This window comes from Saimiri boliviensis, chromosome 5 (assembly GCF_048565385.1).
Source record: "Saimiri boliviensis isolate mSaiBol1 chromosome 5, mSaiBol1.pri, whole genome shotgun sequence".
Classification (NCBI taxonomy): Eukaryota; Metazoa; Chordata; class Mammalia; order Primates; family Cebidae; genus Saimiri; species Saimiri boliviensis.
In genome coordinates, this window is record NC_133453.1 from 153910744 (window position 1) to 153982832 (window position 72089).

Genomic DNA, 72089 nt, shown 5'->3' on the forward strand with positions numbered 1-72089 from the left:
ATTTGTATTATTTTCCCAGATACAGCTAAGGGTTGTATTTGTATTTTTGAAAATCACACAGCTTGGAAGTGTATTTGTATTATTTTCCGAGATACAGCTAAGGGTTTTATTTCTATTTTTGAAAATAACACATCTTGGTGGTGTATTTGTATTATTTTCCGAGATACAGCTAAGGGTTATATTTGTATTTTTGAAAATAACACCGATGGGTGTGTATTTGTATTATTTTCCGAGATACAGCTAAGGGTTGTGTTTGCATTTTTGAAAATAACACACCTTGTTGATGTATTTGTATTATTTTCCGACATAGAGCTAAGGGTTGTATTTGTATTTTTGAAAATAAGACACCTTGGGCGTGTGTTTGTATTATTTTCCGAGATACAGCTAAGGGATGTATTTTGTATTTTTGAAAATAACACAGCATGGGGGCGTATTTGTATTATTTTCCAAGATACAGCTAAGGGGTGCATTTTTATTTTTGACAGTAACACAGCTTGGTGGCGTATTTGTATTATTTTCAAAGATACAGCTAAGCTTTGTATTTGTATTTTTGACAATAACACAGCTTCGGGGTGTATTTGTATTAATTTCAAAGTTACAGCTAAGGCTTATATTTGTATTTTTGACAATAAGAAAGCTTGGGGGTGTATTTTTATTATTTTCCAAGATACAGCTAAAAGTTGTATTTGTATTTTTGACAATAACAGAGCTTGGGGGTGTATTTCTATTATTTTCCAAGATACAGCTAAGGATTGTATTTGTATTTTTGACAATAACACAGCTTGGGGGTGTATTTGTATTATGTTCCAAGATAGAGCTAAGGGATGTATTTGTATTTTTGAAAATAACACAGCTTGTGGGTGTATTTGTATTATTTTCCGAATTACGGCTAAGGGCTGAATTTTTGTATTTTTGAAAATAACACAGCTTGGGAGTCTATTTGTATTACTTTTCTAGACACAGCTAAGCGTTGTATTTGTATTTTTCACAATAACAAATCTTGGGGGAGTGTTTGTATTATTTTCCAAAAAACAGTTAAGATTTGTATTTGTATTTTTCAAAATAACACAGTTTGGGGGTGTATTTGAATTATTTTCCAAGATACAGCTAAGTGATATATTTGTATTCCTGACAAAAACACAGCTTTGGGGTGTATTTGTATTATTTTCAAAGATACGGCAAAGGGTTGTATCTGTATTTTTGACAATAACACAGCTTGGAGGTGTATGTGTATTGTTTTCAGAGATAGAGCTAAGGGTAGTATTTGTATTTTTGACAATAACACAGCTTGTGAGTGTTTTTGTATTATTTTCCAACATACAGTTAATCGTTGTATTTGTATTTTTGACAATAACACAGCTAGGGGGTGTATTTTTATTATTTTCCAAGATACAGCTAAGGATTCTCTTTGTATTTTTGACAATAACACAGCTTGGGGGTGTATTTGTATTATTTTCCAAGATACAGCTATGGGTTTTATTTGTATTTGTGACAATAACACAGCTTGTGGGTGTATTTGAATTATTTTTCAAGATACAGCTAATGGTTGTATTTGTATTTTTGACAATAACCCAGCTTGGGGGTGTATTTGTATTATTTTCCAAGATACAGCTAAGGGATGTATTTGTATTCCTGACAATAACACAGCTTTGGGTTGTATTAGTATTATTTTCAAAGATACAACTAAGGGTTCTATCTGTATTTTTGACAATAACAAAACTTGGGGGTTTATGTGTATTATTTTCGGAGATAGAGATAAGGGTTGTATATGTATTTTTGACAATAACACAGTTTGGGCGTGTATTTGTATTATTTTCCGATATACAGCTAAGGGTTATATTTTTATTTTTGAAAATAACACAGCTTGTGGGTGTATTTGTATTATTTTCCGAGATACAGCTAAGGGTTGTATTTGTGTTTTTGAAAATAACACAGCTTGGGGGTGTATTTGTATTATTTTCCGAGATACAGCTAAGGTTTTTATTTTTATTTTTGAAAATAACACAGCTTGGGTGTGTGTTTGTATTATTTTCCGAGATACAGCTAAGGGTTGTATTGGTATATTTGAAAATAAGACACCGTGCGGTTGTATTTGTATTATTTTCCACGATACAGCTAAGGGTTGTATTTGTATTTTTGAAAATAACACAGCTTGGGGGTGTATTTGTATTATTCTCTGAGATACAGCTAAGGGTTGTATTTGTATTTTTGAAAATAACACAGCTTGGGGGGGTATTTGTATTATTTTCCGAGATAGTGCTAAGGGTCGTATATTAATTTTTGAAAATTACACAGCTTGGGTGTGTATTTGTATTATTTTCTGAGATACAGCTAAGGGTTATATTTGTATTTTTGAAAATAACACCGCTTGGGTGTGTATTTGTGTTATTTTCCAAGATACAGCTAAGGGTTGTACTTGTATTTTTGAAAATAACAGTGATTGGGTGTGTTTTTGAATTATTTTCCGAGATGCAGCTAAGGGTTGTATCTGTATTTTTGACAGTAACACAGCTTGGGTGTGTATTTGTATTACTTTACGAGATACAGCTAATTGTTGTATTTGTATTTTTGACAATAACACAGTTTGGGGGTTTATTTGTATTATTTTACGAGATACAGCTAAGGGTTGTATCTGTATTTTTGACAATAACACAGCTTGGGTGTGTATTTGTATTATTTTCCTAGTTATAGATAAAGGTTGTATATGTATTTTTGACTGTAAAACAGCTTGGGTGTGTATTTGTATTATTTTGCGAGATATAGCTAAGGGTTGTATCTGTATTTTTGAAAATAACACAGCTTGGGGGTGTATTTGTATAATTTTCCGAGATACAGCTTAGGGTTTTATCTGTATTTCTGACAATAACACAGCTTGCGTGTGTATTTGTATTATTTTCCGAGTTACAGCTAAAGGTTGTGTATGTATTTTTGACTATAAAAGAGCTTGGGTGCGTATTTGTATTTTTTTGCGAGATACAGCTAAGGGTTGAATTTGTATTTCTGAAAATAACACAGCTTGTGGGTGTTTTTGTATTATTTTCCGAGATACAGCTAAGGGTTGTATTTGTATTTTTGAAAATAACACAGCTTGGGGGTTTATTTGTATTATTTTCCGAGATACAGCTAAGGGTTCTATTTTTATTTTTGAAAATAACACAGCTAGAGTGTGTATTTGTATTATTTTGAAACATACAGGTAAGGGTTGTATTTGTCTTTTGGAAAATAACACAGCTTGGGGGTGTATTTGTATTATTTTCCGAGATACAGCTAAGGGTTGAATTTGTATTTTTGAAAATACCACAGCTTTAGGGTGTATTTGTAATATTTTCTGACATACAGCTAAGGGTTGTATTTGTATTTTTGAAAATAACACAGCTTGGGGGTGTATTTGTATTATTTTCCAAGTTAGAGCTAAGGGTTGTATTTTTATTTTTGAAAATAACACAGCTTGGGGGTGTCTTTGTATTATTTTCAAAGATACAGCTAAGGGTTGTATTTTTATTTTTGAAAATGACACAGCTTTGGGGTGTATTTGTATTATTTTCCGAGATACAGCTAAGGGTTGTTTTTGTATTTTTGAAATATCACACCTTGGAGGTGTATTTTTATTATTTTCCGAGATACCGCTAAGTGTTGTATTTGAATTTTTGAAAATAACACAACTTGAAAGTTTATTTGTATTATTTTCCGAGATTAAGCTAAGGGTTGTATTTGTATTTTTGAAAATAACACCGTTTGGTGGTGTATTTGTATTATTTTCTGAGATACAGCTAAGGGTTGTATTTGTGTTTTTGAAAATAACAGACCTTGGGGTTGTATTTGTATTCTTTTCCAAGATACAGTTAATTGTTGTATTTGTATTTTTGACAATAACAGAGCTTGGGGGTGTATTTCTATTATTTTCCAAGATACAGCTAAGGATTGTATTTGTATTATTGACAAGCACAGCTTGGGGGTGTATTTGTATTATGTTCCAAGATAGAGCTAAGGGATGTATTTGTATTTTTGAAAATAACACAGCTTGTGGGTGTATTTGTATTATTTTCCGAATTACGGCTAAGGGCTGAATTTTTGTATTTTTGAAAAGAACACAGCTTGGGAGTCTATTTGTATTACTTTTCTAGACACAGCTAAGCGTTGTATTTGTATTTTTCACAATAACCAATCTTGGGGGAGTATTTGTATTATTTTCCAAAAAACAGTTATGAGTTGTATTTGTATTTTTCAAAATAACACTGTTTGGGGGTGTATCTGTATTATTTTCCAAGATACAGCTAAGTGATGTATTTGTATTCCTGACAAAAACACAACTTTGGGGTGTATTTGTATTATTTTCAAAGATACAGCTAAGGGTTGTATCTGTATTTTTGACAATAACACAGCTTGGAGGTGTATGTGTATTGTTTTCAGAGATAGAGCTAAGGGTAGTATTTGTATTTTTGACAATAACACAGCTTGTGAGTGTTTTTGTATTATTTTCCAACATACAGTTAATCGTTGTATTTGTATTTTTGACAATATCACAGCGTGGGGGTGTATTTGTATTATTTTCCAAGATACAGCTAAGGGTTGTATTTGTATTTTTGACAATAACACAGCTAGGGGGTGTATTTATATTATTTTCCAAGATACAGCTAAGGATTCTCTTTGTATTTTTGACAATAACACAGCTTGGGGGTGTATTTGTATTATTTTCCAAGATACAGCTATGGGTTTTATTTGTATTTGTGACCATAACACAGCTTGTGGGTGTATTTGAATTATTTTTCAAGATACAGCTAATGTTTGTATTTGTATTTTTGACAATAACCCAGCTTGGGGGTGTATTTGTATTATTTTCCAAGATACAGCTAAGGGATGTATTTGTATTCCTGACAATAACACAGCTTTGGGTTGTATTAGTATTATTTTCAAAGATACAACTAAGGGTTCTATCTGTATTTTTGACAATAACAAAACTTGGGGTTTATGTGTATTATTTTCGGAGATAGAGATAAGGGTTGTATATGTATTTTTGACAATAACACAGTTTGGGCGTGTATTTGTATTATTTTCCGAGATACAGCTAAGGGTTGTATTTGTGTTTTTGAAAATAACACAGCTTGGGGGTGTATTTGTATTATTTTCCGAGATACAGCTAAGGTTTTTATTTTTATTTTTGAAAATAACACAGCTTGGGTGTGTGTTTGTATTATTTTCTGAGATACAGCTAAGGGTTGTATTTGTATTTTTGAAAATAAGACACCGTGCGGTTGTATTTGTATTATTTTCCATGATACAGCTAAGGGTTGTATTTGTATTTTTGAAAAAAAACAGCTTGGGGGTGTATTTGTATTACTTTCTGAGATACAGCTAAGGGTTGTATTTGTATTTTTGAAAATAACACAGCTTGGGGGGGTATTTGTATTATTTTCCGAGATAGTGCTAAGGGTCGTATATGAATTTTTGAAAATAACACAGCTTGGGTTTGTATTTGTATTATTTTCTGAGATACAGCTAAGGGTTATATTTGTATTTTTGAAAATAACACCGCTTGGGTGTGTATTTGTGTTATTTTCCGAGATACAGCTAAGGGTTGTACTTGTATTTTTGAAAATAACAGTGATTGGGTGTGTTTTTGAATTATTTTCCGAGATGCAGCTAAGGGTTGTATCTGTATTTTTGACAGTAACACAGCTTGGGTGTGTATTTGTATTACTTTACGAGATACAGCTAATTGTTGTATTTGTATTTTTGACAATAACACAGTTTGGGGGTTTATTTGTATTATTTTACGAGATACAGCTAAGGGTTGTATCTGTATTTTTGACAATAACACAGCTTGGGTGTGTATTTGTATTATTTTCCGAGTTATAGATAAAGGTTGTATATGTATTTTTGACTGTAAAACAGCTTGAGTGTGTATTTGTATTATTTTGCGAGATACAGCTAAGGGTTGTATCTGTATTTTTGAAAATAACACAGCTTGGGGGTGTATTTGTATAATTTTTCGAGATACAGCTTAGGGTTTTATCTGTTTTTCTGACAATAACACAGCTTGCGTGTGTATTTGTATTATTTTCAGAGTTACAGCTAAAGGTGTATATGTATTTTTGACTATAAAAGAGCTAGGGTGCGTATTTGTATTTTTTTCGAGATACAGCTAAGGGTTGAATTTGTATTTCTGAAAATAACACAGCTTGTGGGTGTTTTTGTATTATTTTCCGAGATACAGCTAAGGGTTGTATTTGTATTTTTGAAAATAACACAGCTTGGGGGTTTATTTGTATTATTTTCCGAGATACAGCTAAGGGTTCTATTTTTATTGTTGAAAATAACACAGCTAGAGTGTGTATTTGTATTATTTTGAAACATACAGGTAAGGGTTGTATTTGTCTTTGTGAAAATAACACAGCTTGGGGGTGTATTTGTATTATTTTCCAAGATACAGCTAAGGGTTGAATTTGTATTTTTGAAAATACAACAGCTTTAGGGTGTATTTGTAATATTTTCTGACATACAGCTAAGGGTTGTATTTGTATTTTTGAAAATAACACAGCTTGGGGGTGTATTTGTATTATTTTCCAAGTTAGAGCTAATGGTTGTATTTTTATTTTTGAAAATAACACAGCTTGGGGGTGTCTTTGTATTATTTTCAAAGATACAGCTAAGGGTTGTATTTTTATTTTTGAAAATGACACAGCTTTGGGGTGTATTTGTATTATTTTCCGAGATACAGCTAAGGGTTGTTTTTGTATTTTTGAAATATCAAACCTTGGGGGTGTATTTTTATTATTTTCCGAGATACCGCTAAGGGTTGTATTTGAATTTTTGAAAATAACACAACTTGGGGGTTTATTTGTATTATTTTCCGAGATTAAGCTAAGGGTTGTATTTGTATTTTTGAAAATAACACCGTTTGGTGGTGTATTTGTATTATTTTCTGAGATACAGCTAAGGGTTGTGTTTGTGTTTTTGAAAATAACACACCTTGGGGTTGTATTTGTATTCTTTTCCAAGATACAGTTAATTGTTGTATTTGTATTTTTGACAATAACAGAGCTTGGGAGTGTATTTGCATTATTTTCCGAGATACAGCTAAGTGTTGTATTTGTATTTTTGGAAATAACACAGCTTGGGGGTGAATTTGTATTATTTTCCGACTTACAGATAAATGTTGTATATGTATTTTTGACTATAAAACAGCTTGGGTGTGTATTTGTAATATTTTGCGAGATACAGCTAAGGGTTGTATCTGTATTTTTGAAAATAACACAGCTTGAGGGTGTATTTGTATTATTTTACGAGATACAGCTAAGGGTTGAATTTGTATTTTTGAAAATACCATAGTTTGAGGGTGTATTTGTAATATTTTCTGACATACAGCTAAGGGTTGCATTTGTATTTTTGAAAATAACACAGCTTGGGGGTGTATTTGTATTATATTCCTAGATACAGCTAAGGGTTGTATTTGTATTTTTGACTATAAAACCGTTTGGGGGTGTATTTGTATTATTTTCTGAGATTCAGCTATGGGTTGTATTTGTATTTTTGAAAATAACACAGCTTGGGTGTTTATTTGTATTATTTTCCGAGATAGAACTAAGGGTTGTATTTGTATTTTGGAAAATAACAGAGCTTGTGGGTGTATTTGTATTATTTTCCGAGATACAGCTAAGGGTTGTATTTTTATTTTTGAAAATAACACAGCTTGGGGGTGTATTTGTATTATTTTTCAAGTTAGAGCTAAGGGTTGTATTTTTATTTTTGAAAATAATACAGCTTGGGGGTGTCTTTGTATTATTTTCAAAGATACAGCTAAGGGGTGTATTTTTATTTTTGAAAATAACACAGCTTTGGTGAGTATGTGTATTATTTTCCGAGATACAGCTAAGGTTTGTATTTGTATTTTTGAAAATAACACAGCTTGGGGGTGTATTTGTATTATATTCCTAGATATAGCTAAGGGTTGTATTTGTATTTTTGAAAATAACACAACTTGGGGGTGTATTTGTATTATTTTCCGACATTCAGCTAAGGGATGTATTTGTATTTTTGAAAATAACACCGTTTGGGGGTGTATTTGTATTATTTTCTGAGATACAGCTAAGGGTTATATTTGTGTTTTTGAAAACAACACACCTTTGGGTTGTATTTGTATTCTTTTCCAAGATACAGTTAATTGTTGTTTTTGTATTTTTGACAATAACAGAGCTTGGGGGTGTATTTTCATTATTTTCCGTGATACAGCTAAGTGTTTTATTTGTATTTTTGGAAATAACACCGCTTGGGTGTGTGTTTGTATTATTTTCCGAAATACAGCTAAGGGTTGTATTTGTATTTTTGAAAATAACACAGCTTTGGGTTGTATTTGTATTATATTCCAAGATACAGCTAAGGGTTGTATTTGTATTTTTGAAAATAACACAGACTGGGGGTGTATTTGTATTATTTTCCGAGATACAGCTAAGGGTTGTATTTGTATTTTTGAAATTAACACAGCTTGGGGGTGTATTTGTCTTATTTTCTGAATTACGGCTAAGTTCTGTTTTTTTGTATTTTTGAAAATAACACAGCTTGGGGGTGTATTTGTACTATTTTCTGAGATACAGCTAAGGGTTGTATTTGTGTTTTTGAAAATAACACAGCCTGGGGGTGTATTTATATTATTTTCCGATATACAGCAAACTGTTGTACTTGTATTTTTGAAAATAACACCGCTTGTGGGTGTATTTGTATTGTTTTCTGCGAAAGAGCTAAGGGTTGTATTTGTATTTTTGAAAATAACACAGCTTGGGGTGTATTTGTATTATTTTCCGAATATAGCTAAGGGTTGCATTTGTATTTTTGGAAATAACAAAGCTTGAAGGTGATTTGTATTATTTTCCTAGATACAGCTAAGGGTTGTATTTGTATTTTTGAAAATAACACAGCTTGTGTGTGTATTTGTATTATTTTCCGAGATACAGCTAAGGTTTGTATTTGTATTTTTGAAAATAACACAGCTTCGGGTTGTATTTGTATTATTTTCCAAGATACAGCTAAGGGTTGTATTTGTTTTTTGAAAATTAAACAGCTTGGTGGTGTATTTGTATTATTTTCCGAGATACAGCTAAGGGTTGTTTGTGTTTTTGAAAATAACACAGCTTGTGGGTGTATTTGTATTATTTTCCGAGATACAGCTAAGGGTTGTATTTGTGTTTTTGAAAATAACACAGCTTGGGGGTGTATTTGTATTATTTTCCGATATACAGCTAAGGTTTTTATTTTTATTTTTGAAAATAACACAGCTTGGGGGGGTATTTGTATTATTTTCCTAGATAGTGCTAAGGGTCGTATATGAATTTTTGAAAATAACACAGCTTGGGTGTGTATTTGTATTATTTTCTGAGATACAGCTAAGGGTTATATTTGTATTTTTGAAAATAACACCGCTTGGGTGTGTATTTGTGTTATTTTCCGAGATATAGCTAAGGGTTGTACTTGTATTTTTGAAAATAACAGTGATTGGGTGTGTTTTTGAATTATTTTCCGAGATGCAGCTAAGTGTTGTATCTGTATTTTTGACAGTAACACAGCTTGGGTGTGTATTTGTATTACTTTACGAGATACAGCTAATTGTTGTATTTGTATTTTTGACAATAACACAGCTTGGGGGTGTATTTGTATTATTTTCCGAGATACAGCTAAGGGTTGTATTTGTATTTTTGAAAATAACACAGCTTGTGTGTGTATTTGTATTATTTTCCGAGATACAGCTAAGGGTTGTATTTGTGTTTTTGAAAATAACACAGCTTGGGGGTGTATTTGTATTATTTTCCGAGATACAGCTAAGGTTTTTATTTTTATTTTTGAAAATAACACAGCTTGGGTGTGTGTTTGTATTATTTTCCGAGATACAGCTAAGGGTTGTATTGGTATATTTGAAAATAAGACACCGTGCGGTTGTATTTGTATTATTTTCCACGATACAGCTAAGGGTTGTATTTGTATTTTTGAAAATAACACAGCTTGGGGGTGTATTTGTATTATTTTCTGAGATACAGCTAAGGGTTGTATTTGTATTTTTGAAAATAACACAGCTTGGGGGGGTATTTGTATTATTTTCCGAGATAGTGCTAAGGGTCGTATATGAATTTTTGAAAATAACACAGCTTGGGTGTGTATTTGTATTATTTTCTGAGATACAGCTAAGGGTTATATTTGTATTTTTGAAAATAACACCGCTTGGGTGTGTATTTGTGTTATTTTCCGAGATACAGCTAAGGGTTGTACTTGTATTTTTGAAAATAACAGTGATTGGGTGTGTTTTTGAATTATTTTCCGAGATGCAGCTAAGGGTTGTATCTGTATTTTTGACAGTAACACAGCTTGGGTGTGTATTTGTATTACTTTACGAGATACAGCTAATTGTTGTATTTGTATTTTTGACAATAACACAGTTTGGGGGTTTATTTGTATTATTTTACGAGATACAGCTAAGGGTTGTATCTGTATTTTTGACAATAACACAGCTTGGGTGTGTATTTGTATTATTTTCCTAGTTATAGAAAAAGGTTGTATATGTATTTTTGACTGTAAAACAGCTTGGGTGTGTATTTGTATTATTTTGCGAGATATAGCTAAGGGTTGTATCTGTATTTTTGAAAATAACACAGCTTGGGGGTGTATTTGTATAATTTTCCGAGATACAGCTTAGGGTTTTATCTGTATTTCTGACAATAACACAGCTTGCGTGTGTATTTGTATTATTTTCAGAGTTACAGCTAAAGGTTGTGTATGTATTTTTGACTATAAAAGAGCTTGGGTGCGTATTTGTATTTTTTTGCGAGATACAGCTAAGGGTTGAATTTGTATTTCTGAAAATAACACAGCTTGTGGGTGTTTTTGTATTATTTTCCGAGATACAGCTAAGGGTTGTATTTGTATTTTTGAAAATAACACAGCTTGGGGGTTTATTTGTATTATTTTCCGAGATACAGCTAAGGGTTCTATTTTTATTTTTGAAAATAACACAGCTAGAGTGTGTATTTGTATTATTTTGAAACATACAGGTAAGGGTTGTATTTGTCTTTTGGAAAATAACACAGCTTGGGGGTGTATTTGTATTATTTTTCGAGATACAGCTAAGGGTTGAATTTGTATTTTTGAAAATACCACAGCTTTAGGGTGTATTTGTAATATTTTCTGACATACAGCTAAGGGTTGTATTTGTATTTTTGAAAATAACACAGCTTGGGGGTGTATTTGTATTATTTTCCAAGTTAGAGCTAAGGGTTGTATTTTTATTTTTGAAAATAACACAGCTTGGGGGTGTCTTTGTATTATTTTCAAAGATACAGCTAAGGGTTGTATTTTTATTTTTGAAAATGACACAGCTTTGGGGTGTATTTGTATTATTTTCCGAGATACAGCTAAGGATTGTTTTTGTATTTTTGAAATATCACACCTTGGGGGTGTATTTTTATTATTTTCCGAGATACCGCTAAGGGTTGTATTTGAATTTTTGAAAATAACACAACTTGGGGGTTTATTTGTATTATTTTCCGAGATTAAGCTAAGGGTTGTATTTGTATTTTTGAAAATAACACCGTTTGGTGGTGTATTTGTATTATTTTCTGAGATACAGCTAAGGGTCGTATTTGTGTTTTTGAAAATAACACACCTTGGGGTTGTATTTGTATTCTTTTCCAAGATACAGTTAATTGTTGTATTTGTATTTTTGACAATAACAGAGCTTGGGGGTGTATTTGCATTATTTTCCGAGATACAGCTAAGTGTTGTATTTGTATTTTTGGAAATAACACAGCTTGGGGGTGAATTTGTATTATTTTCCGAGTTACAGATAAATGTTGTATATGTATTTTTGACTATAAAACAGCTTGGGTGTGTATTTGTATTGTTTTGCGAGATACAGCTAAGGGTTGTATCTGTATTTTTGAAAATAACACAGCTTGGGGGTGTATTTGTATTATTTTACGAGATACAGCTAAGGGTTGAATTTGTATTTTTGAAAATACCATAGTTTGAGGGTGTATTTGTAATATTTTCTGACATACAGCTAAGGGTTGCATTTGTATTTTTGAAAATAACACAGCTTGGGGGTGTATTTGTATTATATTCCTAGTTAAAGCTAAGGGTTGTATTTGTATTTTTGACTATAAAACCGTTTGGGGGTGTATTTGTATTATTTTCTGAGATACAGCTATGGGTTGTATTTGTATTTTTGAAAATAACACAGCTTGGGTGTGTATTTGTATTATTTTCCGAGATAGAACTAAGGGTTGTATTTGTATTTTGGAAAATAACAGAGATTGTGGGTGTATTTGTATTATTTTCCGAGATACAGCTAAGGGTTGTATTTTTATTTTTGAAAATAACACATCTTGGGGGTGTATTTGTATTATTTTCCAAGTTAGAGCTAAGGGTTGTATTTTTATTTTTGAAAATAATACAGCTTGGGGGTGTCTTTGTATTATTTTCAAAGATACAGCTAAGGGGTGTATTTTTATTTTTGAAAATAACACAGCTTTGGTGTGTATGTGTATTATTTTCCGAGATACAGCTAAGGGTTGTATTTGTATTTTTGAAAATAACACAGCTTGGGGGTGTATTTGTACTATGTTCCTAGATATAGCTTAGGGTTGTATTTGTATTTTTGAAAATAACACCGTTTGGGGGTGTATTTGTATTGTTTTCCGAGATACCGCTAAGGGTTGTATTTGTATTTTTGAAAATAACACAACTTGGGGGTGTATTTGTATTATTTTCTGACATTCAACTAAGGGATGTATTTGTATTTTTGAAAATAACACCTTTTGGGGGTGTATTTGTATTATTTTCTGAGATACAGCTAAGGGTTATATTTGTGTTTTTGAAAACAACACACCTAGGGGTTGTATTTGTATTCTTTTCCAAGATACAGTTAATTGTTGTTTTTGTATTTTTGACAATAACAGAGCTTGGGGGTGTATTTGCATTATTTCTCCTGATACAGCTAAGTGTTGTATTTTTGGAAATAACACCGCTTGGGTGTGTGTTTGTATTATTTTCCAAAATACAGCTAAGGGTTGTATTTGTATTTTTGAAAATAACACAGCTTCGGGTTGTATTTGTATTATATTCCAAGATAGAGCTAAGGGTTGTATTTGTATTTTTGAAAATAACACAGACTGGGGGTGTATTTGTATTATTTTCCGAGATACAGCTAAGGGTTGTATTTGTATTTTTGAAATTAACACAGCTTGGGGGTGTATTTGTCTTATTTTCTGAATTACGGCTAAGTTCTGTATTTTTGTATTTTTGAAAATAACAGAGCTTGGGGGTGTATTTGTACTATTTTCCGAGATACAGCTAAGGGTTGTATTTGTATTTTTGAAAATAACACAGCTTGGGGGTGTATTTATATTATTTTCCGAAATACAGCAAACTCTTGTACTTGTATTTTTGAAAATAACACCGCTTGTGGGTGTATTTGTACTGTTTTCTGCGATAGAGCTAAGGGTTGTATTTGTATTTTTGAAAATAACACAGCTTGGGGTGTATTTGTATTATTTTCCAAATATAGCTAAGGGTTGCATTTGTATTTTTGGAAATAACAAAGCTTGGAGGTGATTTGTATTATTTTCCTAGATACAGCTAAGTGTTGTATTTGTATTTTTGAAAATAACACAGCTTGGGGGTGTATTTGTATTATTTTCCGAGATACAGCTAAGGGTTGTATTTGTATTTTTGACAATAACACAGCTTGTGGGTGTATTTGTATTATTTTCCGAGATACAGCTAAGGTTTGTATTTGTATTTTTGAAAATAACACAGCTTCGGGTTGTATTTGTATTATTCTCCAAGATACAGCTAAGGGTTGTATTTGTTTTTTGAAAATTAAACAGCTTGGTGGTGTATTTGTATTATTTTCCGAGATACAGCTAAGTGTTGTGTGTATTTTTGAAAATAACACAGCTTGGGGGTGTCTTTTATTATTTTCTAAGATACAGCTAAGGGTTGTATTTGTATTTTTGAAAATAACACAGCTTTGGAGTGTATTTGTATTACTTTCCAAGATACAGCTAAGGGTTGTATTTGTATTTTTGACAATAACACAGCTTGGGGGGGTATTTGTATTATTTTCCAAGATACTGCTAAGGATTGTATTTGTATTTTTGAAAATAACACCGCTTCGGAGTGTATTTGTATTACTTTACAAGATACAGCTAAGGGTTGTATTTGTATTTTTGACAATAACACAGCTTGTGGTTGTATTTGAATTATTTTCAATATATAGCTAAGGGTTGTATTTGTATTTTTTAAAAAAACACAACTTGTGGGTGTATTTGTATTATTTTCCAACATACAAATAAGGGTTGTATTTGTATTTTTGAAAATAACACAGCTTGGGGATGTATTTGTATTATTTTCCAAGATACAGCTAAGGGTTGTATTTGTATTTTGGAAAATAACACAGCTTTGGGGTGTATTTGTATTATTTTCCTAGATAGAGATAAGTGTTGTATTTGTATTTTTTAAAATAACACACCTTGGGGGTGTATTTGTATTATTTTACAAGATACTGCTAAGGGTTGTATTTGTATTTTTGAAAATAACACAGTTTGGGGGTGTATTTCTATCATTTTTCTAGATACAGCAAAGGGTTGTATATTTATTTTTGAAAATAACACAGCTTGGGGGAGTATTTGTATGATTTTCAAAGATACGGCTAAGGGTTGTATTTGTATTTTCGAAAATAACACAGCTTGGGGATGTATTTGTATTATTTTCGAAGATACAGCAAAGAGTTTTATTTGTATTTTTTAAAATAACAAAGATTGATTGTGTATTTGTATTATTTGCCAAGGTAGAGCTAAGAGTTTTATTTGTATTTTTGAAAATAACACAGCTTTTTGGTGTATATGTATTACTTTCCAAGATAAAGGTAAGTGTTATATTTATGAAAATAACACAGTTTCGGGTGTATATGTATTATTTTCCAAGATACAGCTAAGGGATATATTTGTATTTTTGAAAAAAACACAGCTTGGGGGTTTATTTGTATTATTTTCCAAGATACTGCTAAGGGTTGTATTTGTATTTTTGAAAATAACACAGTTTGGTGGTGTATTTGTATTATTTTTCAAGATACAACTAAGGGTTGTTTTTGTATTTTTGAAAATAACACAGCTTTCGTGTGTATTTGTTTTATTTTCCAAGATGCAGCTAAGGGTTGTATTTGTAGTTTTGAAAATAACACAGATTGGGGTTGTATATGTATTATTTTCCAGGATACTTCTAAGGGTTGTATTTGTATTTTGGTGAATAACACAGCTTGGGGGTGTATTTGTATTATTTTCCAAAATACTGCTAAGGGTTGTATTTGTATTTTTGGAAATAACACAGCTTGCGGGTGTATTTGTATTATTTTCCAAGATAGAGCAAATTGTTGTATTTGTATTTTTGAAAATAACACAGCTTGGGGGTGTATTTGTATTATTTTCAAAGATACAGCTAAGGTTTGTATTTGTATTTTTGAAAACAACACAGCTTGTGTGTGTATTTGTATTATTTTCCAAGTTACAGCTAAGGGTTGTATTTGTATTTTTGACAATATCACAGCTTGCGGGTGTATTTGTATTATTTTCCGAGATACAGCTAAGGGTTGCATTTGTATTTTTGAGAAATAACACAGCTTGTGGGTATATTTGTATTATTTTCAAAGATACAGGTAAGGGTTGTATTTGTATTTTTGACAATAACACAGCTTGGCTGTGTATTTGTATTATATACAAAGATACAGCTAAGTGTTGCATTTGTATTTTTGACAATAACACAGCTTGCGGGTTTATTTGTATTATTTTCCGAGATACAGCTAAGGGTTGTATTTTTGTTTTTGAAAATAACACAGCTTGTGGGTGTATTTGTATTATTTTCCGAGATACAGCTATGGGTTGTGTTTGTGTTTTTGAAAATAACACCGCTTGGGGGTGTATTTGTATTATTTTCCAAGATACAGCTAAGGGTTATGTTTGTATTTTTGAAAATAACACAGCTTGGGGGTGTGTTTGTATTATTTTCCAAGATAGAGCTAAGGGTTGTCTTTGAATTTTTCAAAATAACTCAGCTTGTGTGTGTATTTGTATTATTTTCGGAGATAGAGCTAAGGGCTGTATATGTATTTTTGAAAATAACACAGCTTGGGGGTGTATTTGTATTATTTTCCAAGATACAGCTAAGGGTTGTATTTTTATTTTTGAAAATAACACAGCTTTGGTGTGTATCTGTATTATTTTCCGAGATACAGCTATGGGTTTTATTTGTATTTTTGAAAATACCACAGCTTGTGGGTGTATTTGTATTATTTTCTGAATTAAAGCTAAGGGCTGTATTTTCATATTTTTGAAAATAACACAGCTTGGGGGTGTATTTGTATTATTTTCCAAGATACAGCTAAGGGTTGTATTTTTATTTTTGAAAATAACACAACTTTGGTGTGTATCTGTATTATTTTCCGAGATACAGCTAAGGGTTTTATTTGTATTTTTGAAAATACCACAGCTTGTGGGTGTATTTGTATTATTTTCTGAATTAAGGCTAAGGGCTGTATTTACATATTTTTGAAAATAACACTGCTTGGGGGTGTATTTGTATTATTTTCCAAGATACAGCTAAGGGTTGTGTTTGTATTTTGAAAATAACACAGCTTGTGTGTGTATTTGTATTGTATTCTGAATTACATCTAAGGGCTGTATTTTTGTATTTTTAAAAATAATACTGCTTCGGGTTGAATTTGTATTATTTTCCAAGATAAAGCTAAGTGTTGTATTTGCATTTATGAAAATAACAGCACTTGGGGGTGTATTTGTATTATTTTCCTAGATACAGCTAAGGGCTGTGTTTGTATTTTTGAAAATAACACAGCTTGGGGGTGTATTTATATTATTTTCCGAAATACAGCAAACGGTTGTACTTGTATTTTTGAAAATAACACCGCTTGTGGGTGTATTTGTATTGTTTTCTGCGATAGAGCTAAGGGTTGTATTTATATTTTTGAAAATAACACAGCTTGGGTGTGTATTTGTATTATTTTCCGAGATATAGCTAATGGTTGTATTTGTATTTTTGGAAATAACAAATCTTGGAGGTGATTTGTATTATTTTCCTAGATACAGCTAAGGGTTGTATTTGTATTTTTGACAATAACACAGCTTGGCGGTGTATTTGTATTATTTTCCGAGATAGAGCTGAGGTTTGTATTTGTATTTTTGAAAATAACACAGCTTTGGAGTGTATTTGTATTACTTTCCAAGATACAGCTAAGGGTTGTATTTGTATTTTTGACAATAACACAGCTTGGGGGTGTATTTGTATTATTTTCCAAGATACAGCTAAGGGTTGTATTTGTATTTTTGATAATAACACAGCTTGGGAGTGTATTTGTATTACTTTACAAGATACATCTAAGGGTTGTATTTGTATTTTTGACAATAACACAGCTTGGGTGTGTATTTGTATTATTTTCCAATATACGGCTAAGGGTTGTATTTGTATTTTTGAAAATAACACATCTTGGGGTTGTATTTGTATTATTTTCCAAGATACAGCTAAGGGTTGTATTTGTATTTTTGAAATTAACACAGCTTGGTAGTGTATTTGTCTTATTTTCTGAATTACGGCTAAGTTCTGTATTTTTATATTTTTGAAAATAACACAGCTTGGGGGTGTATTTGTATTATTTTCCAACATACAGCTAAGGGTTGTATTTGTATTTTTGAAAATAACACAGCTTGGGAGTGTATTTGTATTACTTTCCAAGATACAGCTAAGGGTTGTATTTGTATTTTTGACAATAACACAGCTTGAGGGTGTATTTGTATTATTTTCCAAGATACAGCTAAGGGTTGTATTTGCATTTTTGAAAATAACACAGCTTGGGGTATATTTGTATTAATTTCCAAGACACATCTTTGGGTTGCATTTGTATTTTTTACACTAACACAGCTTGGGGGTGTATTTGTATTATTTTACAAGATACAGCTAAGAGTTGTATTTGTATTTTTGAAAATAACACAGCTTGGGGGTGTATTTGTATTATTTTCCAAGATACAGCTAAGGGTTTTATTGGTATTTTTGAAAATAACACAGCATGTGGGTGAATTTGTATTATTTTCCAAGATACAGCTAAGGGTTTTATTTGTATTCTTGAAAATAACACAGCTTGGGGGTGTATTTGTATTATTTTCCAAGGTACAGCTAAGGGTTGTATTTGTATTTTTGAAAATAACACAGCTTGGCGGTGTATTTCTGTTATTTTCCAAGATACAGCTAAGGGTTGTATTTGTATTTTTGAAAATAATGCAGCTTGGCTGTGTATTTGTATTATTTTCAAAGATACAGCTAAGTGTTGTATTTGTATTTTTGACAATAACACAGCTTGGGGGTGTATCTGTATTATTTTCCAAGATAGAGATAAGGGTTGTATTTGTATTTCTGAAAATAATACAGCTTGGGGACGTATTTGTATTATTTTCCAAGATACAGCTAAGGGTTGTATTTGTCTTTTTGAAAATAACACAGCCTGATGGTGTATTTGTGTTTTTCTCCAAGATACAGCTAAGGGTTGTACTTGTATTTTGGAAAATAACACGGCTTGGGGATGTAATTGTATTATATTCCAAGATAGAGCTAAGGTTCGTATTTGTATTTTTGAAAATAACACAGCTTGGGGGTGTATTTGTATTATTTTCCAAGATACAGCTAAGTGTCGTATTTGTATTTTTGAAAATAACACAGCTTGGGGGTGTATTTGTATCATTTTCAAAGATACAGCTAAGGATTGTATTTGTACTTTTGAAAATAACACAGCTTGTGGGTGTATTTGTATTATTTTCATAGATACAGCTAAGGGTTGTATTTGTATCTTTGAAAATAACACAGCTTGGGGTTGTATTTGTATTATTTTCCAAGATACAGCTAAGGTTTGTATTTGTATTTTTGAAAACAACACAGCTTGTGGCTGTATTTCCATCATTTTCCAAGATACAGCTAAGGGTTCTCTTTGTATTTTTGCAAATAACACAGCTTGGGGGTGTATTTGTATTATTTTCCAAGATAAGGCTATGAATTATATCTGTGTTTTTGACAATAACACAGCTTTGGGGTGTATTTGTATTACTTTCCAAGATACAGCTAAGAGTTGTATATGTATTTTTGAAAATAACACAGCTTTGGGGTGTATTTGTATTACTTTCCAAGATACAGCTAACGTTTGTATTTGTATTTTTGAAAATAAGACGGCTTTGTGGTGTATTTGTATTACTTTCCAAGATAGAGCTAAGTGTTGTGTTTGTATTTTTGACAATAACACAGCTGGGGGGGGGGGGTGTATTTGTATTATTTTCCAAGATACAGCTAAGGGTTTGGTATGTATTTTTGAAAATAACACAACTTGAGGTTGTATTTGTATTATTTTCAAAGATAGAGCTAAGGGTTGTATTTGTGTTTTTGAAAATAACACAGCATTGGGGTGTATTTGTATTATTTTCAAAGATACAACTAAGGGTTTTATTTGTATTTTTCACAATAACGCAGCTTGGGAGTGTATTTGTATTATTTTCAAAGATACAGCTAAGGGTTGTATTTGTATTTTTGACAGTAACTCAGATTGGGGTGTATTTGTATTATTTTCAAAGATACAGCTAAGGGTTGTATTTGTTTTTTTGAAAATAACACATCTTGGGGGTGTATTTGTATTATTTATCAAGGTACAGCTAAGGGTTGTATTTGTATTTTTGAAAATAACATAGCTTGGGGTTGTATTTGCATTATTTTCCAGGATACAGCTAAGGGTTGTATTGGTATTTTTGAAAATTACACAGCTTGGGGGTGTATTTGTGTTTTTTTCCAAGATACAGCTAACGGCTGTACTTGTATTTTGGAAAATAACACGGCTTGGCGGTGTATTTCTATTATTTTCCAAGATACAGCTGAGGGTTGTATTTGCAGTTTTGAAAATAACACAGATTTGGTGTGTATTTGTATTATTTTCAAAAATATAGTTATGGGTTGTATTTGTATTTTTGACAATCACAGAGCTTGGGGGGATTTTTGTAGTATTTTGCAAGATACAGCTAAGGATTGTATTGGTATTTTTGAAAATAACACAGCTTGGGGTTGTATTTGTATTATTTTCCAAGGTACAGCTAAGGGTTGTATTTGTATTTTTGAAATTAACACAGATTGGAGTGTATTTGTCTTATTTTCTGAATTACGGCTAAGTTCTGTATTTTTGAAAATAACACAGCTTGGTGATGTACTTGTATTATTATCCAAGATACAGCTAAGGGTTGTATTTGTATTTTTGGAAATAACACAGCTTGGGCTTCTATTTGTATTTTTTTCAAAGATATAGCTAAGTGTTGTATTTGTATTTTTGAAAATAACACAGCATGGGGGTGTATTTGTATTATTTTCAAAGATACAACTAAGGGTTGTATTTGTATTTTTCACAATAACGCGGCTTGGGGGTGTATTTGTATTATTTTCAAAGATACAGCTAAGGGTTGTATTTGTATTTTTGACAATAACTCAGCTTGGGTGGTATTTGTATTATTTTCAAAGATACAGGTAAGGATTGTATTTGTATTTTTGAAAATAACACAGCTTGTGGTTGTATTTGTATTATTTTCCAAGATACAGCTCAGAGTTGTATTTGTATTTTTGAAAATAACACAGCTTAGGGTTGTATTTGCATTATTTTCCACGATAGAGCTAGGGGTTTTATTGTTATTTTTGAAAATTACACAGATTGTGGGTGTATTTGTGTTTTCTCCCAAGATACTGCTAAGGGTAGTACTTGTATTTTGGAAAATAACACGGCTTGGGGGTTTATTTGTATTATATTCCAAGATACAGCTAAGGGATGTATTTGTATTTTTGAAAATAACACAGCTATGGGGTGTATTTGTATTATTTTCAAAATTACAGTTATGGGTTGTATTTGTATTTTTAACAATCACAGAGCTTGGAGGGGTATTTGTATTATTTTACACGATAGAGCTAAGGGTTGTGTTTGTATTTTTGACAATAACACAGATTGTGGGTGTATTTGTGCTATTTTCAAAGATACAGCTAAGGGTTGTAATTGTATTTTTGACAGTAACAGAGCTTTGGAGTGTATTTGAATTATTTTCAAAATACAGCTAAGGGTTGTATTTGAATTTTTGAGAATAACACAGCTTGGGTGTGTATTTGAATTATTTTCCAAGATACAGCTAAGGTTTCTATTTGTATTTATGAAAATAACACAACTTCTGGGTGTATTTGTATTATTTTTCAATATACAGCTAAGGGGTGTATTTGTATTTTTGAAAATAATACAGCTTGGGGGGGTTATTTGTATTATTTTCCAAGAAACAGCTATGGGTTGTATTTGTATTTTTGAAAATAACAGAGCTTGTGAGTGTATTTGCATTATTTTCCAAGATACAGCTAAGGGTTTTATTGGTATTTTTGAAAATAACACAGCTTGGGGGTGTATTTGTGTTATTTTTCAAGATACATCTATGGGTTTTATTTGTATTTTGGAAAATAACACAGCTTGGGGGTGTATTTGTATTATTTTCCAATATACAGCTAAGGGTTGTATTTGTATTTTTGAAAATAACACAGCTTGGGGTTGTATTTGTATTAGTTTCAAAGATACAGTTATGGGTTGTGTTTGTATTTTTGACAATAACAGAGCTTTGGGGGGTATTTGTATTATTTTTCAAGATACAGCTAAGAGTTGTATTTGTATTTTTGACAATAACACAGCTTGTGGGTGTATTTGTGTTATTTTCAAAGATACAGCTAAGGGTTGTATTTGTATTTTTGACAGTAACACAGCTTGAGTGTGTATTTGTGTTATTTTCAAAGATACCGCTAAGGGTTGTATTTGTATTTTTGACAATAACACAGCTTGGGTTTGTATTTGTATTATTTTCAAAGTTACAGCTAAGGGTTGTACTTGTATTTTTGAAAATAACAGAGCTTAGGGGTGTATTTGTATTATATTCCAAGACACAGCTAAGGGTTGTATTTGTATTTTTGAAAATAACACAGCTTGGGGGTGTATCTGTATCATTTTCAAAGATACAGCTAAGGACTGTATTTGTATTTTTGAAAATAAAACAGCTCGGGGGTGTGTTTGTATTATTTTCCAAGATACATCTAAGGGTTGTATTTGTATTTTTGAAAATAACACAGCTTGGGGGTGTATATGTATTATTTCCCAAGATACAGCTAAGGGTTGTATTTGTATTCTTGAAAATAACACAGCTTGTAGCTGTATATGTATTATTTTCCAATATACAGCTAAGGGTTTTATTTGTATTTTTGAAAATAACACAGCTTGGAGGTGTATTTATATTATGTTCCAAGATACAGCCAAGGGTTTTATCTGTATTTTCCACAATAACACAGATTTCGGGTGTATTTGTATTACTTTCCAAGATACAGCAAAGGGTTGTATTAGTATTTTTGAAAATAAGATGGCTTTGGGTGTATTTGTATTGCTTTCCAAGATAGAGCTAAGGGTTGTATTTGTATTTTTGACAATAACACAGCTTGGGGGTGTATTTGTATTATTTTCCGAGATACAGCTAGGGGTTGTATTTGTATTTTTGAAAATAACACAGCTTGGGTATGTATTTGTATTATTTTCCGAGATACAGATAAGGGTTGTATTTGTATTTTGAAATTAACACAGCTTGGGGGTGTGTTTGTCTTATTTTCTGAATTACAGCTAAGTTCTGTATTTTTGTATTTTTGAAAATAACACAACTTGGGGGTGTATTTGTGTTATTTTCAAAGATACAGCTAAGGGTTGTGTTTGTATTTTTGAAAATAACACAGCTTGGGAGTGTATGTGTATCACTTTCCAAGATACAGCTAAGGTTTGTATTTGTATTTTTGACAATAACACAGCTTTGGGGTGTATTTGTATTATTTTCCAAGATACAGCTAAGGGTTGTATTTGTATTTTTGAAAATAACACAGCTTGGGGGTGTATTTGTATTACTTTCCAAGATACAGCTAAGGGTGTATTTGTATTTTTGAAAATAACACCGCTTGGGGTTGTACTTGTATTACTTTCGGAGATACAGATAAGTGTTGTTTTTGTATTTTTTTAAATAACAGCGCTTGGGGGTGTATTTGTATTATTTTCCTGATACAGCTAAGGGTTGTACTTGTATTTTTGAAAATAACACCGCTTGGGGGTGTATTTGTATTATTTTCTGTGATACAGCTAAGGGTTGTAATTGTATTTTTGAAAATAACACAGCTTGGGGGTGTATTTGTATTATTTTCCGAGATACAGCTAAGGGTTTTATTTGTATTTTTGACAATAACACGGCTTAGGGGTGTATTTGTATTATTTTCCGAGATACAGCTAAAGGTTGTATTTGTATTTTTGAAAATCACACGGCTTGTGGGTGTATTTGTATTATTTTCCGAGACACAGCTAAGGGTTGTATTTCTATTTTTGAAAATAACACAGCTTGTGGGTGTATTTGTATTATATTCGGAGATACAGCTAAGGGTTTTATTTTTATTTTTGAAAATAACACAACTTTTGGGTGTATTTGTATTATTTTCAAAGATACAGCTATGGATTTTATTTGTATTTTTGAAAATAACACAGCTTGGGGGTGTATTTGTATTATTTTCCGACATACAGCTAAGGGTTGAATTTGTTTTTTTGAAAATAACACAGCTTGGGGGTTTATTTGTATTATATTCTGACATACGGCTAAGGGTTGTAATTGTATTTTTGACAATAACACAGCTTGGGGGTGTATTTGTATTATTTTCCGAGATACAGCTAAGTGTTGTGTTTGTATTTTTGAAAATAACACAGCTTCGGTTTGTATTTGTATTATTTTCCAAGATACAGCTAAGGGTTGTATTTGTATTTTAGAAAATTACACAGCTTGGTGGTGTATTTGTATTATTTTCCGAGATACAGCTAAGGGTTGTTTGTATTTTTGAAAATAACACAGCTTGGGGGCGTATTTGTATTATTTTCCGAGATACAGCTAAGGATTGTATTTGTATTTTTGTAAATAACACAGCTTGGGGGTGTATTTGTATTATTTTCCAAGATAGAGCTAAGGGTTGTATTTCTTTTTTGACAATAACACAGCATGGGGGCGTATTTGTATTATTTTCAAAGATACAGCTAAGGGATTTATGTGTATTTTTGACAATAACACAGGTTGGGGGTGTATTTGTATTAATTTCAAAGTTACAGCTAAGTGTTGTATTTGTATTTTTGACAATAACAAAGCCGGGGGTGTATTTGTATTATTTTCCAAGATACAGCTAAAAGTTGTATTTGTATTTTTGACAATAACACAGCGTGTGGGTGTATTTTTATTATTTTCCAAGATACAGCTAAGGATTGTATTTGTATTTTTGACAATAACTCAGCTAGGGGGTGTATTTGTATTATTTTCCAAAATACAGCTAAGGGTTGTATTTGTATTTTTCATAATAAAACATCTTGGGGCTGTATTTGTATTATTTTCCAAGATACAGCTAGGGGTTGTATTTGTATTTTTGAAAATAACACTGCTTGGTGGTGTATTTGTAGTATTTTCCGAGTTACAGCTAAGGGTTGTATACGTATTTTTGACCATAAAACAGCTTGTTTGTGTATTTGTATTAATTTGCGAGATAAAGCTAAGGGTTTTATCTGTAGTTTTGAAAATAACACAGCTTGGGGGTGTCTTTGTATTATTTTCCGAGATACAGCTTCGGGTTGTATCTGAATTTTTGACAATAACACAGCTTGGGTCTGTATTTGTATTATTTTCCGAGATACAGCTAAGGGTTGTATTTGTATTTTTGATAATAACACAGCTTTTGGGTGTATTTGTATTATTTTCCAAGATACAGCTAAGGGTTGTATTTGTATTTTTGAAAATAACATAGATTGCGGGTTTATTTGAATTATTTTCCGAGATACAGCTAAGGGTTGTCTTTTTATTTTTGAAAATAACACAGCAATTGGGTGTATTTGTATTATTTTCAAAGATACAGCTAAGGGTTGTATTTGTATTTTCGAAAATAACACAGCTTGGGGGTGTATTTGTATTATTATCCAAGACACAGCTAAGGGTTGTATTTGTATTTTTGAAAATAACATAGCTTGGGAGTGTATTTGTATTACTTTCCAAGATACAGCTAAGGATTGTATTTGTATTTTTGACAATAACAAAGCTTGGGATTTTATTTGTATTATTTTCCAATATAAGGCTAAGGATTGTATTTGTATTTTTGAAAATAACACAGCATGGGGGTGTATTTGTATTATTTTTCGAGATACAGCTATGGTTTGTATTTGTATTTTTGAGAAATAACACAGCTTGGGGGTGTATTTGTATTATTTTCCTAGATACACCTAAGAGTTGTATTTGTATTTTTGAAAATAACACAGCATGGGTGTGTATTTGTATTATTTTTCGAGATACAGCTAAGGGTTGTATTTGTATTTTGAAAATAACACAGCTTGTGTGTGTATTTGTATTATTTTCTGAATTACGGCTAAGGGCTGTATTTTCGTATTTTTGAAAATAACACCGCTTGGGGTTGAATTTGTATTATTTTCCAAGATAAAGCTAAGGGTTGTATTTGTATTTTTGAAACTAACAGCACTTGGGGGTGTATTTGTATTATTTTCCTAGATACAACTAAGGGCTGTGTTTGTATTTTTGAAAATAACACAGCTTGGGGGTGTATTTGTATTATTTTCCGAGATACAGCTAAGGGTTGTATTGTTCTTTTTTAAAATAACACAGGCTGGGGGTGTATTTGTATTATTTTCCAAGATACAGCTAATGGTTGTATTTTTTTTTTCAAAAAAACACAGCTTGGGGGTGTATTTGAATTATTTTACAAGATACAGCTAGGGGTTGTATTTTTATTTTTGACAATAAGAAAGCCGGTGGTGTATTTGAATTATTTTCCAAGATACAGCTAAGTGTTGTATTTGTATTTTTGCAAATAACACTGCTTGGGGGTGTATTTGTATTATTTTCCAGGATACAGCTAAGGTTTGTATTTGCTTTTTTGAAAATAACACAGCTTGGGGCTGTATTTATATTATTTTCAAAGACAAAGCTATGGGTTCTATTTGTATTTTTGAAAATAACACAGCTTGGGGTTGTATTTGTATTATTTTGCCAGATACAGCTATGGGTTGTATTTGTATTTTTGAAAATAACACAGCTTGGAGGTGTATTTGTATTATTTTCCGAGATACAGCTAAGGGTTTTATTTGTCTTTTTGAAAATAACACAGCTTGGGTGTGTATTTGTATTATATTCCAAGATACAGCTAAGGGTTGTATTTGTGTTTTTGAAAATAACACAGCTTGGGGGTGTGTTTGTATTATTTTCCAAGATACAGCTAAGGGTTGTGTTTGCTTCTTTGAAAATAACACAGCTTGTGGCTGTATTTGTATTATTTTCCAAGATACAGCTAAGGGTTGTATTTGTTTTTTGAAAATAGCACAGCTTGGGGGTGTATTTGTATTATTTTCCGAGATAAAGCTAAGGGTTGTATTTGTATTTTTGAAAATAACACAGCTTGGGAGAGTATTGGTATTTTTTTCCGAGATACAGCTAAGGATTGTATTTGTATTTTTGAAAATAACACAGCTTGGGGGTGTATTTGTATTATTTTCTGAGAAACAGCTAGGTGTTGTATTTGTATTTTTGAAAATAACACAGCTTGGGGGTGTATTGATATTATTTTCCAAGGCAAAGCTATGGGTTCTATTTGTATTTTTCAAAATAACACAGCTTGGTGTTGTATTTGTATTATTTTGCCAGATACAGCTATGGGTTGTATTTGTATTTTTGAAAATGGCACAGCTTGGGGGTGTATTTGTATTATTTTCCGAGATACAGCTAAGGGTTTTATTTGTCTTTTTGAAAATAACACAGCTTGGGGGTGTATTTGTATTATATTCCAAGATACAGCTAAGGGTTGTATTTGTGTTTTTGAAAATAACATAGCTTGGGGGTGTATTTGTATTATTTTCCAAGATACAGCTAAGTGTTGTATTTGTATTTTTGAAAAAAGTACAGCTTGGGAGACTATTTGTATTTTTTTCCGAGATACAGCTAAGGGTTGTATTTGTATTTTTGAAAATAACACGTTTTGGGGGTGTATTTGTATTATTTTCTGAGATACAGCTAAGGATTGTATTTTTTTTTTGAAAATAACACAGCTTGGTGGTGTATTTATATTATTTTCCAAGACAAAGCTATGGGTTCTATTTGTATTTTTGAAAATAACACAGCTTGAAGGTGTATTTGTATTATTTTACAGATACAGCTAAGGGTTGTATTTGTATTTTTGACAATACCAAATCCTGTGGGTGTATTTGTATTATTTTCCAAGGTATAGCTAATGTTTGTATTTGTATTGTTGAAAATAACACAGCTTGAGGTGTATTTGTATTATTTTCCAAGATACATCTTTGGGTGTATTTGTTTTTGACGCTAACACAGCTTGGCGATGTGTTTGTATTATTTTCCAAGATACAGCTAAGGGTTGTATTTGTATTTTTGACAATAACACAGCTTGGAGGTGTATTTTTATTATTTTCAAAGACACAGCTAAGTGTTGTATTTTTAGTTTTGAAAATAACACAGCTTTGGGGTGTATTTGTATTATTTTCCAAGATACAGCTAAGGCTTGTATTTGTGTTTTTGAAAACAACACAGCTTGGGTGTGCATTTGCATTATTTTCCAAGATACACCTAAGGGTTGTATTTGTATTTTTGAAAATAACACATTTTGTGGGTGTATTTGTATTATTTTACACGATACAGCTAAGGGTTTTATTTGTGTTTTTGAAAATTACACAGCTTGGTGTTGTATTTGTATTATTTTGCAAGATAAAGCTTAGGGTTGTATTTGTATTTTTGAAAATAACACAGCTTGGGGGTGTATTTGTATTATTTTCGAAGATACAGCTAAGGGTTGTATTTGTATTTTTGAAAATAACACAGCTTGGGGTTGTATTTGTATTATTTTCAGAGATACATCTAAGGGTTTTATTTGTCTTTTTTAAAATAACACAGCTTGGGGGTGTATTTTTATTATATTCCAAGATACAGATAAGGGTTGTATTTGTGTTTTTGAAAATAACACAGCTTGGGGTTGTATTTGTATTATTTTCCAAGATACAGCTAAGGGTTGTAATTTTTATTTTTTTCAAAAAAACACAGCTTGGGGTTGTTTTTGAATTATTTTACAAGATACAGCTAAGGGTTGTATTTGTATTTTTGACAATAACAAAGCCGGTGGTGTATTTGAATTATTTTCCAAGATTCAGCTATGGGTTGTTTTGGTATTTTTGAAAATAACACAGCTTGGGGTTGTATTTGTATTATTTTCTGAGATACAGCTAAGGATTTTATTTGTATTTTTGAAAATAACGCAGCTTGGGGGTGTATTTCTATTATTTTCCAGGATACAGCTAAGGGTTTTATTTGTAATTTTTAAAATAACACAGCTTGGGTGTGTATTTGTATTATTTTCGGAGATACACCTAAGGGTTGTATTTGTATTTTTGAAAATAACACTGCTTGGAAGAGTATTTGTATTTTTTTCCGAGATACAGCTAAGGGTTGTATTTGTATTTTTGAAAATAACACAGCTTGTGGGTGTATTTGTATTATTTTCTGAGATACAGCTAAGGGTTGTATTTGTATTTTTAAAAATAACACAGCTTGGGGGTGTATTTATATTATTTTCCAAGACAAAGCTATGGGTTGTATTTGTATTTTTGAAAATAACACAGCTTGGGGTTGTATTTGTATTATTTTGCCATATACAGCTATGGGTTGTATTTATATATTTGAAAATACCCCAGCTTGGGAGTGTATTTGTATTATTTGCCCAAATACAGCTAAGGGTTCTATTTGTGTTTTTGAAAATAACACAGCTTGGGGTTGTGTTTGTGTTATTTTCCAAGATACAGCTAATGGTTGTATTTGTCTTTTTGAAAATAACACAGCTTGAAGGTGTATTTGTATTATTTTACAGATACAGCTAAGGGTTGTATATGTATTTTTGACAATAACAAAACCTGTGGGTGTATTTGTATTATTTTCCAAGGTATAGCTAAGGTTTGTATTTGTATTTTTGAAAATAACACAGCTTGGGGTATATTTGTATTACTTTCCAAGATACATCTTTGAGTTGCATTTGTATTTTTTACACTAACACAGCTTGGGGGTTTATTTGTATTATTTTCCAAGATACAGCTAAGTGTTGTATTTTTAGTTTTGAAAATAACACAGCTTTGGGGAGTATTTGTATTATTTTCCAAGATACAGCTAAAACTTGTATTTGTGTTTTTTAAAATAACACAGCTTGGGTGTGCATTTGCATTATTTTCCAAGATACAGCTAAGGGTTGTATTTGTATTTTTGAAAATAAAACATTTTGTGAGTGTATTTGTATTATTTTGCAAGATACAGCTAAGGGTTGTATTTGTGTTTTTGAAAATAACACAGCTTGGGGTTGTATTTGTATTATTTTCCAAGAAACAGCTAAGGGTTGTATTTGTATTTTTGAAAATAACACAGCTTGGGGTTGTATATGTATTATTTTCCGAGATATAGCTAATGGTTGTATTTGTGTTTTTTAAAAAAACACAGCTTGGGAGTGTATTTGAATTATTTTACAAGATACAGCTAAGGATTTTATTTGTATTCTTGACAATAACAAAGCCGGTGGTGTATTTGAATTATTTTCCAAGATACAGCTAAGGCTTGTATTTGTATTTTTGAAAATAACACAGCTTGGGGTTGTATTTGTATTATTTTCCAAGATACAGCTAAGTGTTGTATTTGTGTTTTTGAAAATAACACAGCTTGGGGGTGCATTTGTATTATTTTCCAAGGTATAGCTTAGGGTTGTATTTGCTTTTTTGAAAATAACACAGCTTGGGGGTGTATTTGTATGATTTTCCAAGATACAGCTAAGGGTTGTATTTGTATTTTTGAAAATAACACAGATTGGGTGTGTATTTGTATTATTTTCCCAGATAAAGCTAAGGGTTGTATTTGTATTTTTGAAAATAACACATCTTGGGGGTGTATTTGTATTATTTTCCAAGATACAGGTAAGGCTTCTATTTGTGTTTTTGAAAATAATACAGCTTGGGTGTGTATTTGCATTATTTTCCAAGATACAGCCAAGAGTTGTATTTGTATTTTTGAAAATAACACAGCTTGAAAGTGTATTTGTATTATTTTACAGATACAGCTAAGGGTTGTATTTGTATTTTTGACAAAAACAAAGCCGGGGGTGTATTTGTATTATTTTCCAAGATACAGCTAAGGGTTGTATTTGTATTTTTGACAATAACACAGCTTGGGGGTGTAATTGAATTATTTTCCAAGATACAGCTAATGGTTGTATTTGTATTTTTGAAAATAACACACCTTGGGATTGTATTTGTATTATTTTCAAAGATACAGCTAAGGGTTGTATTTGTATTTTTGAAAATAACACAGCTAGGGGGTGTATTTGTATTATTTTCCAGATGCAGCTAAGGGTTGTATTTGTATTTTTGAAAATAACACAGCTTGAAGGTGTATTTGTAGTATTTTACAAATACAGCTAAGGGATGTATTTGTATTTTTGACAATAACAAAGCCTGTGGTGGTATTTGTATTATTTTCCAAGGTATAGCTAAGGTTTGTATTTGTATTTTTGAAAATAACACAGCTTGTGGTGTATTTGTATTATTTTCCAAGATACATCTTTTCGTTGTATTTGTATTTTTTACACTAACACAGCTTGGGGGTGTATTTGTATTATTTTCCAAGATACAGCTAAGGGTTTTATTTTTTGTTTTGAAAATAACCCAGGTTTGGGGTGTATTTGTATTATTTTCCAAGATACAGCTAAAGCTTGTATGTGTGTTTTTGAAAATAACACAGCTTGGGTGTGCATTTACATTATTTTCCAAATTACAGCTAAGGGTTGTATTTGTGTTTTTTAATATAACACAGCTTGAGGGTGTATTTGTATTATTTTCCATGATACAGCTAAGGGTTTTATTTGTATTTTTGAAAATAACAGAGCTTGTGTTGTATTTGTATTATTTTCCAAGATACAGCAAATGGTTGTATTTGTGTTTTAGAAAATAACGTATCTTTGGGGTGTATTTGTATCATTTCCCAAGATACAACTAAGGTATGTATTTGTGTTTTTGACAATAAAAAAGCTTGGGGGTGTATTTGTATTATTTTCAAAGACACAACTAAGGATGGTATTTGTAGTTTTGAAAATAACAGAGATTGGGGGTGTATTTGTATTATTTTCCAAGATACAGCTAAGGGTTGTATTTGCTTTTTTGGAAATAACACAGCTTGGGGGTTTGTTTGCATTATTTTCCAAGATACAGCTAAGGGTTGTATTTGTATTTTTGAAAATAACACAGCTTGCGGGTGTATTTGTATTATTTTCTGAGATAAAGATAAGGGTTGTATTTGTATTTTTGAAAATAACACAGCTTAGGGGTGTATTTGTATTATTTTCCAAGATACAGCTAAGGCTTGTATTTGTGTTTTTGAAAATAACACAGCTTGGGTGTGTATTTGCATTATTTTCCAAGATACAGCTAAGTGTTGTATTTGTATTTTTGAAAATAACACAGCTCGGGTTTGTATTTGTATTATACTCCAAGATACAGCTAAGGGTTGTATTTGTGTTTTTGAAAATAACACAGCTTGGGCGTGTATTTGTATCATTTTCCAAGATACAGCTAAGTGTTGTATTTGTATTTTTGAAAATAACACAGCTTGGGGTTGTATTTACTTTCTTACTAAAAGAATGCTCAACTCAAGGGGACACAGCTCACTCATTTTGACTTCATGAGCTATGGCAGGTAGAGACAACTTTTTGAAAATACACAGCTAAAACTGTCCGTGCTTTGAATGCTAGACATGTTTTTCAGAATACACAGCTAAAACGGTCCCCGTTTTCAGTGCTAAAGCACTTAAAGCGGGGACCGTTTTAGCTGTGTATTTTGAAAAATTTGTGTGCTCTTCAAAGAGAAAGCTACTTTTGCTGTGTCTTTGGGTTCGAGGGGAAATGGGAGTCCTCTTCAGTCAGCAGGGACGACACCTGAGTCCTTTGCAGTCCTCTTGTCTGCCTCTGAGGGTGAAATGAGAGTGGTCACTGTCATCATGAGCCATGTCTGATAGAATTATTCACATTCCCTACGAGAATAGACGGGTGAAATAGCAAAAGGTGTGTCTTCCTTTGGAGCATGGACGGGTTCAAAGCCCAAATCATACCACTAAGTATTTTGCTGAACACGAGCATTTGTGTGTGCGGCCTGTGTTTGGGTGTATTTTGTGTCATGTGTGTATGTGTGTGTGTGTGTGTGTCTGTGTGTGTGTGTCTGTATTTCTGTCTCCATTCCGGAGCAGCAAATCTTTTTTCCTCTTTTAGCATGTTACTCACAACTGTGGATGAAGCCCAGCACTCCTGAAAACACAATCCATGTATGGTTGAAGGAAATTTTCTTGGTGATGAGTGAGAGGTTGGTGACTGAAACCAGCTCATTTCCCATTGACCACTGAGGTCACATCTCTCAGGTGAGAAGCAAAGTGAGAATTTGAACCAGGCACATTCTCCTTAGAGACAATGGGCCAAAGACAGGTCCAATGGAATCGAATCTCTTTTCATATTGACATCCATCCCGTCAAGCCCTCGTTAAGTCATTGAAGTGTCACATTGGGCCTGGGGGAGGCGGTGCCCCTTGTGAAATTACACGTCCGAAGATTTGGATTTGATTTCCAGCCCTCTGCCAGTCAATCTACCAGGCACTTTCATGTGACAAGCCTTAGGCGAGTCCCTTTCTGTCTCTGATTCCCGATTCCTTCACAGGGATTTATGTGGGCCTTAACGCCCACTGGGAAAAGATCCCTCTGCCAGCTCAGTGCCTGCTTTCTTGGTTTGACTTGTCAATCTGGACTTGAATACACCTTTGGTTTTGGATTGACTCTATAACCTCTCCTAGAAATTAACACACAAAACTGACAGCTGATTGACAAGATGAGAAGCAGTTTTCCAAAATTCAAATTGAACTTAATCCTTTCTTACTAAAAGAATGCTCAAATCAAGCGGACACAGCTCACTCGTTTTGACTTCATGAGCTATGGCAGGTAGAGACAACTTTTTGAAAATACACAGCTAAAACTGTCCGTGCTTTGAATGCTAGACATGTTTTTCAGTTTTAAGTGCTTTAGCACTTAAAGCGGGACCGTTTTAGCTATGTATTTTGAAAAAGTTGTGTGCTCTTCAAAGAGAAAGCTATTTTGCTGTGTCTTTGGGTTCAAGGGGAAATAGGAGTCCTCTTCAGTCAGCAGGGACGACACCTGAGTCCTTTGCAGTCCTCTTGTCTGCCTCTGAAGGTGAAATGAGAGTGGTCCCTGTCATCATGAGCCATGTCTGAAAGAATTATTCACATTCCCTACGAGAATAGACGGGTGAAATAGCGAAATTTTTGTCTTCCTTTGGAGCATGGACGGGTTCAAAGCCCAAATCATACCACTAAGTATTTTGCTGAACACGAGCAGTTGTGTGTGCGGCCTGTGTTTGGGTGATTTTTGTGTCATGTGTGTGTGTGTGAGTGTGTGTGTGTGTATGTGTGTGTGTCTGTGTGTGTGTGTCTGTATTTCTGTCTCCATTCCGGAGCAGCAAATCTTTTTTCCTCTTTTAGCATGTTACTCACAACTGTGGATGAAGCCCAGCACTCCAGAAAACACAATCCATGTATGGTTGAAGGAAATTTTCTTGGTGATGAGTGAGAGGTTGGTGACTGAAACCAGCTCATTTCCCATTGACCACTGAGGTCACATCTCTCAGGTGAGAAGCAAAGTGAGAATTTGAACCAGGCACATTCTCCTTAGAGACAATGGGCCAAAGACAGGTCCGATGGAATCGAATGTCTTTTCATGTTGACATCCATCCCGTCAAGCCCTCGTTAAGCCATTGAAGTGTCACATTGGGCCTGGGGGAGGCTGTGCCCCTGTCAAATTACACGTCCGAAGATTTGGATTTGATTTCCAGCCCTCTGCCAGTCAGTCTGCCAGGCACTTTCATGTGACAAGCCTTAGGCGAGTCCCTTTCTTTCTCTGATTCCCGATTCCTTCACAGGGATTTATGTGGGCCTTAACGCCCACTGGGAAAAGATCCCTCTGCCAGCTCAGTGCCTGCTTTCTTGGTTTGACTTGTCAATCTGGACTTGAATACACCTTTGGTTTTGGATTGACTCTATTACCTCTCCTAGAAATTAACACACAAAACTGACAGCTGATTGACAAGATGAGAAGCAGTTTTCCAAAATTCAAATTGAACTTAATCCTTTCTTACTAAAAGAATGCTCAAATCAAGGGGACACAGCTCACTCGTTTTGACTTCATGAGCTATGGAAGGTATAGACAACTTTTTGAAAATACACAGCTAAAAGTGTCCGTGCTTTTAATGCTAGACATGTTTTTCAGAATACACAGCTAAAACGGTCCCCGCTTTAAGTGCTAAAGCACTTAAAGCGGGGACCGTTTTAGCTGTGTATTTTGAAAAAGTTGTGTGCTCTTCAAAGAGAAAGCTACTTTTGCTGTGTCTTTGGGTTCGAGGGGAAATGGGAGTCCTCTTCAGTCAGCCGGGACGACACCTGAGTCCTTTGCAGTCCTCCTGTCTGCCTCTGAGGGTGAAATGAGAGTGGTCCCTGTCATCATGAGCCATGTCTGAAAGAATTATTCACATTCCCTACGAGAATAGACGGGTGAAATAGCAAAAGGTGTGTCTTCCTTTGGAGCATGGACGGGTTCAACGCCCACCTCATACCACTAAGTATTTTGCTGAACACGAGCAGTTGTGTGTGCGGCCTGTGTTTCGTTGATTTTTGTGTTGTGTGTGTGTGTGTGTGTGTGTCTGTGTGTGTGTGTCTGTATTTCTGTCTCCATGCCTGAGCAGCAAATCTTTTTTCCTCTTTTAGCATGTTACTCACAACTGTGGATGAAGCCCAGCACTCCTGAAAACACAATCCATGTATGGTTGAAGGAAATTTTCTTGGTGATGAGTGAGAGGTTGGTGACTGAAACCAGCTCATTTCCCATTGACCACTGAGGTCACATCTCTCAGGTGAGAAGCAAAGTGAGAATTTGAACCAGGCACATTCTCCTTAGAGACAATGGGCCAAAGACAGGTCCGATGGAATCGAATGTCTTTTCATGTTGACATCCATCCCGTCAAGCCCTTGTTAAGCCATTGAAGTGTCACATTGGGCCTAGGAGAGGAGGTGCCCCCTGTGAAATTACACGTCCGAAGATTTGGATTTGATTTCCAGTACTCTGCCAGTCAGTCTGCCAGGCACTTTCATGTGACAAGCCTTAGGCGAGTCCCTTTCTGTCTCTGATTCCCGATTCCTTCACAGGGATTTATGTGGGCCTTAACGCCCACTGGGAAAAGATCCCTCTGCCAGCTCAGTGCCTGCTTTCTTGGTTTGACTTGTCAATCTGGACTTGAATACACCTTTGGTTTTGGATTGACTCTATTACATCTCCTAGAAATTAACACACAAAACTGACAGCTGATTGACAAGATGAGAAACAGTTTTCCAAAATTCAAATTGAACTTAATCCTTTCTTACTAAAAGAATGCTCAAATCAAGGGGACACAGCTCACTCGTTTTGACTTCATGAGCTATGGCAGGTAGAGACAACTTTTTGAAAATACACAGCTAAAACTGTCCGTGCTTCGAATGCTAGACATGTTTTTCTGAATACACAGCTAAAACTGTCCTTGCTTTAAGTGCTTTAGCACTTAAAGCGGGGACCGTTTTAGCTGTGTATTTTGAAAAAGTTGTGTGCTCTTCAAAGAGAAAGCTACTTTTGCTGTGTCTCTGGGTTCGCGGGGAAATGGGAGTCCTCTTCAGTCAGCAGGGACGACACCTGAGTCCTTTGCAGTCCTCTTTTCTGCCTCTGAGGGTGAAATGAGAGTGGTCCCTGTCATCATGAGCCATGTCTGAAAGAATTATTCACATTCCCTACGAGAATAGACGGGTGAAATAGCAAAAGCTGTGTCTTCCTTTGGAACATGGACGGGTTCAAATCCCACCTCATACCACTAAGTATTTTGCTGAACACGAGCAGTTGTGTGTGCGGCCTGTGTTTGGGTGATTTTTGTGTCATGTGTGTGTGTGTGTGTGTGTGTGTGTGTGTGTGTGTGTCTGTGTGTGTGTGTCTGTATTTCTGTCTCCATTCCTGAGCAGCAAATCTTTTTTCCTCTTTTAGCATGTTACTCACAACTGTGGATGAAGCCCAGCACTCCTGAAAACACAATCCATGTATGGTTGAAGGAAATGTTCTTGGTGATGAGTGAGAGGTTGGTGACTGAAACCAGCTCATTTCCCATTGACCACTGAGGTCACATCTCTCAGGTGAGAAGCAAAGTGAGAATTTGAACCAGGCACATTCTCCTTAGAGACAATGGGCCAAAGACAGGTCCGATGGAATCGAATGTCTTTTCATGTTGACATCCATCCCGTCAAGCCCTCGTTAAGTCATTGAAGTGTCACATTGGGCCTGGGGGAGGCGGTGCACCCTGTGAAATTACACGTCCGAAGATTTGGATTTGATTTCCAGCCCTCTGCCAGTCAGTCTGCCAGGCACTTTCATGTGACAAGCCTTAGGCGAGTCCCTTTCTGTCTCTGATTCCCGATTCCTTCACAGGGATTTATGTGGGCCTTAACGCCCACTGGGAAAAGATCCCTCTGCCAGCTCAGTGCCTGCTTTCTTGGTTTGACTTGTCAATCTGGACTTGAATACACCTTTGGTTTTGGATTGACTCTATTACCTCTCCTAGAAATTAACACACAAAACTGACAGCTGATTGACAAGATGAGAAGCAGTTTTCCAAAATTCAAATTGAACTTAATCCTTTCTTACTAAAAGAATGCTCAAATCAAGGGGACACAGCTCACTCGTTTTGACTTCATGAGCTATGGCAGGTAGAGACAACTTTTTGAAAATACACAGCTAAAACTGTCGGTGCTTTGAATGCTAGACATGTTTTTCAGAATACACAGCTAAAACGGTCCCCGCTTTAAGTGCTAAAGCACTTAAGTGTTAAAGCACTTAAAGCGGGGACCGTTTTAGCTGTGTATTTTGAAAAAGTTGTGTGCTCTTCAAAGAGAAAGCTACTTTTGCTGTGTCTTTGGGTTCGAGGGGAAATGGGAGTCCTCTTCAGTCAGCAGGGACAACACCTGAGTCCTTTGCAGTCGTCTTGTCTGCCTCTGAGGGTGAAATGAGAGTGGTGCCTGTCATCATGAGCCATGTTTGAAAGAATTATTCACATTCCCTACGAGAATAGACGGGTGAAATAGCAAAAGGTGCGTCTTCCTTTGGAGCATGGACGGGTTCAAAGCCCACCTCATACCACTAAGTATTTTGCTGAACACGAGCAGTTGTGTGTGCGGCCTGTGTTTGGGTGATTTTTGTGTCGTGTGTGTGTGTGTGTGTGTGTGTGTGTGTGTGTGTGTGTCTGTGTGTGTGTGTCTGTATTTCTGTCTCCATTCCTGAGCAGCAAATCATTTTTCCTCTTTTAGCATGTTACTCACAACTGTGGATGAAGCCCAGCACTCCTGAAAACACAATCCATGTATGGTTGAAGGAAATTTTCTTGGTGATGAGTGAGAGGTTGGTGACTGAAACCAGATCATTTCCCATTGACCACTGAGGTCACATCTCTCAGGTGAGAAGCAAAGTGAGAATTTGAACCAGGCACATTCTCCTTAGAGACAATGGGCCAAAGACAGGTCCGATGGAATCGAATGTCTTTTCATGTTGACATCCATCCCGTCAAGCCCTTGTTAAGCCATTGAAGTGTCACATTGGGCCTAGGAGAGGAGGTGCCCCCTGTGAAATTACACGTCCGAAGATTTGGATTTGATTTCCATTACTCTGCCAGTCAGTCTGCCAGGCACTTTCATGTGACAAGCCTTAGGCGAGTCCCTTTCTGTCTCTGATTCCCGATTCCTTCACAGGGATTTATGTGGGCCTTAACGCCCACTGGGAAAAGATCCCTCTGCCAGCTCAGTGCCTGCTTTCTTGGTTTGACTTGTCAATCTGGACTTGAATACACCTTTGGTTTTGGATTGACTCTATTACATCTCCTAGAAATTAACACACAAAACTGACAGCTGATTGACAAGATGAGAAGCAGTTTTCCAAAATTCAAATTGAACTTAATCCTTTCTTACTAAAAGAATGCTCAAATCAAGGGGACACAGCTCACTCGTTTTGTCTTCATGAGCTATGGCAGGTAGAGACAACTTTTTGAAAATACACAGCTAAAACTGTCCGTGCTTCGAATGCTAGACATGTTTTTCTGAATACACAGCTAAAACGGTCCTTGCTTTAAGTGCTTTAGCACTTAAAGCGGGGACCGTTTTAGCTGTGTATTTTGAAAAAGTTGTGTGCTCTTCAAAGAGAAAGCTACTTTTGCTGTGTCTCTGGGTTCGCGGGGAAATGGGAGTCCTCTTCAGTCAGCAGGGACGACACCTGAGTCCTTTGCAGTCCTCTTGTCTGCCTCTGAGGGTGAAATGAGAGTGGTCCCTGTCATCATGAGCCATGTCTGAAAGAATTATTCACATTCCCTACGAGAATAGACGGGTGAAATAGCAAAAGGTGTGTCTTCCTTTGGAGCATGGACGGGTTCAAAGCCCACCTCATACCACTAAGTATTTTGCTGAACACGAGCAGTTGTGTGTGCGGCCTGTGTTTGGGTGATTTTTGTGTGATGTTTGTGTGTGTGTGTCTGTGTGTGTGTGTGTTTCTGTGTGTCTGTGTGTGTGTGTCTGTATTTCTGTCTCCATTCCTGAGCAGCAAATCTTTTTTCTTCTTTTAGCATGTTACTCACAACTGTGGATGAAGCCCAGCACTCCTGAAAACACAATCCATGTATGGTTGAAGGAAATTTTCTTGGTGATGAGTGAGAGGTTGGTGACTGAAATCAGCTCATTTCCCATTGACCACTGAGGTCACATCTCTCAGGTGAGAAGCAAAGTGAGAATTTGAACCAGGCACATTCTCCTTAGAGATAATGAGCCAAAGACAGGTCCGATGGAATCGAATGTCTTTTCATGTTGACATCCATCCCGTCAAGCCCTCGTTAAGCCATTGAAGTGTCACATTGGGCCTGGGGGAGGCGGTGCACCCTGTGAAATTACACGTCCGAAGATTTGGATTTGATTTCCAGCCCTCTGCCAGTCAGTCTGCCAGGCACTTTCATGTGACAAGCCTTAGACGAGTCCCTTTCTGTCTCTGATTCCCGATTCCTTCACAGGGATTTATGTGGGCCTTAACGCCCACTGGGAAAAGATCCCTCTGCCAGCTCAGTGCCTGCTTTCTTGGTTTGACTTGTCAATCTGGACTTGAATACACCTTTGGTTTTGGATTGACTCTATTACCTCTCCTAGAAATTAACACACAAAACTGACAGCTGATTGACAAGATCAGAAGCAGTTTTCCAAAATTCAAATTGAACTTAATCCTTTCTTACTAAAAGAATGCTCGAATCAAGCGGACACAGCTCACTCGTTTTGACTTCATGAGCTATGGCAGGTAGAGACAACTTTTTGAAAATACACAGCTAAAACTGTCCGTGCTTTGAATGCTAGACATGTTTTTCAGAATACACAGCTTAAACGGTCCCCGCATAAGTGCTTTAGCACTTAAAGCGGGTACCGTTTTAGCTGTGTATTTTGAAAAATTGTGTGCTCTTCAAAGAGAAAGCTACTTTTGCTGTGTCTTTGGGTTCGAGGGGAAATGGGAGTCCTCTTCAGTCAGCATGGGCGACATCTGAGTCCTTTGCAGTCCTCTTGTCTGACTCTGAGGGTGAAATGAGAGTGGTCCCTGTCATCATGAGCCATGTCTGAAAGAATTATTCACATTCCCTACGAGAATAGACGGGTGAAATAGCAAAACCTGTGTCTTCCTTTGGAGCATGGACGGGTTCAAAGCCCACCTCATACCACTAAATATTTTGCTGAACACGAGCAGTTGTGTGTGCGGCCTGTGTTTGGGTGATTTTTGTGTCGTGTGTGTGTGTGTGTGTGTGTGTGTGTGTGTGTGTGTGTGTGTGTCTGTATTTCTGTCTCCATTCCTGAGCAGCAAATCTTTTTTCCTCTTTTAGCATGTTACTCACAACTGTGGATGAAGCCCAGTACTCCTGAAAACACAATCCATGTATGGTTGAAGGAAATTTTCTTGGTGATGAGTGAGAGGTTGGTGACTGAAACCAGCTCATTTCCCATTGACCACTGAGGTCACATCTCTCAGGTGAGAAGCAAAGTGAGAATTTGAACCAGGCACATTCTCCTTAGAGACAATGGGCCAAAGACAGGTCCGATGGAATCGAATGTCTTTTCATGTTGACATCCATCCCGTCAAGCCCTCGTTAAGCCATTGAAGTGTCACATTGGGTCTGGGGGAGGCGGTGCACCCTGTGAAATTACACGTCCGAAGATTTGGATTTGATTTCCAGCCCTCTGCCAGTCAGTCTGCCAGGCACTTTCATGTGACAAGCCTTAGGCGAGTCCCTTTCTGTCTCTGATTCCCGATTCCTTCACAGAGATTTATGTGGGCCTTAACGCCAACTGGGAAAAGATCCCTCTGCCAGCTCAGTGCCTGCTTTCTTGGTTTGACTTGTCAATCTGGACTTGAATACACCTTTGGTTTTGGATTGACTCTATTACCTCTCCTAGAAATTAACACACAAAACTGACAGCTGATTGACAAGATGAGAAGCAGTTTTCCAAAATTCAAATTGAACTTAATCCTTTCTTACTAAAAGAATGCTCAAATCAAGGGGACACAGCTCACTCGTTTTGACTTCATGAGCTATGGCAGGTAGAGACAACTTTTTGAAAATACACAGCTAAAATTGTCCGTGCTTTGAATGCTAGAGAAGTTTTTCAGAATACACAGCTAAAACGGTCCCCGCTTTAAGTGCTTTATTAGCTGTTTATTTTGAAAAAGTTGTGTGCTCTTCAAAGAGAAAGCTACTTTTGCTGTGTCTTTGGGTTCGAGGGGAAATGGGAGTCCTCTTCAGTTAGCAGGGACGACCCCTGAGTCCTTTGCAGTCCTCTTGTCTGCCTCTGAGGGTGAAATGAGAGTGGTCCCTGTCATCACGAGCCATGTCTGAAAGAATTATTCACATTCCCTACGAGAATAGACGGGTGAAATAGCAAAAGGTGTGTCTTCCTTTGGAGCATCGACGGGTTCAAAGCCCACCTCATACCACTAAGTATTTTGCTGAACACGAGCAGTTGTGTGTGCGGCCTGTGTTTGGGTGATTTTTGTGTCATGTGCGTGTGTGTGTGTGTGTGTTTGTGTGTGTGTGTGTCTGTGTGTGTGTGTCTGTATTTCTGTCTCCATTCCTGAGTAGCAAATCTTTTTTCCTCTTTTAGCATGTTACTCACAACTGTGGATGAAGCCCAGCACTCCTGAAAACACAATCCATGTATGGTTGAAGGAAATTTTCTTGGTGATGAGTGAGAGGTTGGTGACTGAAACCAGCTCATTTCACATTGACCACTGAGGTCACATCTCTCAGGTGAGAAGCAAAGTGAGAATTTGAACCAGGCACATTCTCCTTAGAGACAATGGGCCAAAGACAGGTCCGATGGAATCGAATGTCTTTTCATGTTGACATCCATCCCGTCAAGCCCTCGTTAAGTCATTGAAGTGTCACATTGGGCCTGGGGGAGGCGGTGCACCCTGTGAAATTACACGTCCGAAGATTTGGATTTGATTTCCAGCCCTCTGCCAGTCAATCTGCCAGGCACTTTCATGTGACAAGCCTTAGGCGAGTCCCTTTCTGTCTCTGATTCCCGATTCCTTCACAGGGATTTATGTGGGCCTTAACGCCCACTGGGAAAAGATCCCTCTGCCAGCTCAGTGCCTGCTTTCTTGGTTTGACTTGTCAATCTGGACTTGAATACACCTTTGGTTTTGGATTGACTCTATTACCTCTCCTAGAAATTAACACACAAAACTGACAGCTGATTGACAAGATGAGAAGCAGTTTTCCAAAATTCAAATTGAACTTAATCCTTTCTTCCGAAAAGAATGCTCAAATCAAGGGGACACAGCTCACTCGTTTTGACTTCATGAGCTATGGCAGGTAGAGACAACTTTTTGAAAATACACAGCTAAAACTGTCCGTGCTTTGAATGCTAGACATGTTTTTCAGAATACACAGCTAAAACGGTCCCCGCTTTAGCACTTAAAGCAGGGACCGTTTTAGCTGTGTATTTTGAAAAAGTTGTGTGCTCTTCAAAGAGAAAGCTACTTTTGCTGTGTCTTTGGGTTCGAGGGGAAATGGGAGTCCTCTTCAGTCAGCAGGGACGACACCTGAGTCCTTTGCAGTCCTCTTGTCTGCCTCTGAGGGTGAAATGAGAGTGGTCCCTGTCATCATGAGCCACGTCTGAAAGAATTATTCACATTCCCTACAAGAATAGACGGGTGAAATAGCAAAAGGTGTGTCTTCCTTTGGAGCATGGACGGGTTCAAAGCCCACCTCATACCACTTAGTATTTTGCTGAACACGAGCAGTTGTGTGTGCGGCCTGTGTTTGGGTGATTTTTGTGTGATGTTTGTGTGTGTGTGTGTTTGTGTGTGTGTGTGTCTGTGTGTCTGTGTTTGTGTGTCTGTATTTCTGTCTCCATTCCTGAGCAGCAAATCTTTTTTCCTCTTTTAGCATGTTACTCACAACTGTGGATGAAGCCCAGCACTCCTGAAAACACAATCCATGTATGGTTGAAGGAAATTTTCTTGGTGATGAGTGAGAGGTTGGTGACTGAAACCAGCTCATTTCCCATTGACCAAAGAGGTCACATCTCTCAGGTGAGAAGCAAAGTGAGAATTTGAACCAGGCACATTCTCCTTAGAGACAATGGGCCAAAGACAGGTCCGATGGAATCGAATGTCTTTTCATGTTGACATCCATCCCGTCAAGCCCTCGTTAAGCCATTGAAGTGTCACATTGGGCCTGGGGGAGGCGGTGCCCCCTGTGAAATTACACGTCCGAAGATTTGGATTTGATTTCCAGCCCTCTGCCAGTCAGTCTGCCAGGCACTTTTATGTGACAAGCCTTAGGCGAGTCCCTTTCTGTCTCTGATTCCCGATTCCTTCACAGGGATTCATGTGGGCCTTAACGCCCACTGGGAAAAGATCCCTCTGCCAGCTCAGTGCCTGCTTTCTTGGTTTGACTTGTCAATCTGGCCTTGAATACACGTTTGGTTTTGGATTGACTCTATTACCTCTCGGAGAAATTAACACACAAAACTGACAGCTGATTGACAAGATGAGAAGCAGTTTTCCAAAATTCAAATTGAACTTAAGCCTTTCTTACTAAAAGAATGCTCAAATCAAGGGGACACAGCTCACTCGTTTTGACTTCATGAGCTATGGCAGGTAGAGACAACTTTTTGAAAATACACAGCTAAAACTGTCCGTGCTTTGAATGCTAGACATGTTTTTCAGAATACACAGCTAAAGCGGGGACCGTTTTAGCTGTGTATTTTGAAAAAGTTGTGTGCTCTTCCAAGAGAAAGCTACTTTTGCTGTGTCTTTGGGTTCGAGGGGAAATGGGAGTCCTCTTCAGTCCGCAGGGACGACACCTTAGTCCTTTGCAGTCCTCCTGTCTGCCTCTGAGGGTGAAATGAGAGTGGTCCCTGTCATCATGAGCCATGTATGAAAGAATTATTCACATTCCCTACGAGAATAGACGGGTGAAATAGCAAAAGGTGTGTCTTCCTTTGGAGCATGGACGGGTTCAAACCCCACCTCATACCACTAAGTATTTTCCTGAAAAATAGCAGTTGTGTGTGCGGCCTGTGTTTGGGGGATTTTTGTGTCGTGTGTGTGTGTGTGTGTGTGTGTGTGAGTGTGTGTGTGTGTGTGTGTCTTTGTGTGTGTGTCTGTATTTCTGTCTCCATTCCTGAGCAGCAAATCTTTTTTCCTCTTTTAGCATGTTACTCACAACTGTGGATGAAGCCCAGCACTCCTGAAAACACAATCCATGTATGGTTGAAGGAAATTTTCTTGGCGATGAGTAAGAGGTTGGTGACTGAAACCAGCTCATTTCCCATTGACCACTGAGGTCACATCTCTCAGGTGAGAAGCAAAGTGAGAATTTGAACCAGGCACATTCTCCTTAGAGACAATGGGCCAAAGACAGGTCCGATGGAATCGAATGTCTTTTCATGTTGACATCCATCCCGTCAAGCACTCGTTAAGCCATTGAAGTGTCACATTGGGCCTGGGGGAGGCGGTGCACCCTGTGAAATTACACGTCCGAAGATTTGGATTTGATTTCCAGCCCTCTGCCAGTCAGTCTGCCAGGCACTTTCATGTGACAAGCCTTAGGCGAGTCCCTTTCTGTCTCTGATTCCCGATTCCTTCACAGGGATTTATGTGGGCCTTAACGCCCACTGGGAAAAGATCCCTCTGCCAGCTCAGTGCCTGCTTTCTTGGTTTGACTTGTCAATCTGGACTTGAATACACCTTTGGTTTTGGATTGACTCTATTACCTCTCCTAGAAATTAACACACAAAACTGACAGCTGATTGACAAGATGAGAAGCAGTTTTCCAAAATTCAAATTGAACTTAATCCTTTCTTACTAAAAGAATGCTCAAATCAAGGGGACACAGCTCACTCGTTTTGACTTCGTGAGCTATGGCACGTAGAGACAACTTTTTGAAAATACACAGCTAAAACTGTCCGTGCTTTGAATGCTAGACATATTTTTCAGAATACACAGCTAAAACGGTCCCCGCTTTAAGCGCTTAAAGCGGGGACCGTTTTAGCTGTGTATTTTGAAAAAGTTGTGTGCTCTTCAAAGAGAAAGCTACTTTTGCTGTGTCTTTGGGTTCGAGGGGAAATGGGAGTCCTCGTCAGTCAGCAAGGACGACACCTGAGTCTTTTGCAGTCCTCTTGTCTGCCTCTGAGGGTGAAATGAGAGTGGTCCCTGTCATCATGAGCCATGTCTGAAAGAATTATTCACATTCCCTACGAGAATAGAAGGGTGAAATAGCAAAAGGTGTGTCTTCCTTTGGAGCATGGACGGGTTCAAAGCCCACCTCATACCACTAAGTATTTTGCTGAACACGAGCAGTTGTGTGTGCGGCCTGTGTTTGGGTGATTTTTGTGTCATGTGTGTGTGTGTGTGTGTGTGTGTGTGTGTGTGTGTCTGTATTTCTGTCTCCATTCCTGAGCAGCAAATCTTTTTTCCTCTTTTAGCATGTTACTCACAACTGTGGATGAAGCCCAGCACTCCTGAAAACACAATCCATGTATGGTTGAAGGAAATTTTCTTGGTGATGAGTGAGAGGTTGGTGACTGAAACCAGCTCATTTCCCATTGACCACTGAGGTCACATCTCTCAGGTGAGAAGCAAAGTGAGAATTTGAACCAGGCACATTCTCCTTAGAGACAATGGGCCAAAGACAGGTCCGATGGAATCGAATGTCTTTTCATGTTGACATCCATCCCGTCAAGCCCTCGTTAAGCAATTGAAGTGTCACATTTGGCCTGGGGGAGGCGGTGCACCCTGTGAAATTACACGTCCGAAGATTTGGATTTGATTTCCAGCCCTCTGCCAGTCAGTCTGCCAGGCACTTTCATGTGACAAGCCTTAGGCGAGTCCCTTTCTGTCTCTGATTCCCGATTCCTTCACAGGGATTTATGTGGGCCTTAACGCCCAGTGGGAAAAGATCCCTCTGCCAGCTCAGAGCGTGCTTTCTTGGTTTGACTTGTCAATCTGGACTTGAATACACCTTTGGTTTTGGATTGACTCTATTACCTCTCCTAGAAATTAACACACGAAGCTGACAGCTGATTGACAAGATGAGAAGCAGTTTTCCAAAATTCAAATTGAACTTAATCCTTTCTTACTAAAAGAATGCTCAAATCAAGGGGACACAGCTCACTCGTTTTGACTTCATGAGCTATGGCAGGTAGAGACAACTTTTTGAAAATACACAGCTAAAACTGTCCGTGCTTTGAATGCTAGACATGTTTTTCAGAATACACAGCTAAAACGGTCCTTGTTTTAAGTGCCAAAGCACTTAAAGCAGGGACCGTTTTAGCTGTGTATTTTCAAAAAGTTGTGTGCTCTTCAAAGAGAATGCTACTTTTGCTGTGTCTTTGGGTTCGAGGGGAAATGGAAGTCCCCTTCAGTCAGCAGGGACGATACCTGAGTCCTCTGCAGTCCTCTTGTCTGCCACTGAGGGTGAAATGAGAGTGGTCCCTGTCATCATGAGCCATGTCTGAAAGAATTATTCACATTCCCGACGAGAATAGACGGGTGAAATAGCAAAAGGTGTGTCTTCCTTTGGAGCATGGACGGGTTCAAAGCCCACCTCATACCACTAAGTATTTTGCTGAACACGAGCAGTTGTGTGTGCGGCCTGTGTTTGGGTGATTTTTGTGTCGTGTGTGTGTGTGTGTGTGTGTGTGTGTGTCTGTGTGTGTGTGTCTGTATTTCTGTCTCCATTCCTGAGCAGCAAATCTTTTTTCCTCTTTTAGCATGTTACTCACAACTGTGGATGAAGCCCAGCACTCCTGAAAACACAATCCATGTATGGTTGAAGGAAATTTTCTTGGTGATGAGTGAGAGGTTGGTGACTGAAACCAGCTCATTTCCCATTGACCACTGAGGTCACATCTCTCAGGTGAGAAGCAAAGTGAGAATTTGAACCAGGCACATTCTCCTTAGAGACAATGGGCCAAAGACAGGTCCGATGGAATCGAATGTCTTTTCATGTTGACATCCATCCCGTCAAGCCCTCGTTAAGCCATTGAAGTGTCACATTGGGCCTGGGGGAGGCGGTGCACCCTGTGAAATTACACGTCCGAAGATTTGGATTTGATTTCCAGCCCTCTGCCAGTCAGTCTGCCAGGCACTTTCATGTGACAAGCCTTAGGCGAGTCCCTTTCTGTCTCTGATTCCCGATTCCTTCACAGGGATTTATGTGGGCCTTAACGCCCACTGGGAAAAGATCCCTCTGCCAGCTCAGTGCCTGCTTTCTTGGTTTGACTTGTCACTCTGGACTTGAATACACCTTTGGTTTTGGATTGACTCTATTACCTCTCCAAAAATTAACACACAAAACTGACAGCTGATTGACAAGAAGAGAAGCAGTTTTCCAAAATTCAAATTAAACTTAATCCTTTCTTACTAAAAGAATGCTCAAATCAAGGGGACACAGCTCACTCGTTTTGACTTCATGAGCTATGGCAGGTAGAGACAACTTTTTGAAAATACACAGCTAAAACTGTCCGTGCTTTGAATGCTAGACATGTTTTTCAGAATACAAAGCTAAAACGGTCCCCGCTTTAAGTGCTTTATTAGCTGTGTATTTTGAAAAAGTTGTGTGCTCTTCAAGGAGAAAGCTACTTTTGCTGTGTCTTTCGGTTCGAGGGGAAATGTGAGTCCTCTTCAGTCAGCAGGGACGACACCTGAGTCCTTTGCAATCCTCCTATCTGCCTCTGAGGGTGAAATGAGAGTGGTCCCTGTCATCATGAGCCATGTCTGAAAGAATTATTCACATTCCCTACGAGAATAGACGGGTGAAATAGCAAAAGGTGTGTCTTCCTTTGGAGCATGGACGGGTTCAAAGCCCAGCTCATACCACTAAATATTTTGCTGAACACGAGCAGTTGTGTGTGCGGCCTGTGTTTGGGTGATTTTTGTGTCATGTGCGTGTGTGTGTGTGTGTGTTTGTGTGTGTGTGTGTCTGTGTGTGTGTGTCTGTATTTCTGTCTCCATTCCTGAGCAGCAAATCTTTTTTCCTCTTTTAGCATGTTACTCACAACTGTGGATGAAGCCCAGCACTCTTGAAAACACAATCCATGTATGGTTGGAGGAAATTTTCTTGGTGATGAGTGAGAGGTTGGTGAATGAAACCAGCTCATTTCCCATTGAGCACTGAGGTCACATCTCTCAGGTGAGAAGCAAAGTGAGAATTTGAACCAGGCACATTCTCCTTAGAGACAATGGGCCAAAGACAGGTCCGATGGAATGGAATGTCTTTTCATGTTGACATCCATCCCGTCAAGCCCTCGTTAAGCCATTGAAGTGTCACATTGGGCCTGGGGGAGGCGGTGCACCCTGTGAAATTACACGTCCGAAGATTTGGATTTGATTTCCAGCCCTCTGCCAGTCAGTCTGCCAGGCACTTTCATGTGACAAGCCTTAGGCGAGTCCCTTTCTGTCTCTGATTCCCGATTCCTTCACAGGGATTTATGTGGGCCTTAAAGCCCACTGGGAAAAGATCCCTCTGCCAGCTCAGTGCCTGCTTTCTTGGTTTGACTTGTCACTCTGGACTTGAATACACCTTTGGTTTTGGATTGACTCTATTACCTCTCCTAGAAATTAACACACAAAACTGACAGCTGATTGACAAGATGAGAAGCAGTTTTCCAAAATTCAAATTGAACTTAATCCTTTCTTACTAAAAGAATGCTCAAATCAAGGGGACACAGCTCACTCGTTTTGACGTCATGAGCTATGGCAGGTAGAGACAACTTTTTGAAAATACACAGCTAAAACTGTCCGTGCTTTGAATGCTAGACATGTTTTTCAGAATACACAGCTAAAATGGTCCCCACTTTAAGTGCTTTATTAGCTGTGTATTTTGAAAAAGTTGTGTGCTCTTCAAAGAGAAAGCTACTTTTGCTGTGTCTTTGGGTTCGAGGGGAAATGGGTGTCCTCTTCAGTAAGCAGGGACGACACCTGAGTCCTTTGCAGTCCTCTTGTCTGCCTCTGAGGGTGAAATGAGAGTGGTCCCTGTCATCATGAGCCATGTCTGAAAGAATTAATCACATTCCCTACGAGAATAGACGGGTGAAATAGCAAAAGCTGTGTCTTCCTTTGGAGCATTGACGGGTTCAAAGCCCACCTCATACCACTAAGTATTTTGCTGAACACGAGCAGTTGTGTGTGCGGCCTGTGTTTGGGTGATTTTTGTGTCATGTGCGTGTGTGTGTGTGTGTGTGTGTGTGTGTGTCTGTGTGTGTGTGTCTGTATTTCTGTCTCCATTCCGGAGCAGCAAATCTTTTTTCCTCTTTTAGCATGTTACTCACAACTGTGGATGAAGCCCAGCACTCCTGAAAACACAATCCATGTATGGTTGAAGGAAATTTTCTTGGTGATGAGTGAGAGGTTGGTGACTGAAACCAGCTCATTTCCCATTGACCACTGAGGTCACATCTCTCAGGTGAGAAGCAAAGTGAGAATTTGAACCAGGCACATTCTCCTTAGAGACAATGGGCCAAAGACAGGTCCGATGGAATCGAATGTCTTTTCATGTTGACATCCATCCCGTCAAGCCCTCGTTAAGCCTTTGAAGTGTCACATTGGGCCTGGGGGAGGCGGTGCACCCTGTGAAATTACACGTCCGAAGATTTGGATTTGATTTCCAGCCCTCTGCCAGTCAGTCTGCCAGGCACTTTCATGTGACAAGCCTTAGGCGAGTCCCTTTCTGTCTCTGATTCCCGATTCCTTCACAGGGATTTATGTGGGCCTTAACGCCCACTGGGAAAAGATCCCTCTGCCAGCTCAGTGCCTGCATTCTTGGTTTGACTTGTCACTCTGGACTTGAATACACCTTTGGTTTTGGATTGACTCTATTACCTCTCCTAGAAATTAACACACAAAACTGACAGCTGATTGACAAGAAGAGAAGCAGTTTTCCAAAATTCAAATTGAACTTAATCGTTTCTTCCTAAAAGAATGCTCAAATCAAGGGGACACAGCTCACTCGTTTTGACTTCATGAGCTATGGCAGGTAGAGACAACTTTTTGAAAATACACAGCTAAAACTGTCCGTGCTTTGAATGCTAGACATGTTTTTCAGAATACACAGCTAAAATGGTCCCCGCTTTAAGTGCTTTATTAGCTGTGTATTTTGAAAAAGTTGTGTGCTCTTCAAAGAGAAAGCTACTTTTGCTGTGTCTTTGGGTTCGAGGTGAAATGGGAGTCCTCTTCAGTCAGCAGGGACAACACCTGAGTCCTTTGCAGTCGTCTTGTCTGCGTCTGAGGGTGAAATGAGAGTGGTCCCTGTCAACATGAGCCGTGTTTGAAAGAATTATTCACATTCCCTACGAGAATAGACGGGTGAAATAGCAAAAGGTGTGTCTTCCTTTGGAGCAGGGACGGGTTCAAAGCCCACCTCATACCACTAAGTATTTTGCTGAACACGAGCAGTTGTGTGTGCGGCCTGTGTTTGGGTGATTTTTGTGTCGCGTGTGTGTGTGTGTGTGTGTGTGTGTGTGTGTGTCTGTTTGTGTGTGTCTGTATTTCTGTCTCCATTCCTGAGCAGCAAATCTTTTTTCCTCTTTTAGCATGTTACTCACAACTGTGGATGAAGCCCAGCACTCCTGAAAACACAATCCATGTATGGTTGAAGGAAATTTTCTTGGTGATGAGTGAGAGGTTGGTGAGTGAAACCAGCTCATTTCCCATTGACCACTGAGGACACATCTCTCAGGTGAGAAGCAAAGTGAGAATTTGAACCACGCACATTCTCCTTAGAGACAATGGGCCAAAGACAGGTCCGATGGAATCGAATGTCTTTTCATGTTGACATCCATCCCGTCAAGCCCTCGTTAAGCCATTGAAGTGTCACATAGGGCCTGGGGGAGGCGGTGCACCCTGTGAAATTACACGTCCGAAGATTTGGATTTGATTTCCAGCCCTCTGCCAGTCAGTCTGCCAGGCACTTTCATGTGACAAGCCTTAGGCGAGTCCCTTTCTGTCTCTGATTCCCGATTCCTTCACAGGGATTTATGTGGGCCTTAACGCCCACTGGGAAAAGATCCCTCTGCCAGCTCAGTGCCTGCTTTCTTGGTTTGACTTGTCAATCTGGACTTGAATACACCTTTGGTTTTGGATTGACTCTATTACCTCTCCTAGAAATTAACACACAAAACTGACAGCTGATTGACAAGATGAGAAGCAGTTTTCCAAAATTCAAATTGAACTTAATCCTTTCTTACTAAAAGAATGCTCAAATCAAGGGGACACAGCTCACTCGTTTTGACTTCATGAGCTATGGCAGGTAGAGACAACTTTTTGAAAATACACAGCTAAAACTGTCCGTGCTTTGAATGCTAGACATGTTTTTCAGAATACACAGCTAAAGCGGGGAACGTTTTAGCTGCGTATTTTGAAAAAGTTGTGTGCTCTTCAAAGAGAAAGCTACTTTTGCTGTGTCTTTGGGTTCGAGGGGAAATGGGAGTCCTCTTCAGTCAGCAGGGACGACACCTGAGTCCTTTGCAGTCCTCTTGTCTGCCTCTGAGGGTGAAATGAGAGTGGTCCCTGTCATCATGAGCCATGTCTGAAAGAATTATTCACATTCCCAACGAGAATAGACGGGTGAAATAGCAAAAGGTGTGTCTTCCTTTGGAGCATGGACGGGTTCAAAGCCCACCTCATACCACTAAGTATTTTGCTGAACACGAGCAGTTGTGTGTGCGGCCTGAGTTTGGGTGATTTTTGTGTCATGTGTGTGTGTGTATGTGTGTGTGTGTGTGTGTGTGTGTCTGTGTGTGTGTGTCTGTATTTCTGTCTCCATTCCTGAGCAGCAAATCTTTTTTCCTCTTTTAGCATGTTACTCACAACTGTGGATGAAGCCCAGCACTCCTGAAAACACAATCCATGTATGGTTGAAGGAAATTTTCTTGGCGATGAGTGAGAGGTTGGTGACTGAAACCAGCTCATTTCCCATTGATCACTGAGGTCACATCTCTCAGGTGAGAAGCAAAGTGAGAATTTGAACCAGGCACATTCTCCTTAGAGACAATAGGCCGAAGACAGGTCCGATGGAATCGAATGCCTTTTCATGTTGACATCCATCCCGTCAAGCCCTCGTTAAGCCATTGAAGTGTCACATTGGGCCTGGGGGAGGCGGTGCACCCTGTGAAATTACACGTCCGAAGATTTGGATTTGATTTCCAGCCCTCTGCCAGTCAGTCTGCCAGGCACTTTCATGTGACAAGCCTTAGGCGAGTCCCTTTCTGTCTCTGATTCCCGATTCCTTCACAGGGATTTATGTGGGCCTTAACGCCCACTGGGAAAAGATCCCTCTGCCAGCTCAGTGCCTGCTTTCTTGGTTTGACTTGTCAATCTGAACTTGAATACACCTTTGGTTTTGGATTGACTCTATTACCTCTCCTAGAAATTAACACACAAAACTGACAGCTGATTGACAAGATGAGAAGCAGTTTTCCAAAATTCAAATTGAACTTAATCCTTTCTTACTAAAAGAATGCTCAAATCAAGGGGACACAGCTCACTCGTTTTGACTTCATGAGCTATGGCAGGTAGAGACAACTTTTTGAAAATACACAGCTAAAACTGTCGGTGCTTTGAATGCTAGACATGTTTTTCAGAATACACAGCTAAAACGGTCCCCGCTTTAAGTGCTAAAGCACTTAAAGCGGGGACCGTTTTAGCTGTGTATTTTGAAAAAGTTTTTTTCTCTTCAAAGAGAAAGCTACTTTTGCTGTGTCTTTGGGTTCGAGGGGAAATGGGAGTCCTCTTCAGTCAGCAGGGACAACACCTGAGTCCTTTGCAGTCGTCTTGTCTGCCTCTGAGGGTGAAATGAGAGTGGTCCCTGTCATCATGAGCCGTGTTTGAAAGAATTATTCACATTCCCTACGAGAATAGACGGGTGAAATAGCAAAAGGTGTGTCTTCCTTTGGAGCAGGGACGGGTTCAAAGCCCACCTCATACCACTAAGTATTTTGCTGAACACGAGCAGTTGTGTGTGCGGCCTGTGTTTTGGTGATTTTTGTGTCACGTGTGTGTGTGTGTGTGTGTGTGTGTGTCTGTTTGTGTGTGTCTGTATTTCTGTCTCCATTCCAGAGCAGCAAATCTTTTTTCCTCTTTTAGCATGTTACTCACAACTGTGGATGAAGCCCAGCACTCCTGAAAACACAATCCATGTATGGTTGAAGGAAATTTTCTTGGTGATGAGTGAGAGGTTGGTGACTGAAACCAGCTCATTTCCCATTGACCACTGAGGACACATCTCTCAGGTGAGAAGCAAAGTGAGAATTTGAACCAGGCACATTCTCCTTAGAGACAATGGGCCAAAGACAGGTCCGATGGAATCGAATGTCTTTTCATGTTGACATCCATCCCGTCAAGCCCTCGTTAAGCCTTTGAAGTGTCACATTGGGCCTGGGGGAGGCGGTGCACCCTGTGAAATTACACGTCCGAAGATTTGGATTTGATTTCCAGCCCTCTGCCAGTCAGTCTGCCAGGCACTTTCATGTGACAAGCCTTAGGCGAGTCCCTTTCTGTCTCTGATTCCCGATTCCTTCACAGGGATTTATGTGGGCCTTAACGCCCACTGGGAAAAGATCCCTCTGCCAGCTCAGTGCCTGCATTCTTGGTTTGACTTGTCACTCTGGACTTGAATACACCTTTGGTTTTGGATTGACTCTATTACCTCTCCTAGAAATTAACACACAAAACTGACAGCTGATTGACAAGAAGAGAAGCAGTTTTCCAAAATTCAAATTGAACTTAATCCTTTCTTACTAAAAGAATGCTCAAATCAAGGGGACACAGCTCACTCGTTTTGACTTCATGAGCTATGGCAGGTAGAGACAACTTTTTGAAAATACACAGCTAAAACTGTCCGTGCTTTGAATGCTAGACATGTTTTTCAGAATACACAGCTAAAATGGTCCCCGCTTTAAGTGCTTTATTAGCTGTGTATTTTGAAAAAGTTGTGTGCTCTTCAAAGAGAAAGCTACTTTTGCTGTGTCTTTGGGTTCGAGGTGAAATGGGAGTCCTCTTCAGTCAGCAGGGACAACACCTGAGTCCTTTGCAGTCGTCTTGTCTGCGTCTGAGGGTGAAATGAGAGTGGTCCCTGTCAACATGAGCCGTGTTTGAAAGAATTATTCACATTCCCTACGAGAATAGACGGGTGAAATAGCAAAAGGTGTGTCTTCCTTTGGAGCAGGGACGGGTTCAAAGCCCACCTCATACCACTAAGTATTTTGCTGAACACGAGCAGTTGTGTGTGCGGCCTGTGTTTGGGTGATTTTTGTGTCGCGCGTGTGTGTGTGTGTGTGTGTGTGTCTGTTTGTGTGTGTCTGTATTTCTGTCTCCATTCCTGAGCAGCAAATCTTTTTTCCTCTTTTAGCATGTTACTCACAACTGTGGATGAAGCCCAGCACTCCTGAAAACACAATCCATGTATGGTTGAAGGAAATTTTCTTGGTGATGAGTGAGAGGTTGGTGACTGAAACCAGCTCATTTCCCATTGACCACTGAGGTCACATCTCTCAGGTGAGAAGCAAAGTGAGAATTTGAACCAGGCACATTCTCCTTAGAGACAATGGGCCAAGACAGGTCCGATGGAATCGAATGTCTTTTCATGTTGACATCCATCCCGTCAAGCACTCGTTAAGCCATTGAAGTGTCACATTGGGCCTGGGGGAGGCGGTGCACCCTGTGAAATTACACGTCCGAAGATTTGGATTTGATTTCCAGCCCTCTGCCAGTCAGTCTGCCAGGCACTTTCATGTGACAAGCCTTAGGCGAGTCCCTTTCTGTCTCTGATTCCCGATTCCTTCACAGGGATTTATGTGGGCCTTAACGCCCACTGGGAAAAGATCCCTCTGCCAGCTCAGTGCCTGCTTTCTTGGTTTGACTTGTCAATCTGGACTTGAATACACCTTTGGTTTTGGATTGACTCTATTACCTCTCCTACAAATTAACACACAAAACTGACAGCTGATTGACAAGATGAGAAGCAGTTTTCCAAAATTCAAATTGAACTTAATCCTTTCTTACTAAAAGAATGCTCAAATCAAGGGGACACAGCTCACTCGTTTTGACTTCATGAGCTATGGCAGGTAGAGACAACTTTTTGAAAATACACAGCTAAAACTGTCCGTGCTTTGAATGCTAGACATGTTTTTCAGAATACACAGCTAAAGCGGGGACCGTTTTAGCTGCGTATTTTGAAAAAGTTGTGTGCTCTTCAAAGAGAAAGCTACTTTTGCTGTGTCTTTGGGTTCGAGGGGAAATGGGAGTCCTCTTCAGTCAGCAGGGACGACACCTGAGTCCTTTGCAGTCCTCTTGTCTGCCTCTGAGGGTGAAATGAGAGTGGTCCCTGTCATCATGAGCCATGTCTGAAAGAATTATTCACATTCCCAACGAGAATAGACGGGTGAAATAGCAAAAGGTGTGTCTTCCTTTGGAGCATGGACGGGTTCAAAGCCCACCTCATACCACTAAGTATTTTGCTGAACACGAGCAGTTGTGTGTGCGGCCTGAGTTTGGGTGATTTTTGTGTCATGTGTGTGTGTGTATGTGTGTGTGTGTGTGTGTGTGTGTGTCTGTATTTCTGTCTCCATTCCTGAGCAGCAAATCTTTTTTCCTCTTTTAGCATGTTACTCACAACTGTGGATGAAGCCCAGCACTCCTGAAAACACAATCCATGTATGGTTGAAGGAAATTTTCTTGGCGATGAGTGAGAGGTTGGTGACTGAAACCAGCTCATTTCCCATTGATCACTGAGGTCACATCTCTCAGGTGAGAAGCAAAGTGAGAATTTGAACCAGGCACATTCTCCTTAGAGACAATAGGCCGAAGACAGGTCCGATGGAATCGAATGCCTTTTCATGTTGACATCCATCCCGTCAAGCCCTCGTTAAGCCATTGAAGTGTCACATTGGGCCTGGGGGAGGCGGTGCACCCTGTGAAATTACACGGCCGAAGATTTGGATTTGATTTCCAGCCCTCTGCCAGTCAGTCTGCCAGGCACTTTCATGTGACAAGCCTTAGGCGAGTCCCTTTCTGTCTCTGATTCCCGATTCCTTCACAGGGATTTATGTGGGCCTTAACGCCCACTGGGAAAAGATCCCTCTGCCAGCTCAGTGCCTGCTTTCTTGGTTTGACTTGTCAATCTGGACTTGAATACACCTTTGGTTTTGGATTGACTCTATTACCTCTCCTAGAAATTAACACACAAAACTGACAGCTGATTGACAAGATGAGAAGCAGTTTTCCAAAATTCAAATTGAACTTAATCCTTTCTTACTAAAAGAATGCTCAAATCAAGGGGACACAGCTCACTCGTTTTGACTTCATGAGCTATGGCAGGTAGAGACAACTTTTTGAAAATACACAGCTAAAACTGTCGGTGCTTTGAATGCTAGACATGTTTTTCAGAATACACAGCTAAAACGGTCCCCGCTTTAAGTGCTAAAGCACTTAAGTGCTAAAGCACTTAAAGCGGGGACCGTTTTAGCTGTGTATTTTGAAAAAGTTTTGTTCTCTTCAAAGAGAAAGCTACTTTTGCTGTGTCTTTGGGTTCGAGGGGAAATGGGAGTCCTCTTCAGTCAGCAGGGACAACACCTGAGTCCTTTGCAGTCGTCTTGTCTGCCTCTGAGGGTGAAATGAGAGTGGTCCTTGTCATCATGAGCCGTGTTTGAAAGAATTATTCACATTCCCTACGAGAATAGACGGGTGAAATAGCAAAAGGTGTGTCTTCCTTTGGAGCAGGGACGGGTTCAAAGCCCACCTCATACCACTAAGTATTTTGCTGAACACGAGCAGTTGTGTGTGCGGCCTGTGTTTTGGTGATTTTTGTGTCGCGTGTGTGTGTGTGTGTGTGTGTGTGTGTGTGTCTGTTTGTGTGTGTCTGTATTTCTGTCTCCATTCCAGAGCAGCAAATCTTTTTTCCTCTTTTAGCATGTTACTCACAACTGTGGATGAAGCCCAGCACTCCTGAAAACACAATCCATGTATGGTTGAAGGAAATTTTCTTGGTGATGAGTGAGAGGTTGGTGACTGAAACCAGCTCATTTCCCATTGACCACTGAGGACACATCTCTCACGTGAGAAGGAAAGTGAGAATTTGAACCAGGCACATTCTCCTTAGAGACAATGGGCCAAAGACAGGTCCGATGGAATCGAATGTCTTTTCATGTTGACATCCATCCCGTCAAGCCCTCGTTAAGCCATTGAAGTGTCACATTGGGCCTGGGGGAGGCGGTGCACCCTGTGAAATTACACGTCCGAAGATTTGGATTTGATTTCCAGGCCTCTGCCAGTCAGTCTGCAAGGCAATTTCATGTGACAAGCCTTAGGCGAGTCCCTTTCTGTCTCTGATTCCCGATTCCTTCTCAGGGATTTATGTGGGCCTTAACGCCCACTGGGAAAAAATCCCTCTGCCAGCTCAGTGCCTGCTTTCTTGGTTTGACTTGTCAATCTGGACTTGAATACACCTTTGGTTTTGGATTGACTCTATTACCTCTCCTAGAAATTAACACACAAAACTGACAGCTGATTGACAAGATGAGAAGCAGTTTTCCAAAATTCAAATTGAACTTAATCCTTTCTTCCGAAAAGAATGCTCAAATCAAGGGGACACAGCTCACTCGTTTTGACTTCATGAGCTATGGCAGGTAGAGACAACTTTTTGAAAATACACAGCTAAAACTGTCCGTGCTTTGAATGCTAGACATGTTTTTCAGAATACACAGCTAAAGCGGGGACCGCTTTAGCTGTGTATTTTGAAAAAGTTGTGCGCTCTTCAAAGAGAAAGCTACTTTTGCTGTGTTTTGGGTTCGAGGGGAAATGGGAGTCCTCTTCAGTCAGCAGGGACGACACCTGAGTCCTTTGCAGTCCTCTTGTCTGCCTCTGAGGGTGAAATGAGAGTGGTCCCTGTCATCATGAGCCATGTCTGAAAGAATTATTCACATTCCCAACGAGAATAGACGGGTGAAATAGCAAAAGGTGTGTCTTCCTTTGGAGCATGGACGGGTTCAAAGCCCACCTCATACCACTAAGTATTTTGCTGAACACGAGCAGTTGTGTGTGCGGCCTGAGTTTGGGTGATTTTTGTGTCGTGTGTGTGTGTGTGTGTGTGTGTGTGTGTGTGTGTGTGTGTCTGTATTTCTGTCTCCATTCCTGAGCAGCAAATCTTTTTTCCTCTTTTAGGATGTTACTCACAACTGTGGATGAAGCCCAGCACTCTTGAAAACACAATCCATATATGGTTGAAGGAAATTTTCTTGGCGATGAGTGAGAGGTTGGTGACTGAAACCAGCTCATTTCCCATTGACCACTGAGGTCACATCTCTCAGGTGAGAAGCAAAGTGAGAATTTGAACCAGGCACATTCTCCTTAGAGACAATAGGCCAAAGACAGGTCCGATGGAATCGAATGCCTTTTCATGTTGACATCCATCCCGTCAAGCCCTCGTTAAGCCATTGAAGTGTCACATTGGGCCTGGGGGAGGCGGTGCACCCTGTGAAATTACACGTCCGAAGATTTGGATTTGATTTCCAGCCCTCTGCCAGTCAGTCTGCCAGGCACTTTCATGTGACAAGCCTTAGGCGAGTCCCTTTCTGTCTCTGATTCCCGATTCCTTCACAGGGATTTATGTGGGCCTTAACGCCCACTGGGAAAAGATCCCTCTGCCAGCTCAGTGCCTGCTTTCTTGGTTTGACTTGTCAATCTGGACTTGAATACACCTTTGGTTTTGGATTGACTCTATTACCTCTCCTACAAATTAACACACAAAACTGACAGCTGATTGACAAGATGAGAAGCAGTTTTCCAAAATTCAAATTGAACTTAATCCTTTCTTCCTAAAAGAATGCTCAAATCAAGGGGACACAGCTCACTCGTTTTGACTTCATGAGCTATGGCAGGTAGAGACAACTTTTTGAAAATACACAGCTAAAACTGTCCGTGCTTTTAATGCTAGACATGTTTTTCAGAATACACAGCTAAAAGGGTCCCCGCTTTAAGTGCTAAATCACTTAAAGCGGGGACCGTTTTTGCTGTGTATTTTGAAAAAGTTGTGTGCTCTTCAAAGAGAAAGCTACTTTTGCTGTGTCTTTGGGTTCGAGGGGAAATGGGAGTCCTCTTCAGTCAGCAGGGATGACACCTGAGTCCTCTGCAGTCCTCTAGTCTGCCTCTGAGGGTGAAATGAGAGTGTTCCCTGTCATTATGAGCCATGTCTGAAATAATTATTCACATTCCCTACGAAAATAGACGGGTGAAATAGCAAAAGGTGTGTCTTCCTTTGGAGCATGGACGGGTTCAAAGCCCAACTCATACAACTAAGTATTTTGCTGAACACGAGCAGTTGTGTGTGCGGCCTGTGTTTGGGTGATTTTTGTGTCGTTTGTGTGTGTGTGTGTGTGTGTGTGTCTGTGTGTGTGTGTCCGTATTTCTGTCTCCATTCCTGAGCAGCAAATCTTTTTTCCTCTTTTAGCATGTTACTCACAACTGTGGATGAAGCCCAGCACTCCTGAAAACACAATCCATGTATGGTTGAAGGAAATGTTCTTGGTGATGAGTGAGAGGTTGGTGACTGAAACCAGCTCATGTCCCATTGAGCACTGAGGTCACATCTCTCAGGTGAGAAGCAAAGTGAGAATTTGAACCAGGCACATTCTCCTTAGAGACAATGGGCCAAAGACAGGTGCGATGGAATCGAATGTCTTTTCATGTTGACATCCATCCCGTCAAGCCCTCGTTAAGCCATTGAAGTGTCACATTGGGCCTGGGGGAGGCGGTGCACCCTGTGAAATTACACGTCCGAAGATTTGGATTTGATTTCCAGCCCTCTGCCAGTCAGTCTGCCAGGCACTTTCATGTGACAAGCCTTAGGCGAGTCCCTTTCTGTCTCTGATTCCCGATTCCTTCACAGGGATTTATGTGGGCCTTAATGCCCACTGGGAAAAGATCCCTCTGCCAGCTCAGTGCCTGCTTTCTTGGTTTGACTTGTCCATGTGGACTTGAATACACCTTTGGTTTTGGATTGACTCTATTACCTCTCCTAGAAATTAACACACAAAACTGACAGCTGATTGACAAGATGAGAAGCAGTTTTCCAAAATTCAAATTGAACTTAATCCTTTCTTACTAAAAGAATGCTCAAATCAAGGGGACACAGCTCACTCGTTTTGACTTCATGAGCTATGGCAGGTAGAGACAACTTTTTGAAAATACACAGCTAAAACTGTCCGTGCTTTGAATGCTAGACATGTTTTTCAGAATACACAGCTAAAACGGTCCCCGCTTTAAGTGCTAAAGCACTTAAAGCGGGGACCGTTTTAGCTGTGTATTTTCAAAAAGTTGTGTGCTCTTCAAAGAGAAAGCTACTTTTGCTGTGTCTTTGGGTTCGAGGGGAAATGGGAGTCCTCTTCAGTCAGCAGGGACGACACCTGAGTCCTTTGCAGTCCTCTTGTCTGCCTCTGAGGGTGAAATGAGAGTGGTCCCTGTCATCATGAGCCATGTCTGAAAGAATTATTCACATTCCCTACGAGAATAGACGGGTGAAATAGCAAAAGGTGTGTCTTTCTTTGGAGCATGGACGGGTTCAAAGCCCACCTCATACCACTAAGTATTTTGCTGAACACGAGCAGTTGTGTGTGCGGCCTGTGTTTGGGTGATTTTTTGTCCTGTGTGTTTGTGTGTGTGTGTGTGTGTGTGTGTGTGTCTGTGTGTGTGTGTGTGTCTGTATTTCTCCATTCCCGAGCAGCAAATCTTTTTTCCTCTTTTAGCATGTTACTCACAACTGTGGATGAAGCCCAGCACTCCTGAAAACACAATCCATGTATGGTTGAAGGAAATTTTCTTGGTGATGAGTGAGAGGTTGGTGACTGAAACCAGCTCATTTCCCATTGACCACTGAGGTCACATCTCTCAGGTGAGAAGCAAAGTGAGAATTTGAACCAGGGACATTCTCCTTAGAGACAATGGGCCAAAGACAGGTCCGATGGAATCGAATGTCTTTTCATGTTGACATCCATCCCGTCAAGCCCTCGTTAAGCCATTGAAGTGTCACATTGGGCCTGGGGGATGCGGTGCACCCTGTGAAATTACACGTCCGAAGATTTGGATTTGATTTCCAGCCCTCTGCCAGTCAGTCTGCCAGGCACTTTCATGTGACAAGCCTTAGGCTAGTCCCTTTCTATCTCTGATTCCCGATTCCTTCACAGAGATTTATGTGGGCCTTAACGCCCACTGGGAAAAGATCCCTCTGCCAGCTCAGTGCCTGCTTTCTTGCTTTGACTTGTCAATCTGGACTTGAATACACCTTTGGTTTTGGATTGACTCTATTACCTCTCCTAGAAATTAACACACAAAACTGACAGCTGATTGACAAGATGAGAAGCAGTTTTCCAAAATTCAAATTGAACTTAATCCTTTCTTACTAAAAGAATGCTCAAATCAAGGGGACACTGCTCACTCGTTTTGACTTCATGAGCCATGTTAGGAAGAGACAACTTTTTGAAAATACACAGCTAAAACTATCCGTGATTTGAATGCTAGACATGCTTTTCAGTTTTAAGTGCTTTAGCACTTAAAACGGGACCATTTTAGCTGTGTATTTTGAAAAAGTTGTGTGCTCTTCAAAGAGAAAGCTACTTTTGCTGTGTCTTTGGGTTCGAGGGGAAATCGGAGTCCTCTTCAGTCAGCAGGGACGACACCTGAATCCTTTGCAGTCCTCTTGTCTGCCTCTGAGTGTGAAATGAGAGTGGTCCCTGTCATCATGAGCCATGTCTGAAAGAATTATTCACATTCCCTACGAGAATAGACGGGTGAAAGAGCAAAAGGTGTGTCTTCTTTTGGAGCATGGACGGGTTCAAAGCCCACCTCATACCACTAAGTATTTTGCTGAACACGAGCAGTTGTGTGTGCGGCCTGTGTTTGGGTGATTTTTGTGTCGTGTGTGTGTGTGTGTGTGTGTGTGTGTTTGTGTGTGTCAGTGTGTGTGTGTCTGTATTTCTGTCTCCATTCCTGAGCAGCAAATCTTTTTTCCTTTTTTAGCATGTTACTCACTACTGTGGATGGAGCCCAGCACTCCTGAAAACACAATCCATGTATGGTTGAAGGAAATTTTCTTGGTGATGAGTGAGAGGTTGGTGACTGAAACCAGCTCATTTCCCATTGACAACTGAGGTCACATCTCTCAGGTGAGAAGCAAAGTGAGAATTTGAACCAGGCACATTCTCCTTAGAGACAATGGGCCAAAGACAGGTCCGATGGAATCGAATGTCTTTTCATGTTGACATCCATCCCGTCAAGCCCTCGTTAAGCCATTGAAGTGTCACATTGGGCCTGGGGGATGCGGTGTACCCTGCGAAATTACACGTCCGAAGATTTGGATTTGATTTCTGGCCCTCTGCCAGTCAGTCTGCCAGGCACTTTCATGTGACAAGCCTTAGGCGAGTCCCTTTCTGTCTCTGATTCCCGATTCCTTCACAGGGATTTATGTGGGCCTTAACGCCCACTGGGAAAAGATCCCTCTGCCTGCTCAGTGCCTGCTTTCTTGGTTTGACTTGTCAATCTGGACTTGAATACACCTTTGGTTTTGGATTGACTCTATTACCTCTCCTAGAAATTAACACACAAAACTGACAGCTGATTGACAAGATGAGAAGCAGTTTTCCAAAATTCAAATTGAACTTAATCCTTTCTTCCTAAAAGAATGCTCAAATCAAGGGGACACAGCTCACTCGTTTTGACTTCATGAGCTATGGCAGGTAGAGACAACTTTTTGAAAATACACAGCTAAAACTGGCCGTGCTTTGAATGCTAGACATGTTTTTCAGAATACACAGCTAAAACGGTCCCCGTTTTAAGTGCTAAACCACTTAAAGCGGGGACCGTTTTAGCTGTGTATTTTGAAAAAGTTGTGTGCTCTTCAAAGAGAAAGCTACTTTTGCTGTGTCTTTGGGTTCGAGGGGAATTGGGAGTCCTCTTCAGTCAGCAGGGACGACACCTGAGTCCTTTGCAGTCCTCCTGTCTGCCTCTGAGGGTGAAATGTGAGTGGTCCCTGTCATCATGAGCCATGTCTGAAAGAATTATTCACATTCCCTACGAGAATAGACGGGTGAAATAGCAAAAGGTGTGTCTTCCTTTGGAGCATGGACGGGTTCAAAGCCGACCTCATACCACTAAGTATTTTGCTGAACACGAGCAGTTGTGTGTGCGGCCTGTGTTTGGGTGATTTTTGTGTCATGTGTGTGTGTGTCTGTGTGTGTGTGTCTGTATTTCTGTCTCCATTCCTGAGCAGCAAATCTTTTTTCCTCTTTTAGCATGTTACTCACAACTGTGGATGAAGCCCAGCACTCCTGACTACGCAATCCATGTATGGTTGAAGGAAATTTTCTTGGTGATGAGTGAGAGGTTGGTGACTGAAACCAGCTCATTTCCCATTGACCACTGAGGTCACATCTCTCAGGTGAGAAGCAAAGTGAGAATTTGAACCAGGCACATTCTCCTTAGAGACAATGGGCCAAAGACAGGTCCGATGGAATCGAATGTCTTTTCATGTTGACATCCATCCCGTCAAGCCCTCGTTAAGCCATTGAAGTGTCACATTGGGCCTGGGGGAGGCGGTGCACCCTGTGAAATTACACGTCCGAAGATTTGGATTTGATTTCCAGCCCTCTGCCAGTCAGTCTGCCAGGCACTTTCATGTGACAAGCCTTAGGCGAGTCCCTTTCTGTCTCTGATTTCCGATTCCTTCACAGGGATTTATTTGGGCCTTAACGCCCACTGGGAAAAGATCCCTCTGCCAGCTCAGTGCCTGCTTTCTGGGTTTGACTTGTCAATCTGGACTTGAATACACCTTTGGTTTTGGATTGACTCTATTACCTCTCCTAGAAATTAACACACAAAACTGACAGCTGATTGACAAGATGAGAAGCAGTTTTCCAAAATTCAAATTGAACTTAATCCTTTCTTACTAAAAGAATGCTCAAATCAAAGGGACACAGCTCACTCGTTTTGACTTCATGAGCTATGGCAGGTAGAGACAACTTTTTGAAAATACACAGCCAAAACTGTCCGTGCTTTGAATGCTAGACATGTTTTTCAGAATACACAGCTAAAACAGTCCCCGCTTTAAGTGTTAAAGCACTTAAAGCAGGGACCGTATTAGCTGTGTATTTTGAAAAATTGTGTGCTCTTCAAAGAGAAAGCTACTTTTGCTGTGTCTTTGGGTTCGAGGGAAAATGGAAGTCCTATTCAGTCAGCAATGACGACACCTGAGTCCTTTGCAGTCCTCCTGTCTGCCTCTGAGGGTGAAATGAGAGTGGTCCCTGTCATCATGAGCCATGTCTGAAAGAATTATTCACATTCCCTACGAGAATAGACGGGTGAAGTAGCAAAAGGTGTGTCTTACTTTGGAGCATGGAAGGGTTCAAAGCCCACCTCATACCACTAAGTATTTTGCTGAACACGAGCAGTTGTGTGTGCGGCCTGTGTTTGGGTGATTTTTGTGTCTTGTGTGTGTGTGTGTGTGTGTGTGTCTGTGTGTGTGTGTCTGTATTTCTGTCTCCATTCCTGAGCAGCAAATCTTTTTTCCTCTTTTAGCATGTTATTCACAACTGTGGATGAAGCCCAGCACTCCTGAAAACACAATCCATGTATGGTTGAAGGAAATTTTCTTGGTGATGAGTGAGAGGTTGGTGACTGAAACAAGCTCATTTCCCATTGACCACTGAGGTCACATCTCTCAGGTGAGAAGCAAAGTGAGAATTTGAACCAGGCACATTCTCCTTTGAGACAATGGGCCAAAGACAGTTCCGATGGAATGGAATGTCTTTTCATGCTGACATCCATCCCGTCAAGCCCTCGTTAAGCCATTGAAGTGTCACATTGGGCCTGGGGGAGGCGGTGCACCCTGTGAAATTACACGTCCGAAGATTTGGATTTGATTTCCAGCCCTCTGCCAGTCAGTCTGCCAGGCACTTTCATGTAACAAGCCTTAGGCGAGTCCCTTTCTGTCTCTGATTCCCGATTCCTTCACAGGGATTTATGTGGCCCTTAACGGCCACTGGGAAAAGATCCCTCTGCCAGCTCAGTGCCTGCTTTCTTGGTTTGACTTGTCAATCTGGACTTGAATACACCTTTGGTTTTGGATTGACTCTATTACCTCTCGTAGAAATTAACACACAAAACTGACAGCTGATTGACAAGATGAGAAGCAGTTTTCCAAAATTCAAATTGAACTTAATCCTTTCTTACTAAAAGAAGGCTCAAATCAAGGGGACACAGCTCACTCGTTTTGACTTCATGAGCTATGGCAGGTAGAGACAACTTTTTGAAAATACACAGCTAAAACTGTCCGTGCTTTGATTGCTAGACATGTTTTTCAGGATACACAGCTAAAACGGTCCCCGCTTTAAGTGCTTTAAGCGGGGACCATTTTAGCTGTGTATTTTAAAAAAGTTGTGTGCTCTTCAAAGAGAAAGCTACTTTTGCTGTGTCTTTGGGTTCGAGGGGAAATGGGAGTCCTCTTCAGTCAGCAGGGACGACACCTGAGTCCTTTGCAGTCCTCTTGTCTGCCTCTGAGGGTGAAATGAGAGTCGTCCCTGTCATCATGAGCCATGTCTGAAAGAATTATTCACACTCCCTACGAGAATAGACGGGTGAAATAGCAAAAGGTGTGTCTTCCTTTGGAGCATGGACTGGTTCAAAGCCCACCACATACCACTAAGTATTTTGCTGAACACGAGCAGTTGTGTGTGCGGCCTGTGTTTGGGTGATTTTTGTGTCGTGTGTGTGTGTGTGTGTGTTTGGGTGTGTGTCTGTATTTCTGTCTCCATTCCTGAGCAGCAAATCTTTTTTCCTCTTTTAGCATGTTACTCACAACTGTGGATGAAGCCCAGCACTCCTGAAAACACAATCCATGTATGGTTGAAGGAAATTTTCTTGGCTATGAGTGAGAGGTTGGTGACTGAAACCAGCTCATTTCCCTTTGACCACTGAGGTCACATCTCTCAGGTGAGAAGCAAAGTGAGAATTTGAACCAGGCACATTCTCCTTAGAGACAATGGGCCAAAGACAGGTCCGATGGAATCGAATGTCTTTTCACGTTGACATCCATCCCGTCAAGCCCTAGTTAAGCCATTGAAGTGTCACATTGGGCCTGGGGGAGGCGGTGCACCCTGTGAAATTACACGTCCGAAGATTTGGATTTGATTTCCAGCCCTCTGCCAGTCAGTCTGCCAGGCACTTTCATGTGACAAGCCTTAGGCGAGTCCCTTTCTGTCTCTGATTCCCGATTCCTTCACAGGGATTTATGTGGGCCTTAACGTCCACTGGGAAAAGATCCCTCTGCCAGCTCAGTGTCTGATTTCTTGGTTTGACTTGTCAATCTGGACTTGAATACACCTTTGGTTTTGGATTGACTCTATTACCTCTCCTAGAAATTAACACACAAAACTGACAGCTGATTGACATGATGAGAAGCAGTTTTCCAAAATTCAAATTGAACTTAATCCTTTCTTACTAAAAGAATGCTCAAATCAAGGGGACACAGCTCACTCGTTTTGACTTCATGAGCTATGGCAGGTAGAGACAACTTTTTGAAAATACACAGCTAAAACTGTCCGTGCTTTGAATGCAAGACATGTTTTTCAGTTTTAAATGCTTTAGCACTTAAAGCGGGACCGTTTTAGCTGTGTATTTTGAAAAAGTTGTGTGCTCTTCAAAGAGAAAGCTACTTTTGCTGTGTCTTTGGGTTCGAGGGGAAATGGGAGTCCTCTTCAGTCAGCAGGGACGACACCTGAGTCCTTTGCAGTCCTCTTGTCTGCCTCTGAGGGTGAAATGAGTGTGGTCCCTGTCATCATGAGCCATATCTGAAAGAATAATTCACATTCCCTACGAGAATAGACGGATGAAATAGCAAAAGGTGTGTCTTCCTTTGGAGCATGGACGGGTTCAAAGCCCACCTCATACCACTAAGTATTTTGCTGAACACGAGCAGTTGTGTGTGCGGCCTGTGTTTGGGTGATTTTTGTGTCGTGTGTGTGTGTGTGTGTGTGTGTGTGTGTCTGTGTGTGTCTCTGTATTTCTGTCTCCATTCCTGAGCAGCAAATCTTTTTTCCTCTTTTAGCATGTTACTCACAACTGTGGATGAAGCCCAGCACTCCTGAAAACATAATCCATGTATGGTTGAAGGAAATTTTCTTGGCGATGTGTGAGAGGTTGGTGACTGAAACCAGCTCATTTCCCATTGACCACTGAGGTCACATCTCTCAGGTCAGAAGCAAAGTGAGAATTTGAATCAGGCACATTCTCCTTGGAGACAATGGGCCAAAAACAGGTCCGATGGAATCGAATGTCTTTTCATGTTGACATCCATCCCGTCAAGCCCTCGTTAAGCCATTGAAGTGTCACATTGGGCCTGGGGGAGGCGGTGCACCCTGTGAAATTACACGGCCGAAGATTTGGATTTGATTTCCAGCCCTCTGCCAGTCAGTCTGCCAGGCACTTTCATGTGACAAGCCTTAGGCGAGTCCCTTTCTGTCTCTGATTCCCGATTCCTTCACAGGGATTTATGTGGGCCTTAACGCCCACTGGGGAAAGATCTCTCTGCCAGCTCAGTGCCTGATTTCTTGGTTTGACTTGTCAATCTGGACTTGAATACACCTTTGGTTTTGGATTGACTCTATTACCTCTCCTAGAAATTAACACACAAAACTGACAACTGATTGACAAGATGAGAAGCAGTTTTCCAAAATTCAAATTGAACTTCATCCTTTCTTACTAAAAGAATGCTCAAATCAAGGGGACACAGCTCACTCGTTTTGACTTCATGAGCTATGGCAGGTAGAGACAACTTTTTGAAAATACACAGCTAAAACTGTCCGTGCTTTGAATGCTAGACATGTTTTTCAGAATACACAGCTAAAACGGTCCCCGCTTTAAGTGCTAAACCACTTAAAGGGGGGACCGTTTTAGCTGTGTATTTTGAAAAAGTTGTGTGCTCTTCAAAGAGAAAGCTACTTTTGCTGTGTCTTTGGGTTCGAGGGGAAATGGGAGTATTCTTCAGTCAGCAGGGACGACACCTGAGTCCTTTGCAGTCCTCTTGTCTGCCTCTGAGGGTGAAATGAGAGTGGTCCCTGTCATCATGAGCCATGTCTGAAAGAATTATTCACATTCCCTACGAGAATAGATGGGTGAAATAGCAAAAGGTGTGTCTTCCTTTGGAGCATGGACGGGTTCAAATCCCACCTCATACCACTAAGTATTTTGCTGAAAACGAGCAGTTGTTTGTGCGGCCTGTGTTTGGGTGATTTTGGTGTCGTGTGTGTGTGTGTGTGTGTGTGTGTGTGTGTGTGTGTGTGTCTGTTTGTGTGTCTGTATTTCTGTCTCCATTCCTGAGCAGCAAATCTTTTTTCCTCTTTTAGCATGTTACTCACAACTGTGGATGAAGCCCAGCACTCCTGAAAACATAATCCATGTATGGTTGAAGGAAATTTTCTTGGCGATGTGTGAGAGGTTGGTGACTGAAACCAGCTCATTTCCCATTGACCACTGAGGTCACATCTCTCAGGTGAGAAGCAAAGTGAGAATTTGAATCAGGCACATTCTCCTTGGAGACAATGGGCCAAAAACAGGTCCGATGGAATCGAATGTCTTTTCATGTTGACATCCATCCCGTCAAGCCCTCGTTAAGCCATTGAAGTGTCACATTGGGCCTGGGAGAGGCAGTGCACCCTGTGAAATTACACGGCCGAAGATTTGGATTTGATTTCCAGCCCTCTGCCAGTCAGTCTGCCAGGCACTTTCATGTGACAAGCCTTAGGCGAGTCCCTTTCTGTCTCTGATTCCCGATTCCTTCACAGGGATTTATGTGGGCCTTAACGCCCACTGGGGAAAGATCTCTCTGCCAGCTCAGTGCCTGATTTCTTGGTTTGACTTGTCAATCTGGACTTGAATACACCTTTGGTTTTGGATTGACTCTATTACCTCTCCTAGAAATTAACACACAAAACTGACAGCGGATTGACAAGATGAGAAGCAGTTTTCCAAAATTCAAATTGAACTTAATCCTTTCTTACTAAAAGAATGCTCAAATCAAGGGGACACAGCTCACTCGTTTTGACTTCATGAGCTATGGCAGGTAGAGACAACTTTTTGAAAATACACAGCTAAAACTGTCAGTGCTTTGAATGCTAGACATGTTTTTCAGTTTTAAGTGCTTTAGCACTTAAAGCGGCACCGTTTTAGCTGTGTATTTTGAAAAAGTTGTGTGCTCTTCAAAGAGAAAGCTACTTTTGCTGTGTCTTTGGGTTCGAGGGGAAATGGGAGTCCTCTTCAGTCAGCAGGGACGACACCTGAGTCCTTTGCAGTCCTCTTGTCTGCCTCTGAGGGTGAAATGAGAGTGGTCCCTGTCATCATGAGCCATGTCTGAAAGAATTATTCACATTCCCTACGAGAATAGACGGGTGAAATAGCAAAAGGTGTGTCTTCCTTTGGAGCATGGACGGGTTCAAAGCCCACCTCATACCACTAAGTATTTTGCTGAACACGAGCAGTTGTGTGTGCGGCCTGTGTTTGGGTGATTTCTGTGTCATGTGTGTGTGTGTGTGTGTGTGTGTGTGTGTGTGTGTGTGTGTGTCTGTATGTGTGTGTCTGTATTTCTGTCTCCATTCCTGAGCAGCAAATCATTTTTCCTCTTTTAGCATGTTACTCACAACTGTGGATGAAGCCCAGCACTCCTGAAAACACAATCCATGTATGGTTGAAGGAAATTTTCTTGGTGATGAGTGAGAGGTTGGTGACAGAAACCAGCTCATTTCACATTGACCACTGAGGTCACATCTCTCAGGTGAGAAGCAAAGTGAGAATTTGAACCAGGCACAATCTCCTAGGAGACAATGGGCCAAAGACAGGTCCGATGGAATCGAATGTCTTTTCATGTTGACATCCATCCCGTCAAGCCCTCGTTAAGCCATTGAAGTGTCACATTGGGCCTGGGGGAGGCGGTGCACCCTGTGAAATTACACGTCCGAAGATTTGGATTTGATTTCCAGCCCTCTGCCAGTCAGTCTGCCAGGCACTTTCATGTGACAAGCCTTAGGCGAGTCCCTTTCTGTCTCTGATTCCCGATTCCTTGACAGGGATTTATGTGGGCCTTAACGCCCACTGGGAAAAGATCCCTCTGCCATCTCAGTGCTGCTTTCTTGGTTTAACATGTCAATCTGGACTTGAATACACCTATGGTTTTGGATTGACTCTATTACCTCTCCTATAAATTAACACACAAATCTGACAGCTGATTGACAAGATGAGAAGCAGTTTTCCAAAATTCAAATTGAACTTAATCCTTTCTTACTAAAAGAATGCTCAAATCAAGGGGACACAGCTCACTCGTTTTGACTTCATGAGCTATGGTAGGTAGAGACAACTTTTTGAAAATACACAGCTAAAACTGTCCGTGCTTTGAATGCTAGACATGTTTTTCAGAATACACAGCTAAAAGAGTCCCCGCTTTAAGCACTTAAAGCGGGGACCGTTTTAGCTGTGTATTTTGAAAAAGTTGTGTGCTATTCAAAGAGAAAGCTACTTTTGCTGTGTCTTTGGGTTCGAGGGGAAATGGGAGTCCTCTTCAGTCAGCAGGGACGACACCTGAGTCCTTTGCAGTCCTCTTGTCTGCCTCTGAGGGTGAAATGAGAGTGGTCCCTGTCATCATGAGCCATGTCTGAAAGAATTATTCACATTCCCTACGAGAATAGACGGGTGAAATAGCAAAAGGTGTGTCTTCCTTTGGAGCATGGGCGGGTTCAAAGCCCAACTCATACCACTAAGTATTTTGCTGAACACTATCAGTTGTGTGTGCGGCCTGTGTTTGGGTGATTTTTGTGTCGTGTGTGTGTGTGTGTGTGCGTGTGTGTGTGTGTGTCTGTGTGTGTGTGTCTGTATTTCTGTCTCCATTCCTGAGCAGCAAATCTTTTTTCCTCTTTTAGCATGTTACTCACAACTGTGGATGAAGCCCAGCACTCCTGAAAACACAATCCATGTATGGTTGAAGGAAATTTTCTTGGTGATGAGTGAGAGGTTGGTGACTGAAACCAGCTCATATCCCATTGACCACTGAGGACACATCTCGCAGGTAAGACGCAAAGTGAGAATTTGAACCAGGCACATTCTCCTTAGAGACAATGGGCCAAAGACAGGTCCGATGGAATCGAATGTCTTTTCATGTTGACATCCATCCCGTCAAGCCCTCGTTAAGCCATTGAAGTGTCACATTGGGCCTGGAGGAGGCGGTGCACCCTGTGAAATTACACGTCCGAAGATTTGGATTTGATTTCCAGCCCTCTGCCAGTCAGTCTGCCAGGCACTTTCATGTGACAAGCCTTAGGCAAGTCCCTTTCTGTCTCTGATTCCCGATTCCTTCACAGGGATTTATGTGGGCCTTAACGCCCACTGGGAAAAGATCCCTCTGCCAGCTCAATGCCTGCTTTCTTGGTTTGACTTGTCAATCTGGACTTGAATACACCTTTGGTATTGGATTGACTCTATTACCTCTCCTAGAAATTAACGCACAAAACTGACAGCTGATTGACAAGATGAGAAGCAGTTTTCCAAAATTCAAATTGAACTTAATCCTTTCTTACTAAAAGAATGCTCAAATCAAGGGGACACAGCTCACTCGTTTTGACTTCATGAGCTATGGCAGGTAGAGGCAACTTTTTGAAAATACACAGCTAAAACTGTCCGTGCTTTGAAGGCTAGACATGTTTTTCAGAATACACAGCTAAAACGTCCCCGTTTTAAGTGCTAAAGCACTTAAAGCGGGGACCGTTTTAGCTGTGTATTTTGAAAACGTTGTGTGCTCTTCAAAGAGAAAGCTACTTTTTCTGTGTCTTTGGGTTCGAGGTAAATTGGGAGTCCTCTTCAGTCAGCAGGGACGAAACCTGAGTCCTTTGCAGTCCTCCTGTCTGCCTCTGAGGGTGAAATGATAGTGGTTCCTGTCATCATGAGCCATGTCTGAAAGAATTATTCACATTCCCTACGAGAATAGACGGGTGAAATAGCAAAAGGTGTGTCTTCCTTTGAAGCATGGACGGTTTCGAAGCCCAACTCATACCACTAAGTATTTTGCTGAACACGAGCAGTTTTGTGTGCGGACTGTGTTTGGGTGATTTTTGTGTCATGTGTGTGTGTGTGTGTGTG